The sequence below is a fragment of the Oryza brachyantha genome, chromosome 12 (assembly GCF_000231095.2).
Source record: "Oryza brachyantha chromosome 12, ObraRS2, whole genome shotgun sequence".
NCBI lineage: Eukaryota > Viridiplantae > Streptophyta > Magnoliopsida > Poales > Poaceae > Oryza > Oryza brachyantha.
In genome coordinates, this window is record NC_023174.2 from 2,255,957 (window position 1) to 2,316,904 (window position 60,948).

Sequence of the window (60,948 nt, forward strand, 5' to 3'; positions counted from 1 at the left end):
TAATATTTTCCGACCATTTATATATTTATGTAAATCCTAGTAAATATAAATACATATATAAAACATCTATATTGATATATGGATTAATCTAGTTAAGATTAAAATGTATTATAATATAAAACGAGGGCAGTAGGTATTAGGATAGCCTGCAAAACAAAAGGTGGACCTTTGCACTTGCACAAGAGTTTAAAATACATTCCCTTTAGGGTCCCTTTCAATCACAGGAATAAAAAAACAGAGCAATAGGAAAAATATACGATTCTACCAGAAATATAAGTGTAAAACAGAGGATTGTAAAACATAAGAAAAACGTAGGAATGACCGTTTGATTGGACCACATGAAAAACACAGGAATTTGAGGAGAGATAAAGACTCAAAGGATTTTTTCCATGAGGTTCTACCTCTTGTTAAATTTCCTCCAAAACTTATATGGGAAGAGGCATTCCATAGGAATTTCATAGGGTTCATTTCTTTGATTCAAAGGACTTTATAGAAACAATTTCTATAGGAATAAAATCCTCTAAAATTTCTATAAATTTTCTTTGAATCAAAGGAGGACCTTATTTATTTAAGATTAAAATGTATTATAATATAAAACGAGGGCAGTAGGTATTTGGACAGCGTGCAAAACAACGGGTGGACCTCTGCACTTGCACAAGAGTTTAAAAATCCATTCCCTTGATTTGTTTACGAATGAGAACTTTCTTCCTGCTGATTGCGAAACGAATTAACCGGCCAACCGTACAAACTTTTCATGTCGCAGGCATGCTTGCTTCCTGAGCTAACCTAGCCTTGCATGTCAAATCATGGTGTTTATGCCGGTTCACATATGTACACGCAGCGTTTCAATCATACGTGCTCGTGCCCAAGTACTCGCTGGCACTCCATTTGCTTCCTCTATTGCAACATGCATGCTATGCACGGACGTGCATCAGATGTATCATCAGACTATGCACTTCTTAAATTTTCTGAATGTCGTCGTCAACCTGATGATATATGTTTTTACAGATCGATCAGAGAAAACAGTGATCATTACTACGCACAAACTGCTGCAGAATTTCATCCTAGCTAGCTCAGGGTTTCAAGAGCCTCCATCGATCGACAAGAGCATGTTGTTGTTGTAGCCTGCAGTGAAGAATCAATCGAACGAGAATGCAGACGACGAACATCACGACAAGAAGTACTGCACCGGCGTCACGGCCACACTTTATCAAGCACATCATTCATATGGTCGGGACACGATTTAATTAACTGCGTTAATTAATTTGTACATATATAGGTTTTACTGTGTGTCCAGTTATCAATCACATGATGTTTCAGCGAAAATTTCATGAAAAACTGCATGCCAGTCCACAAGAATAGCTCCAGGTAGGTACTGTAAAAACACAAACTTTAAGTAAAAACTCTGAATGCTACTGTAAACGATAGTGATTCGTTCTTTTTTTATTCATCTTCAGAAAATGGGGACTTGAATGTTCTACTGCTCACCTGCCCAAGGTCAAGGACTCAAGGCTGAAGCTATTTTCTTGCACTGGAAATGCACAATTTGGTTTGGCAGATGCAGATGCAGCTGCGTGCCCGGCGCCTGAACCTGAGAAATGATGAGGTTTCACAGTGTTCATCGATCAGTGGCCATGGTTCAGGTGATCGATTGAGAGCGAGTGCCGTTGTAGCTGAAAAGGATGGCAAGAGATCTTCATCACTACTACTACTACTAGAGAGAGAGAGAGAGAGAGACGAGAGTGTTGTGAAATTTTGTCCAAAGATTCTGCTGCTCTCCAACTCAATTATGAGATGTGGCAGGAGGTGGTGCAACTTTGTGCAGCATCTTCAGAGTAGAGAGATAGTACTCCTCCTCCAGTGGTGGCAATGGCTAGCATTTACCCGTTGCCAAATCCAATTCAATGCAATGGCAATTGAGGGGGCAGTTCATCACCCCAACCACCCATATCTGCAAAGAATTTGATGCAGCCAGCTGTAGACACATACTACATTCAAGCTAGGTTGGCATTTCTCTGTTCCAGTAGTGAGAGAGAAAGAGTTCACTGTGGTTTGCTAGTAATAATGCTTGTACCATGTTTTGATCTAGTAATTAAACTGTGAGCAGCTGATCCTAGTTCTTTTCTTCACTTGATTCCCTCGGCCAGTACGTACTGTTGTAATCAACTAACTCTGAAATCGTTCTGAAGAAACCGTTGTAATTAACCTGATCGATTTCCTGTCTGTAGATACTGTTGTGATTAACTAACTCTGAAATTGATCCAACAGTAGAACCATTACATGCTGTACTATACCAGCAAGGTTTTTAACGATCTGCAGCAGCATCTAGCATTTTCAATTCGACTGCCAAAACATGAATGTGATCATTCATTCATTCATTCATATTCATACTTGAGAATCAGATCAGATCATAACTATAACCTGACCCGGTCGTCGTCACGCTGAAAGGGGTGGCCGGAACTGAGTTACTGTTCTTCACGATCATGCCATGAACTCGATCGATATCCCTAAAGCTTTCGTAAGCTAGCTAGCCGGTGTCCATGAATGGCTCCTAAATGCTCAGCTGCAGCTACCTAGCAGCCATGGCTGGCCGGCCGAGCTAATGCATGCATGCATGCATTCATGGCAGGCTGGGCTTTCAGTTTCAGGTCTTCTCCTCTAGCTATTCCAGCAGCTAGCAGAGCAACAATGGCGCCATTGATGACGGCATCGCCATGGGTGAATCCGTGAATGTGACTTGACAGATTTATTATTATCTCCGTACTATAATAACTTCATTTTTTATTTTTCCATACCCAACGTTTGACCATTCGTCTTTCTTATTTGAAAGATTTGTGCAAAAACCTAAAAAAATTAGTCACGCATAAAGTACTATTCATGTTTTATCATTTAGTAAATAAATAAATATTAATCGTAAAAAATTTTTAAATAAGACGAAGAGTCAAAACATTGTATAAAAAATAAAATAATCTTATTACGGGACAGAGGTAGTACGAGTGATGTACATAGCCTGGATTGGGCTACTCGAATCTGAAATGTATATTGGATGCACGAACGAATTGAAGCAGCTTTGTCAGTGACTGAAAAATCAAAAAAAGGGAGCACCTGGATGCATGGATCATCGTTGGGAGAAGGCATCAGCATCACATCACTGCCTCTTACTGACTCAAAGACTATTCCAGCTGTGAAAATTCAGGGAGCTAGCTAGCTGCTAGCTGATCCTTGTGTTTCAGTACACAGGGTTCAGATCAAAAATCATTCAATATATCCCGATTTCGTAAAAACCGTTGGTAAACCGACAAAAACCAATGAAATCCAGATAAATTTTAGTTTGGTTTTTAACTTGGTCGAAAAATAGAGCGGTTCGTGTTTCTGTTGATTTCGTGGAGCCTTGTCCGTGCTAGTCCTACTGGAGTGTGTATGTGCCACATTGGGCCGGCCCAATCGAATTGGCCCGGTAGAAAAATGGTCTGGAAGCTTTGGCCCATCTCGATATGGGCCGTGAGTGGGCTTTGGATTCGGGTATCTCCGGCCCACTAAGGGTTTTATCAAATTATTTTGTCATTAATGTCACTGTCACACGAGAGAAAACGAGAGATTAATGGGGGACGCAGGGTGCGTGCGTGCATGTCCAAGTCAAAGTCAGATAAAGAAATGGAGAGCACGTCTCGTGAGATATTTTAATTAAGTGGATTGTGTTATTTTAGTATAACTATTTGGAGTATAACCGACTAAATTAACTGTTATAAACTTAAAATTTTATTATATATAAGAGTAAGATGGTAATTTTTATATAGAAAAATTTACAGAAAAAATGTGCTTATTCAGAAGCATGAAAAATATGCTGATAAAAATCTAAATAGAAAACGAAACAGGGCCTACGTGGGGGCCATGCTTTAGCTTAGAAGATAGTGTACATGGTGAGATTATTGTGGGTGATCTGACCCAATGCAACACAACTACCATGGCTAAAACCACTCTTGCAAGCAAAGTGGTTAGTTGGTGACTAACAAGCAACCAACAATCGAATTTCACAAGCTACTTTTTGTTAGAAAGATTTGTTTCTATCCGTTTGTACGCTCTTGGAAGCATATGTTTAACTTGGAGACAATACTAAATTGAATTCTATCAGTAGTTGATACAAATATGCTGGAACTGAAATTGAAAGAGATGGGAATTGATGGCTGGAGCAGTTTGATGAAGAAAGATCTCATCTTTTTGCTTAGTCTTTTGCTTAAAATTAAAAATTTAAATTTAGAATGAATTTTAAGGTTGTTTCATCATGATTGGTTTTTCTAGTGTTGCTTTTAGATCACTAAAGCATGTATTAAAATGTTTTATAAATAAATTATATTTTAATCATAATAATTTATTTTTCTTATCCTAATTTTAGTACAACTATGAGGTAGAAGTACGCTAGTGGACTACTACCGGTGGCGTGGATCTAGGATGCAAATGGTAGGGGACTTGTTACTTTCTTCTTATTCTAGCCCTCTTTTGTTCCTCCCCTTCCCTCCCCTCTCCTCTCCTCTCCTCTATTTTCGCATGAGGATCCAACATGTAGGGACGTTGCAGCCCTCGCAGCCCCTACATTGGATCCTCCATGTTTACTGGTGCATACTTCTACGTGATGTTGAGTTGATTTGGATGTTTGATTTTGACCGGTAGATATGGAGTATTGAAGTCCATCATGCTAAGTCCATGTATATACCTTGTGGGTATTATTGTCTCAATATTTTTAACAAATAGTGTTGTTAATTTTTTAAATACATTTTTAACTATTCATCTTAATCAAAAACTTTCATAATTACTATTTATTTTGGTTTGATTAAATATATAACTAAATATATTTTAACCATAACTCACATTTTTATATATTTATAATAACTCACATTTTTATATATTTATAATAACTCAAGTCGAATGATTAAACTCGCTGTAAAAGGAATTCAGTTACCTCACCTATTGAAATACAGAGCAAGCGCTAAATCTACTCGGTCATAACATGCGTACGATTCGCTGTGTCGGAATCTTCTCTGGTTTGGGCCCCATCGAACTATCGAAATGTCCTTGCCACGTTTCCTTTCCAAAAGGTAGCACCTTCAACCGTCAGGGGATCTTCTGTGCTATACGAGGGATGGAACAACGGTGCTCAGGTATAAGAGCACGTTTAATAGTATAGCCAACTACTAGCTCTAATTTATATATAATTAATTTAATAGTTAAATCATACAATAATAACCTCCATACAATAACAACCTACAAAACATATAATACCATATTTCACATGTCATTCACATATTATGTCTTGGAGTACGTGCTGTTGCTGGCTACAAATCTATAGCTCACTTCCATTCTCTCTCTTCTCTTATCTTCTTAAAATATATTTATAGCTAGCTTATAATCTGCTATTATACATGCTCTAAGTGAAGTGTGTGTTTTCTGTCAGCTTAAGCTTTCGATTGAGCCCCCGCGAAAAAAAAATGCCCATGTGAAAAAAGCTTTCGATTGAACAGTTTGGTATTGTTTAGTTTCCATAACAAAAAATTCCATGTTGTCACATAAAATATTTGGATACATATATGGATTATTAAATGTAGCACAAAAAATCAATTACACAGATTGCCTGTAAATTGTGAGACAATTTTTTAAGCCTAATTACGTCATAATTTGATAATATGGTGTTACGGTAAACATTTGCTAATGACGAAATAATTAGGATTAATAAATTTGTCTCGCATTTCATGACGGAATCTATAATTTGTTTTGTTAGTAGACTACGTTTAATACTTCAGATGTTTATCCATATATCCGATGTGATAACCAAACCTAAAAAATTTTCCCAATTAAACAAGGCCTTAATAAGATATCAAAATTAGGGGTCTCAAAGTTCAAATCCTATATAATGCATAATTAATTCAAATTCTGACCAGCACATAATTAATTAAAAATTGTAGGTCAGTTGTATTCCGTCGAGGCTTTGAGGGGCCTTGCAAAAGGGCAAGTGTTGAGGTATACATGAAATTATTCTTTTTTCTTCATTAACTTGAGCTTTTGAGTAAATACTGAACGGTATATACAAGTTGATAAATCACCCTATCAATTCTTCAGAAGAACTCTCCCTCCAACAGGTTGGTTGCCATTGTTGTTCTCCACAGCCAGCGAGATAGCTTATACTATAAAACGGTGCATTTTTTAAAAGTTTCTCTATAGAAATTTATCATTTCATATTTCTATTAATATATATTTATATAGCTATAAAGAAATTAGATATTCTTTTATCTTTCATCTTTAGCTGCAAAAGAACACCGCCTAGTGTTAAAAAAAATATACTAAGAGTATGAAAAGACTGAAAATGTGAAAGGATGGATGACTCAAATGTAAATTGAAGGCTTGGAGCAGAATGTATGTTAGTTTTTATAGTCATTTGGTACCATTTATTATTATAGATTTGTTGCACTACCACATTAAAATTTTGCTAAGAGGAATCCAAGAGCACAACCCCTGGTGTACAATATTCGCATTTAATTGAATTATGTGTGGGTAGGCAGGCAATAATACTACTAAACCATTTATTAATAGTAACAGTTGACTTAGTACATGATACGCCAGCGCATATTTGCAGAGAGGATGGATGATGCGGGTTTATAACAACTAACAATTTATGATTAAAGAACCAAATATATCGAGATATAAAACTATCGCTACCATAGCTTCGTTAATATTTGACGCTGGCTAGTTCAAAATTAAAATACCCAGCATTACATATAAATAAATTGTTTTTTCCATCATTTATTTTTATATACTTATAGATATCAATGAACGTAAATATATTTATTAATAAATGGATTAAAGGGGCTTAAAAAATTTTGCAAAGTCAAAACAAAGCTGGTGAGATGGTCCGAAGCGCCGGTAAATTGGACACACGGGGGCAAACAGAAGCATCGGAGACACGGAAACACACATACATACACTACATACATGGACCCACCTGCCAGCCGCTCGGTCGCCCCCCACACGCCAACCCCACCCCACCCCCGCATCTCCTCGCGTGGGGCCCACCAGATCATACTCAGATAACCGTAGACGCCACCCTCAGCAAAGGGTGGGCCCCACTTCGCAGCCGCCGACGCCGAGGTCCAAGTCTCAGGTCCATGCCGCACAGCGACTCCACCACGCGATCCGACCGGGTCGCTTCCAAATTTTCCCAACTCCGCTCCGCGACTCGTCGTCGTCCTCTCTTCTCTTCAAAGCAAACCGCCGCTTCTTCCACGCCTCGCCTCCGCTCCTCTCCTCTCCTCTCCTCTTCTCCGCCCCCGGATCCATCCCGCCGACGGCCGCGTGCCGGCATTCCGATCCGCCGCCGACATGCTGGGGGAGCTCCTCTCCAGGGTCCTGCTGTGAGTCTCCTCCTCTCTCTCTCTCTCTCTCTCTCTCTCTCTCTCTCTCTCTCTCTCTCTCTCTCTCTCTCTCTCTCGTTCCTCTGTTTGTGTGCCTTCTTCATTGGATTCTCGACTTCGTCGTCTTCGTCTTCGTGGACCGACGTACGGTGGCTTTGCTGATTCCTCGCCGTGGGTTGGGTGCAGGCTGCTGTTCGGGTACGCGATGCCGGCGTTCGAGTGCTTCAAGACGGTGGAGGGGAGCCCCAACGACGCGCGCATGCTCCGCTTCTGGTGCCAGTACTGGTAAACCCCGTCTCCCTCCCCGCCCATCTCATCCATCTCTCTCTCTCTCTGTCTCCCTTATTGGTTGGTTCACCTTTTAACTTTCAATCGAGGTGAATTGCTTTGTTTACTTATTTTTTCCCCTCTCTCACGCCCTTTTGATGTGGAGTGAGATGCAAACTTGGATAACATGATTTTCTGTGATACCATCATGTCAACTTTAATCCCTCCACACCTTTAAACCTTTTTTTTTTCTTTTGGCTTGGTAAGATGGATGGTATTTTTAATGTGTATCTTAGCTAAAAGTTCATGCGCAATCATATTCGCCAACTTTTCTGTTTCCAAGTCTGTTCCCTCTAGTAGATGTGAATTTAGTTATCTAACGTTGTTCGTAATAATGGGATGTTTGGTGAATCATGATACAACGATAATGCGATGTACATAGAATTAGTACCAATCAAGGAGGGCTTTCTCATTCCTCTTTAAATTTTATATTCTTAATGGATAACAAGTTCTATGATTTTTTTTGTCTTGGAAAATTGGGACTAGTTTTTCTTCCAGTTCCAGGATGTTGCCTTCTATCCTGAATGAGGCAGCAAAACTGCTATAGTTAATATTGTTCATACGCTTATCCTGAATCAATGCTCTGCAATGGATTGGAATGGGATGAGATTTTCTTTTTCTTTTTCCTCTGCGTAATATCAATACGTGCCTGCAGTCAAATTGAGTTTGGTTTGCAATTTTGCACCATTACGTGAATTTCAAGGAAAAAAAAAGAAGAATGTCCATGGGACCATCTAATATCTACTTCTAGACAAATGATTACCACGAGTGCGGGAAAAAAATTCCAACATTATTGCTATGAGTTTAAAGCGCCTCACATCATTTCTGATTTAGTAAATGGTCATTGTTATCTTAGTAATCATAATGAAGTGAATTTTATGCATTCTGTTGGAAGGATTACTGGCCCTAAACCTACTATCTTGTTTCCTATCATTATATGAAGAAAGCAAGTATCTTACCCATGACTCTGATTGATTCTTCATCAGCTTATTGAATCTAATTTTTAGTCACTACTTTATGTCTTTGCCATATAATACCATAAAATAGTATTGGTATACCTTCATTGAGTACCTTCTTTAATACTAAACCGACCCATAACCTTATGGACTTTGGATGAGCAATGGAGTATTTCTGACATCTTAGCCTCAGGGTTTTAATTTCCAGAACTGAATGATAGTCCAAGGCTCCCACTCCCTTAGATAGTTTTTAATAGTAACAATGCATCAAAAGACATACCCTTCCTTAAGTTCCTAAAAAAAACTGTTGCTGGTATTCAAGCATTTTATATTTTCCTCGTTCTTCCATTCATCTGGCATTTCAATCCACCTGCATGTTTGTGTACCTAAGATATGAAGAAATGTTTTAGGATTATGTTTATACGATACAAAATGCACATGTCTGTTAGTTGTATGGATGTTAGTAAACTTAGAACAGGGTTCTTTGTGCTTGTTTTCAATACCTGGGATGTATGCTGGTGATTACTAATTACTAGTTGAATGCTCAGCATATCATTTTCGGCTCAGAGTTTTTTGGTTCATCAAATCCCTTGGCTTATTTAACAATATCAGGATGATTGAGCACCTAGTTATTCTTTTCATTGTTGCTGACATTAGATGATTGTTTTTTTGCAAGACAAATGCCTACTCATATGTTATTTTATCTATATGATCCAAAAATTGAGCATCACTGGCCTATCTTAATGACTAACTAAAATATGGAAGGTTCTGATATGCAACTGTATTCATTTTAATCTGCTGAATTGACTGATGTGTAGACCAATTCAAAGCATACCATTGACTTCAATCACTCTGGATGTTACAATATTTTTTGTGTGATTACCTAACACGTGTTTGAGGCTATCTCCTACCATAAAGACACATATAATTAGTGTCCAGAACAGAGAGTTTATTAATGTCTATGCACATGAGAATATGCAATACTTGGCTAGTTTTGAGTTTTTTTGCCTCCATTTGACTGTTATTATTTTGTTAAGAGTTAACTCAGTAGCTATCAATAGTTATTTTACTACCTCTAGTCTTTTTTATATTGGCCCATAGTTTATTAGCTCTTATATTCTGTTTGCTGGAATAGCATGGCTTTCCATAAATGTTTACATGGAAGTTTAATTCAAGAGGTTGTAGTCAACTATGTTTATAACATAACTGTAGATTCTATTCTGGTTTGGGAGAGAGAAGGCATGGCATGTGCTATTACAACAAACCTTGTTATGTGTGATTTTTTTTCATGGTATTACAGTGTGGTAATGATACTCTAAACTGTCAAGGATATATATAGTGCAACATGTTTCAGATAAAATCTATTGTTGAGTTTGAAATTTTCATTTACTTGCATAGTATTCAGTAAATGCAGTGGTACGGCAGAGGATATACTTAATACTTTTAACATTATCAAATCTAGCTAGGTGCTTTGGGCATCAAAAAGAAGTTGACAGTGTGCTAAGTCTCCAGTACTCTAGTAAGCAGTTTAAAGTTGTGCTAATAATAGTAGATCGACCACATCTTTCTAGTTTCAACTCTTTTTGTGGAATGCATGGGGCTTCTAGGGCTGTTAGGTCATATACCACGTCAACATACAGGGTTAATGCTGTCAGTTTTCAGCTCTATGAACAAGAATTTGTTGACTTCTAAATCTAACGGAGTTCCATTTATCCAATAGGCTAACAGTTCATGTCTTGTTTGTGAATGTTTGCAGGATTATTGTGGCCATGGTAATAGCGTGTGAGGGCCTCATCTCGTGGTTAGCTCATTTATCCTCAATCTTTTATAACTTCCAGTGTTATAGATCACTTCTTACTGATGCATCTCTACTATTAATGCATTCCAGGATGCCGATGTATGGTGAAATCAAGCTAGCTTTCTTTGTTTACCTGTGGTATCCCAAAACGAAGGTAATGACATACGCTATTTTTCATCTTTTAATCCTTTTATATCTCTTAAAATCTTCTAGGTGTACATTCCCTTTTCGACCCAAAATCTCCATGTGCATTTTCACCAGTAACACTCATGTCAATTTAAATGCTTCTGTAGGGAAGTGATGTTGTTTACGATACCTTCCTCCGGCCCATTGTAATGCAGTATGAACCAAACATAGAGCAGAGGTTACTGCATCTGAGGGCGAAATCTGGGCAGCTACTTAGCTTCTACATTAAGAACTTCGCCGACAAGGGGACAGCTTTCTTCATGGATGTCCTGCGCTATGTTGTTTCTGATAAAGCTGAGGGATCCAACCAAGAGGTAATGTTATTTTTTCCCAGTCAACATAGCATACACTAAAGTGACACATTTTTATCTTTTGAGGTTCATGCTTTGCCCTGAACTTTAACTCTACACTTAAAATTTCTGCATGAGCTACAGTGTTATCTGATCGTCCGATTAATCGCGATTTAATCGGGCTGATCAGTCCCTTGACCTCGATTAGGCCATTCGTAACGATCAGGCCGATCAGAAACCTGATTGTCCGATTAGCCGACGATTAGGTCCGATTAATCGGGCGATTAGAAGGGGTGGCGATCAACCGATCAGCATGTGACTTTGGAGTTTTGAGTTGGCTGGGCAGTCTTTAGTCTCGTCGAATTTTAGTATGGAGTATGGGACTAGAATTTTAGTCTCTTAGAAATATATGGAGTATAGGACTAGAATCTAGAGTTATGGGCACCTCAAACAACAAAGCTCAAAGGTAATTACCATCTAACCATCAAATAATTCCTCTATTATTGTATTTTATATTGCACAGTAGTACACTGCATATATTGTAGTACTGTACCAATTAGACTCGATTAATCGGTCTGATCGACGATTAATCGGTCTGATCGACCTGATCGGTGCCATGGCGATCAGGTTCGATCAGCCGATCAAACAACATTGATGAGCTAAGTTATCTGTTGCATAAGTTTAGACAACGAGTTTCTTATTTTAGCTGTTATGAGTTAATGGGTTTGATTATGCTGAAATAATTTTGACCATGCATTTTCTCTCATGTGAATCAGTCTATTATTGATGTATGTTCATCTCCTATCCATAACACAACATAAATTACCTGTGATTCTGTGAATAGGGTAATAGAATTTTCTATGCACAAAGCATTGGTTGAATTCTTCTTGGTCAAATTTTAATACCAGTGGCAAGTATTCCTATAGAAAAAAATTACTTCAAGAAATACTGAGCCTTATTTTAATATCAGATGTCAGCATCAGATATTACCAAAAAGTTCCGACTACTTAGCATATGCTGTCAGGAACTGAATAGGTCGTTTTTTACTTTCTAATGAATCAGGCACTCTGTATCTTTCATAAGCAAAGTAACACAATTCAAGAAATACTTTTACTTACTACCAGAAATCCTACCTAAATCACTTTTAACATCAGCAAACTGCTTTTGTTTACCATATGGCTTGTCTCAAAAGGAGTCCAAGGTCCAAATTACTACAAGTTGCTTTTCTTACTCTTTAAGGAAATAGTTATGCACCCCTGTTATCAAAGACTCAAAATACAATTGGCTTCTAAATGACATTTCAGCAAAATCTCACCGCATTTCTTCAGAAAATCTTTTCCTTACCATAAGCCATGACACCAAGTCACCAACTGTTCTTCCCATGTGAAGAAACCTCTAACATGCACCAGAACCAAATGTTCCCACTTATGGGGCTATACTCCAACCCTGCAAAATCACTCCTTCCGCTTTGTTTCCCTCTCATTGCCCCCACTGTGACAAGCAGACAGGAGCATTATCCAATCCGTCCATCCATTCATGCAAGAGGCCTGTTCCTTCTTCCCAATCCCAATTAAGTTCATGGCTCGCCCGTGCGGCCCCTGCCGTTGTCAGCACTCGCTGCTTTCTCTCAAATTGGGCCCTCCGGACAGTGATGCTCAACCAGATGCCGTTCTGCAGGAAAAAAACCATTCTGCAGAAAACGTGGGTACTGTCTGCTCAAGAGCCAAAGATCCAAACAATCAAATGCACATTCTACTCCACAGAAACCAAACTTGTCAGGTTTTGTCATGGTACAACACCTGCCCTGCAATATTGCACTCTCCTGATTTTGCATGGCTGTTCATTTCATTCTCATCTGTTCTATCAAACTCAGGAGTCAATTATTCCAAGACTCTGAACCTCTTGAATGCGAAGTGTAGAAGCCAAAATTCACCCTCCCCAACATATCGCAACCACCTTGGATATTTTAGGAGATAATGTCTACGCGCCGAGCCGAGGACTTATTTAAGGGATGGTGTGTGCTGACCTAGAGCGAAAGTGAAATTTAAAATTTAGTTATTCAGCTAAACTAGATTGAGATAGCTATCATATTGTAAGATGTTGTCACCCTATCTAGATTTATTCATAGATCAATAAATATGTTTTATATATGTGTTTAGACTCATTAACATCCATATGAATCCGTATATCGGATGGGCAAAACATCCTATAATGAGAGAAACATATAGGTTGGTCTATCGTTGCAGGTTGTTTACACCAGACTTCCCAAAATATGATTTCTCCAAAAACTATCTAATTCAGTATTGCTTAGACCACTTCTTCTGAGCTATTTGTTATGTATATAACATACAATACTTAATTTCTTCAAACAAGTATGTCATTCACCAGCTTTCATCTGCATGCATTTAATCTAAAAAGAACAGGACTAATGGCACTAACTAATCAGCACATGCCATGTCAAATTGGTCGGGCGGGTGACACTAGTGGTTGTGTGCCTCTGTGATCTGAAGACGGTCCTGCATATTACAAAGCTCATGTCGAGCTCCGACAAAGCTGCATCAATACAGCCTACGTGTCCACCATGTGCACCCCCCATGTGCACGAATCACAACGAATATAATGGGGATGCACAACGGACTCTGGAGACGATCTGCACCCTCTTTCTTTTCGTTTTTTTATATGCTAAAATTTAAATTTTTAATCTTAAAAATAGTTGATTTGGGGTATTTTTAACCAAAGTTTATTTTTCAGCCTTTGCTTTTAGATCATTAAAAATACATATATAATAATTTTATTAATAAATTATTTTTGATTTGCAAATTGTTGTTATCACTGAACTGAACACCAAGCAGAGCATACATACATTGACAGTGTTTCTGATTATCTTTTGTTCTTTTCATGCTGCAGCACCGCAACAAGAAGTCCGGCGGCTGGAGCCCCTTCGCGACCAAGCGCCGGCCACCGTCGCCGCCGCCGCACGAACCCATCTTCGACAGCAACCCCGAGGCCGCCGCCGTCGCCCAAGTTCTCAAGGCCGCCATCAACAACCCCAACCCCAGGGCGCCCCGGCGAGGAGCTCAGAATGGCAAGCATTACTACAACTAGAGAAGGTCCAGCAAGCAACTAGCTCTTACACCAGTTTTAGATGAAGATGATGATGTGACTGTGTACATAGAATGATTCAAAGAGATTAAGCAACAAAAAAAAACAGAGAGAGAGAAAGATAAGGGATTGAGATTGGGGTACATAACAAAATCCAGCAGCAGTATATCAAATGTGAAACAGATCGATGTGCATGATGAATGAATGAAGCATGTTGTATGCTTTGGTGATAAAAATCGTTTTTTTTTCTCTCCAATAATTTAACTTTTTTTTCCCTTCTTCTTCACATGCTTGTGTTCTTGTATCCTTGGCATTATTGCATCAATCATGAGCTCATCACTCCAAGAGGGAGACAAAAAAAAAAATCAAGAAATTAAGTCGAGCTCAGGCTAACTAATCAAACATTTCTCTTTGTTGCTACCATCACCTCTTTGAGACTAATTAATCCTATCAAATTATTTACAAAATTCGAACCCAAGCAAATCCTCTCTCAAGTTTGTAATTAAGGAAAAAGAAGAACTCTAATCTGATCACACAGAGGCTAGGAATGGAAGAGGAATCGAAGTGCAATTAACGAGTAACCGCACGGGCGCGAGCTCGCCGTCGATCGATCGCCGGAGAAGTGCGCGATCATGGCCGGAAGAGCGCGCCGATGAAGCTGAGGCAGCCGAGGAGGAGGCGGCAGAGCGGGCCGCGCCAGCGGCGGCGGTGGCGGCGGCCTGGGTCGTCCCTCGCCGACGGCGTCATCTGCAGGTAGGCGTACGCCGCGTGCTTCACCAGCGGGTGGCGTATCATGTGTATGTCCCCGCAGCTGCCGCCGCCGCCGGCGCAGAACACCGCGGGCGAGAACGACGACGACGACGCCGCGTACTCGGGCGACGACAGGATGTCCCGGAGGCTGGTGTACCCGCCGCGCCCGGCCTCTCCCCCTCCGCCTCCGCAGGGGATCTCGATCACCGGCGGCGTCCACGGCGACCGCGCCTGCGACGGCGACGGCCGCGCCCGCTTCGGCGGCGTGCGCCAGTGCCGCAGCTCGAAGTCCCCCGCCCCCGCCGCGCCGCCGCCGTTCGCCAGCGGCGACCGCACCCTCCTGAACCTCACCGGCGGCGACTCCGCTGACTCCGGCGGCGGCGCGGCGGCAGCTGGCGCCGACGGCATCGCGGCAGGCAGCTCGCACGCACGACGACTTGGAATCAAACGAAAGCAGAGAGAGCGAAGAAGCCGCAGCCTCGCCGCGAGAGTGTACTATATAACGTCTCCAAAAAAAATAATCGCGAGAAATATCATCCGGGCCCACACGTCAGTGAGCGGGAGCGCATCTCCGTGTGGATTTTAGCGTGTGCGTTTTGGAATATAATAAGGGGGCGGAGTGGAATTTTGAGAAAGGCTTGTCAGATGGATGGGTGGTGGAGGTGGGCCCCGCGGGCAATAATTGGGTGTCCACGTCAGCACGGCCACGGCTCAAACAACGTGTTCCTTCCGCTGGTTTTATTTCTTTCCGCTTAATTGCCGAAGCCAGCGAGAATTTCCAGCTGTCATTTGTAACTGTATGAAAATAATATTCACTGGCAGAGAAAATGTTTTTTCTAAAAAAATACTCACAGTATTTCTATTTACAAGGGTCATTTGAACTATAGGATCAACAATTATGTTATAATATGAAATAGAGGGGTGCATGTTTTATACTCCCTTCATTAGAAAAAAAAACAGCATCTAGAAAATAATACTGACAAAAGTGTGTGGTCAGTTTCTTCATTTTCTCCGTAAAAGTATTTGTTTCTTTAGAATGGAGGGGGGAGGTATAGCCACTTTCATTGCAAGGGACAAATTACAACTGAATAGATATGTGTGGCCTTTGTGGCATAAAGCATTGCTGGCAATTGTGTAACTGAACAACACTTGTCATACCAAATGATGTTAGTACAGCCCTTTTTATTTCTAACTATTTTGTGTGTATATGTGTGTGTCATGTGTATGGTGTCTACCGACTGTTCTGTCTGTGAATACCACGATAAAAAAAGTATAGCCACAAGAGAGTATTTAGTATTTACAGCACCAAACATACTAAAATTTTAGGCAATTCAACACGTGATAAAACAGAACAAAACAAATAGTCAACTTCATCCATGTTGATACATCCCATACGCAAAAAAAAATACCATAAAGAATAATTCAAAACATATGTTTTAAGCTATCACCAACCGCTCGAGAAAATCGAATGGCTAGGATCGAGACAAGTGGCGTGCCCGACACGGCGGCACGTGGACAAATGGGAAATTGTGGTTGGAATGGAGATGTGGCCCTAATTTAGTTGAGCAGAATTTTGGCTCATGGACGGGCTCACAATCTCATATCACAACGTCAACTTTTTCTTGTTCGTGTTCACTCATGTAGGCCCCTGGGAATGGGACCCAGTCAGCATCAATCCAACTCAGCATTCCACATTGGAATCTTTGGCTAGTTGCCTCTTAATTATGTGATGAATTACTTAGATAAGTCTTAAACACTCCATCCATCCATGGATGCTATACCCAAAAATCAAAACAGTAAATGTGCAAGAAACTGTTAATAATTAACTCCTTTGGAATGGAAATCTACTAGGATTAGTTGGGTCAAGTGGTGCAAATTGCATAGAACCCCTCTTATTGGGGACAAGTAGGATTCACTTTAAAGTCATATTATACCTGCAGATTTTGGGATTAAAAAACAGGGGATCAAGTGGACTTTGCCATTATTCAACAGGTCAAATACAATCTTGTAGATGAGACAAATCAAGATCAGTGCTAGCTGGATCATATTCCCTTGCCATTTCCATTGGTCGCTTTGATCAATCATCTATGACAATGTGATGACAGAGAGGTGTAAACACTAGGTCTAATTTCCATAATTGATCGATGTAAATACCATCTCCGTCTTAAAATATAAATATTCATAGCTAGTTATTTTTCAGAAGGAAAAACTCCGTGTATTGTTTTTAATTAAGAAAAATAACTTTATGCTGGCCGGCTATTTTGGATGCAACAAATATTGTTGGCCGGCCATTCCTGTCTGCTAAGTGCAACCAATGCTCAAGATTTTCCAAAAGACTTGTGTTTTCCATCATATGGAAAAAAAAGGTTGCCCCTTAATAAAAGAATACCACACACCACAATGCACAGATGTTCCAAATAAGATCTTTTATAATACTACACATGATCCTCATAAACTATAGGGACCCCCTGTCAATGAGTGGTTGTGGGACCACATGTCAGCGAGTGGCACTGCACATGATCTCCACAACCTATGAGGACCACCTGTTAGTGAGGAGTATTGCACTGCACAGGATCCGTGCCCCACACGTTCATGGCTAATTGGCTAAGGTTTTGTCATCATTTGGCTGCCTGAATCGACATGCACAATGCAACAAGTATAGTCATATCCACATCTGATTGATTAAAAATGTTTCAGTTCCATATTTTTCAGGGAATTTCTGCACCCCCAGTGATTAACTAGCTCAACACATCGCTGTTGGGAGTTAAAGACAACAGGTTAGTTCACTCCATGTGCTACCAGTTAATGGCCTAATGATTGGTTATTAGGAGGATAACAGAATCTGCCTGCTCAGAAATGAGGAGGATAATATAATTTGGCCACTAGTAAGCTAAGTACTAGCAAAGTTTTATTCTTTTTTTCTCAAAAAATAAGCAGAAGTAGTAGGGTAAAGTGAGACATAACCACAAGCAGTCAAGCTTCAAAGCCAGTAGATAATTCTTGACGTGGTACTGATGTGGTGTGCCATTTACGAGTACTCTGCAAAAGATAGGAGATAATATTCGACAATGACCGTGACTTATACTATTTAATATTTCAGATAGCTTGTGAAAAAACGATGGACAGCAAGAGAGATAATAGTCAACTGTGGCAGATGTGACAAGCAAGAAAATGAAACGGAGTAATTAGCTCTTAATTTAAGGCTACAGAGAAAAACATCAGTAAGATATTACCCATTGGTACTGTTTGCTTCTCCAAATATTACAAAATATACGGCATATTATTTTTTTATACGATCTACAACATTACAGTTTGGCCTGTAATTTTTTCATGGTGTATTATCAACTACAAAATTAACATTATATGAAAATAAGAATTTAACAATACCACATTAATTCATTTATTACTAGTCAAGAGTTAACGTGCTTTTTTCCTAAAAACATCGAGACCTAATATTTTTGCGACAGACAGAGTATTAATGAAGAAAAAAATCAGGCCAGATTTACATCCCAAGACAAGACTCTTCAAAACGGGTCCGGATTGTCTGCGTACTACAGACACTCCCTGTTCATGCGAGAAGCACAGTAAAAAAAATGCTACAGTAATTTTCGGGACTGTGCCCATCACGGTTTATTACTGTAGTAAGTTCATTACTATAGTGGTATATCTGGACCATCTGTTTTGATCCAATGGTAAAAAAATAATCTAAATTCTGGTTACTGTAGTTCTCAGAGGATCCGGATTGCTTCAAAACGAAATATTACAGGTGATTGCCCAGCGATGGCCAATGGAAGGCTGATCCAACAAGACACTGAAGACAGACATGTCATGCAAACCAGTGATGGTGTGATGTGAAGGCCGATAAATACCATTCAAAATACGAAAATTTTTAGTACAACAGTCAGCTTCAAGTTTTACAGTGCTTCCTGAATAATTTTACTCCCGGAGCTCTTAGCACTTTATACATGACTTATACCTAGTTGTACACTCCTTACGTTGTGATCATACAACGTACAACTCACTGGAACCACAAATGCAGCTTTAAGATTCGTTCAGCTTGCCATGTCCAGACCTGAATGATCAGGAAGCTGGGATGCCTTCTTCATCCAGGAAACTGCTGAATTGCTGCTAGGTTGCAATCTGTACATCACAGCCATTTCCCTGAACCTTTGTTCTACAGTTTTCGCGCTGTCACTGGTAGCCCGTGCCATGAAAAAGGCAATTCCCAGGTACTCATCTGGATGGTACTTCCACCATGCTTCCAGGTTTTTAGCTTACACAGGAGTCTCCATCCATAATGTCAGACGATGGTTTATCCTGCTGCCGGGGCGTGCTAACCTCCAGGAAGTCCTCCGCGTTGAATTTTTCGATTCCTTCCCACTCCACCTCTGCTGTGTTCTCAAGTTAAGGTTTTAGTTGTTTCACATCGAAATGAGGTATGAGGTATAACATTATTGGAGAGGATAACCAATAATATGATATGTACTGTTTGAAAGAGGATACGTGCTGTCTTCCACATGTCAGTAATGCTAACCCCGGTATCCGATAAGAGCCAATAGTCTGCATCAGTCTGCAAACCAAATACAGGTTGCACATCATTAGCTGTATAAATTCAACTGAACTCAAATGTGATATAAAAGGCATGTCCAGAACAAATAAGAAAGGATTTTTTTTTTGTTTAATTCTATTTTCAAGGATTTTTTTAGTTTACTTCTATTTTCATTGGAATTCTTTCAGATATAATACTTTTCTAGTACAGTCCATATCATGCTCCTGGCTCTATGAGGTAAGTAGCACGAAAAGTAATATTTAATTAATTAGTCATTTTCTCCTAAAGGGCAAAGGGGTTTGCAATTCATCAGTTCTGTGATGATCAATCAGTAACAAATCAGGTTCTGAAAGAGGGCAGACACACTCAAAAAGAAGAACATGATCCTAGCAAGATCAATTCAAGTTAGAATATCCTGCCAACAGTTACACAATGAAGTAAACTTACATCAAGTTCTGAAGGAACTATCTTCATCATCCCACCAATATCCTGTGAACTAGAAGGAGCATCAGAAGGCATTAGCAGCCCATCTTGAATATTTGGTTCTGTCTCTGCAGCTTTGTTGGATTCTGCAGCCAATGGTGTCATAGGATTCTCTAGAGAATCCATGCTGACTGTCTGCACAGTCCTTGGAGGAGTCTCCATGCCGCTCATCTCCTCAAATTGGCTAAGAATAAATAATGGAATTAGCATTCAGGCTAAGTTAGAGCACGAGATTCTGAAGCTATGACCATAACAGAGGTGTAGAAGTAAAGAGTATATACCTAACTAGGTAGACATCTATTGGACCCATCGTACTCCTTAAAACAATCCTATATCTCCTCTGTGGATAGTCATTCACCTGCTTGAAGAAAACAGCATTTGTTAACAAAATGTAACATTCACCAAGGTCCTGAACACAACAAACATGTTACAACTCACTTCATCAGGATCTGGGACCTCCAAAGTTGTACCATGAGGTGCTTTGATTGCAATCAGTGTCTGATTCTGCAAAATACACGATCATATTGGTAATTTACTTGCTCATAAAAAACACCAGGATCAACTACAGTTCAACAAACAGAACTTCCTCAAAACTCAAAAGAATAAAAAAACTAAACAGAACCTGGAAGCAGGGCAAAGACTTGATGTCATCTTCTGTGACATAAAGCCACCTGTAGGAAGAGATACAGAAACAGATTTAAAATTTATATTGCAGTCTAGACATCTTAGACAATTACGTTGAACCAAAAGTTACTCTCGAGAAAAAATGCAATAATTACTTTTGATTATTTTCATCTTCTGTGAGCCCTCTTAACTTATCTCGCATTTCACTGGAATAAACATTGAAATTAGCATGCTTAGTAAAAGAATATTATCAGAAACTTTAATTAGCTGGTGACCAACCTTATCTGTTGATCTAAACTGTGCTCCTGCAGTGAGAGGGCTTCAATATCAGCCTGTGGATGACAAACATAAAGAATTGTTTAACCATTGGTCAAGCACTCAAGTCCCAAGAACTATGTTATCTATCAGAAGCAATATTTAAAATTTTAGTGATCAAAATAAGTATGGCACAAAGCATGATACCCGTAAGATGGACATATCATCACTAACTTCTCCTGGTCGAGAATCATCAATCCCTCTGCAAAAAGGGCATATAAATCAAGTGATACCCATGAGATGCCATTTACATATATGGATCCGAGGAGAATATATTACTTCCAACGGATATTGTTCTTGAGCTTCTTTTCTATCAGTCCTATCCCTTCAAGGACATTAGTGATGTCATATATACGCCTCTTTTGTACCTGCAAAACAATTACTATACCTATAAGCTTAACAAAATAAAGGTGTGCTATAAAACCAGACATGAGAAAAAATACTGACTTCTAGTGTCTCTGCGGCATTATTCAAATCAACTATACCACCAGGTGCACCCTTTAGCAAATTTAGGAACTTTTTGGTCAGTAGCCCTGAAAGAAAATGATACCAACAAATGACAAATAAGTATAGCCATTGATGAAACATCAAACGCAAAAGGAGAACATCAGTCAAAATATGAGTGATTCTTCTTGCCTAGGGAGCTATCATAGCGACAGCCACCAACAGGAGTGGCCGGATTGCCTGGAGAACCTGGCAAAGATGGAAACATTAGTAGCTTATCCCATGTTAAGGATGATTCACGAGCTCATGCTGACTCCTGACTGAATTGCAGTACTCACTAGCGCACAAAGGGGTCTGAGGACAAGATTTCTGGCCTTTTGCTGCTTTTGATTTGGCAAAAGCTTTTGAACCTTTTCCTGAAAGCGGTGTTGGAACTGGACTGCCTGCTGCATTGGCATATCCAGGGCTCATCATCCAGTCATTTGATTCAGCAGCTTCATTCTCTTCTCTGTCATGTTTCCGCTTCAACTGCAAACAAAACATCACCGTTGGATTCGATATGAATAAAGCAAAAAAACTCTGTATAACTCAAAACACATCAACAAAAATGTATTAAAGCAACAAGGTTGTTTAAGTGTTCTATTCAACAATAAAATGCAGTGCCCTAGAAGAACTGCAAGAGGGAATTCCATAAACAGTATTCGTTCAGAAGACTAACTAGTCGTGATTATACAGCCTAACTGGCTATTATAGTGTAACAATAGGGGCACCCCTTCCTTGTTTGCACCAGGAGATCCGTTTTTAGAGAGTAGTAAATAAAAAGGTATAACTGCTAAGTGCTTATGCAAGAATCCAGCTAAGGAGGACAGAAACATATAGAAAGAAATTAAACTCAGAAATGTTACTTTCTCCTTCTCCTTTTTTTTCATCAACTTTGTAATGCCACCCTTAAGGTTCTTAATGTAATTCAGGTGGGGCTTCTCGCCCCCCCCCCCTCCCCCCGGTGACCCCTTCAAAAAAAGACCAATAGATCCTAGAAAGTTACTAATGTGTGAACTAGTTTATAATAGATTCCCAGCTGAATAAGAATGGAATCAAGTCTGTAGCGAATCCAAATTCAATGCTTCTTCTAACAATTCCTTAGGTAGTTAGCCAAAGATTGAAACAACACAACAAAATTTAGAAAATCAAGGCTTGGGTTTTTCAATCAAGCCTTGAATTTGAAAAACAGATAGAAATGAGCCAGTATTGGTTGCAAGGAATAGAGTGAAGAAATTATACGTTTTAAGCTTGACTAACTATCCACGAGTGCAAGAGATGGAAGGATGACTATTGGGTATCCTTGCATTCTGGTAACATTATATCTTCACAATTATAAGACAGTACATATGAAGCATTACCGATCAATGGTCCTACAAGCTTTTGTGAGCGAAATTTACCTACATGCCTACACGACAAGTGTAATTATGTCAGTAATTCCCCTGTACCTATTTTAAAGATGAACGATGAAACATATCAGTCCCATTTGGAAGTAATGTGGTTATTGATACCCCCTCCACACCGCAAAATTTAGTTAACATTAGATTAAATCATTCAGCATCCCAGAAGGGCCTTCCAAAATGTCTCAAACTACACCAATCCATGAGCACACGACTCACCAACCGTTGGCCATGGACTATCAAACTAGCTCAGCTTTGCACAGTATCAATTCACTAAAAACACAACCTCATCTCCTGCAAACTGCCCATCCATTGGTTGCTCCCCTGATCTATTCTGTACTAAATAGCGAAAAAACCAAGTTTTTAAAAGAAGGTTGTTAATGAGTTGCACAGAATTAGTCCGTCATTCCCATCCTAGCAACAGATTCAAGAAAAACCTCAGGAAAGCATCCCCATCTGACCAGCCCATCCGGAAACACCGGAAGAATCATCAGATCCTCTGCAGAATCGCGCCGCAACCCACCGACGCGAAGGCGACCAAAATTCAACCAAATTTTTCCCTCCGCCGCACCAACAAACCACCCATCCACCCCCACGCCCCAACCAAATTCACCCCGTCAATCTCCAACATTGCTGCACCCGAGCTACCGCGACGGCGCGGACGAACTCCCCACCACCGCCACCACCAACCTCCTCCCCTCGCCGGCTCCCCGCCAGCGGCGACGACGAGGGGTGTGGGTGGGGGGACCAAGCCCGCCCCGCGTTCGTCCAGCCGAAAGGCGAGGCAGCAAAAACAAGAGTTCCTCCTCCCTCGCAGTGCCACCGGAAAGGCGGGGAGGGACTCACTGGCGTCCTGACGAGCACGGCCTCCGTCATATCCCCTCCCCCTCCTGCTCCGCCGCCGCCGCCGGCGCCGAACTGGTGGTACTCCCCCGGCGGCGGCGCGAACGGCTGGTAGCGCTGGAGCAGCACCCGCGCGGCGGCGACCTCGCTGGAGCCGGCGCCGGCGGCCGCCATGGGGATCGGCGGGCGGGCGGGCGCTAGGGTTTGGATCTGAGGAATTTTTTTGGCGGCAGCGGGGGAAAAAACGAGGGAAAAGTGGTTGGCGAGACGAAACGAAAGGAGGGAAATTGCAGGTTTTATGCTGCTGCTGCTACTGGAGACGAGCGCTTCAAAGGGCTCTACCTGCTATTCTTTCTATAAGAGGGAAAAATAAATGGGATGGAAAAGTGCTTTGCTTTGAAACTTTTTAATGATCATTATCGTTTTCTTTTAAAAGTATGTTGTATGATTTTTTTCATGTTTATTTTATAATGGTTTTTTGCTTTTAAGGTTCATTATATGGATTTTGTGAAATACTAATTTTTTCTTTAGTCGTCTTAAAATATTAGCAAAAGCTTATGCTCTGTACATTTTATAATATTATAAGATGGTTTAATATTGTTTAGACTTATTTATGAATTAATAAACATATCTTATATGTATATATCTAAATTTATTATTATTCGTATAGGAATCATGTACCATCCTACCCGTAAAATGGAAGAATACTAAATTTGACATAATGAAGTAAAATGAAGCTAAACCTGGACGTAAGTGAGACAGAGGTAGTAGTGTTTTGCACTTTGTTGAAATAATTTTGGAGATAATTTCTTTTTTTCAAAAAATCATCAAATACTCTATGATTGTTGTTTGTTCCAAGAAAGACCTCGTACCATGCCTTGCATATAATTATTTCAGTTTGTTCTTGTTGTAAACCAAAAACTAATGACACTTTCGTAAAAATTAAATTACCAAAATTTGACCCGAATATAGGAGAATAAATAAATAAAACCATGGGCGCGAGAGAGAGAAAAAAGGCGGGGGAGGTGTGACAGACCGGGGAGAAACCGTCCAGCTGTGCGTGGGGTCCCAAATCCGTGGCGAAGTGCGCGCGCTTTTATTTTCCCGCCTCCTCTCCCTCTCTCTCTTCTGTGTGTTTTGGCGGGGAGCCTCCTGATTGGCTCGCGCCAGCGTACCAAAAAAAAGACCCAGTAAATGCTCGAGCCGCGCGGGAGCGTCATGGGACAGTGACACGTGGGCCCCACGATGCCTGTGTCCCACCTGTCAGTGACCGAGTAGGGACGCCAGGAGTTGGACGTCGACGTGTGTGGAGATGTGCACCGAGGAGACCGGAGTACAGCTTGGATCGTCCGAGGCAACCCAGTCAATGGCTCGAGCTGGGATCTTTTTTACTACTATCTTTTTGTGGTCTACCTCGGCCATCCGATTTCGCGTTGAGATTCGTGCCATGTCATATATTACTACAAAAGCACCGGCTCATATTAGCGAGTAGAATAAGTGATGTAATTGGACTTTAAAAATTGTTACTTTATACGTCTGTTCACGTGGAGGAGAAAGAAAATAAGAAATAAGAAAAGTTGGTTACATATTACACTCAACTATAGCATAAAGTCTAAGTTATTGTGTCTGCGTGTATGATAGATAGACCATATATAGATAATGTACTACGTGTTTATGTGTAACTATTGTATAAGTTGTATAAGTTGACTGTTAGTTCTTGGTGACATATAATTAGAGCTTTTCTATTGACATTTTTCTTACTCGCACGCACTCACGCCTCTGAGCTAGTGTTGGTTGGTTTTATTGCAATTAATCTAATCGGTTGAGTTAAGTCTACTCATACAACAGCGATAGAGGCAGAAAAAATATATGCCAAACAATATTATTATTTTAAGTATCTTGTTAGAAAAATTATATTTTTAGCCAATATCATAACATCGAAAATCTATCCTGCATTCTCTATAAACCTAAGAGCATCTCCAACAACTCATCTAATTTCGATAATTCATATTTTTATTTGGATGATCATTTAAAACAATTTTATCCTTTATATCTCATTGTACTCCACCAGATCATCCATATATGACATTCTCCATATCTCTTTGGAGGATGGAGAATGGAGAGTGATCATCCAAATATGAAGTTTCTCTCTCCTGATATGGATAACATCCAAAAATAGATGATAGCATCTTCATCCTCTATTTTCAGGATGAAGGATGAGATAAATAATCTGTTGGGATGCCCTAAGCAACTAACGCTTAACACATAGCCATAATATTTAGGTACGTATATTCTACGTTAGTATTCGTGTACAAATTTAACCTTAATAAGAATACTCATGCTTAAGGGTTTTGCTATATTGTCCTCCCATAAAAGGTTGTGTGTATGTCAACTTTCTCATGTAGAGTCACGCTTCCTCTTAGTTAGTGATCAATTTGTTCCATATATATTATAAGAATTTTATGATATTGTCTAAATTCATGCATCGATCAGGTTTAAGCTAATCATCCATTCTACAATCTACAATCCGATAACACTATTATATTTATTGCAATTAAATCTGTATAATAAGATCTTACATGAGTGTATCTTGGTAGAAAGAAACACATATGTTGTATATTAAATTATTTTTATTATACATTTAAATGAATTTTATATTTAATTATATTACTATTATGACATTCATAATGGTGTGAATAGTTAGCTTTATTGGTTAGTTCTATAATGTGTGTTGATTAAATATGATTTCTAGATAGATTTTTTTGTCCTCTCAGTAGATTTATTTTTTTAATATCGTCACAAGGTACTTTTATTTTGTTTAAAGTTACTTTTATAATTTTTACAACTAATTTTTAGACTTTCCTGAAGTTATTTTTATAAATGTCTAAGAATTAGTTTAAGCGTATCTAAAAATAATTTACATACTATAAATGTAATTTAAATATGCATGTTCTAAATTACTTTTATATCTGACTAAATTACATCTTAGACATTTATAACATCGTGAATAGTTTGTTTTACATTGATTAAATTTGATCTCTAGATATACTCATGATTTTTACCGCGCAATATATTTGCTTTTAGGTCGTGACAGCTCACTTTCATTTCGTTTCAAGTTACTTTTATAACTTTTATGCTCTATTGAAGTTATTTTTATTAGTGTATAAGAAATCTAAAAGCAATATATTCTGTTTTAGAGCCTATTTGACCCAGTAGCCCAATTATTACAGCATATATATATATAAACCCCATCCCCATCCGACCTAACCCTAGTTTCCCCACCCCACGTCCTCACCCCGGCCACACAGCCGCCGGCGCCGCAACTCCTTGCCGTCCCAGCGAAATCGGCTCGCCTAGCCACCCACACAGCCGCCAGCCGCCGGCGCGCCGCCATGGCTCGGACCACGTCGCCGCCCGTCGTCGGCTCGTCACCCCCTCGCCACTCGTCACTCGTCACCGTCCCCTCGCCTCACCATCCACCGCCGCCGATGTCAGACCATCGCCGCCAGTCGCCACCGGTCTCAGGCCCTCGCCGCCCGTCGTCTACCGCTGCTGGTGCGCTGCCTCCACACCGTCCTCCGCCGTCATGCCACGCCAACCAACACTTCCGCGGCGCCGCCCTCAGCTCCGTCGTCGTGCCGCCCTCAGCTCCGCCACCGCGGCCACCGCCACGCCGTTCCTGCACTGGCACCTACGGGCAGATCTGGTGCTGGTAACAACTAGGCCAAGGGACCCTACACCGAGGGCGCCGGCAAGGCCGGTAATGTCAAGAGGTGGTTTTGCTCAATATGAAATAATGCAGGTTTTGTTCTCACTGCCTGTACATCAGAGATCAGAGGAAGACTGTATCTTTATTTAAGGCCATGCCTAGGCTAATCTTGGATTTATTTTCACTAACACATTGATTTTACTATGCCTAATCCTTGCTCTCTCTTATGATGCAGAGAGACATTAGCATATTCTATATGGCACCTTAAGGTTTAATTATTTTCATGAGAAAAACATTCATATATCTGTAAATATAGTGACTTAGTGAGTGTATCACTTAGTTGCCAAGACATGAACAAGCAAGCTAACAGTAGAATATGCTGCACAAATTAGATTACCTCATCTTTCTATTCTGTTTGTTGTCAGTCTTTCCCTTTCACATTAATGGACAAGAGGAAGAAACCAAAATTGGGAGTATTTTTTATGTTTACATTGGTCCCTGTATCTGGTAAAAAAATGATGTCTTTTGGGAGTTCATGATCAGGGATGTTCCTTCTCTACAACTGTGCTACTTTCCAGACAGTAATGAAAATTGAGGGCACTTTCCAGACAGTAAACTAAAATTTCTAATTTCAAGTATATTTGAAGAGGCAAGCATGTTTGTAAGAAATGGTTTGAATGTGTTAGTATCAATTCACCTTTTCTTTTAGATAATGGAGTATCAATTCAGTTTATGAGCATGTTTCCTGTCGTTGGAACCACAGTAAAGTTCAGATTAGCTCCTTAGTTTTTAATGAAATTAAATTTCAACGCACTCATCTTCTGTTATATGCATTGGTATATATGATATTAATTGCTCTGATTTTCTTGATTTTTGCAGCTCCATGGAGGAAAATCATAGGAATTTATCATCAACATCATAGCTCTTATCTATGGCCTCTTCTACCATTCATGCTAAGTTTTTTCTTGCTAAAACATTCTTCTGTTCTTACTGCAACATCACTTATTGCTGATTTTTGAACATACAGTAGTAGTAAGTTTTATATGCTGCTATTTTGAATAAGTTTTGTTAGTCAAGTTAGGCAAGATAGCCCTATTGCATGGCCTGCAACTTAAATTAGTTTAGTGAAGCCTGTTAATCCATCATTCCATTCTAATATAACATCAAACCTAAACTTTAACTTAATATATAGAAAACTGAGATAACCAACTGCAACATGTGTTTACTATTTCAAGTTTGTGCTCAATATGTAACAATATTCATTAGCTCACATTTTTTTATTTTGCATATATTTCACACATTGCAGGTCTGTGGGAATGCATCTTACAAGACCATGACAATATATGTTAGCATGCATTTAGAAGGAACAAGAGCTATGGCAGTTGTGCACCTATTTTTCTTTTTTGTTGTTTTGATCAGTGAGTGTACTGTTACTTGTGAGACTTGACTTTAATTTAGAATATTCTTTGTTGTATTGTATGTTGATATATATTGATGTATGCTATATATCTTGGGCCTATCTAGTCTTGTCAAATTGGTTTGGCCTACTTGTTAAATGGATATAATATAAATGGGCTGAAAATAGCATGTCGGCCTTAAATGGGTTAGATGGCTATTACTGGATACAAATCTTGGGCCTTTGGTCTTTATGGTGTTTTTAAATGGGCTTGGCCCATTTGCCCGTTGTTACAAATAAAAATGGTATAATATATTTGGGCTGAAAATTTTATGTAAATTTTCAATTGGGTTTGGCCTGATTTTAATTGGGCTTAGCCTATAAATAGACTGCTTACTACAGGGCCCTTGGTAGGCCAGCTTATATTTTATGACGTATTTTAGGCTTGTTAATGACGAAAATGAGCGTCATAGAATAATGACGAAAGAAGGATCGTCGTTAGATCACATGTTTTCGTCACAGAACATCATTAGAGACGTATGATAGGTGACGAACGAATAGTCGTCATGGGAGCGTCACAGATTTTGAAACATGACAAAATTTCAAGTTTTTATGACGTAAACGAATCGTCACCTATGAGATATCTTGTAGTGTGTTATAAAGCTATTTGAATTTGTAGTGTGTTATAAAGCTATTTGAATATGTATGTTATAAATTACTTATATGTATTGTGTGTGAATTAAATATGTATTACGTCCGCTCCACATTACGAGACTTTTTTATATTTACATATATACTAATGAATCCATATAAACATATATACATAAACGAATCTAGACAAACTCAGAAATTTTTAGAATACGAAACGGAAGGAGTATCTCAGTGTTTCTTAATTGGAGAGTACTTGCACGTATATTAAATCTCATGTAATTAAGAAAATCAACATAACTGAAAACAACGTCAAAGCAATTATAGATCTGAATCGTCAACAAAGAACAACTTTTTGAATGTAACAAAATAATCAAATCAAATTCGATATACCGCACGCGTACGCCCAAAAAGAACCAAAAAAAAGAAGAAGACGTGAATCGTCAGTACTTCACGGTGCACTTGTCGCCGGAGGAAAGAAGGCTGTCGACGCCGCCGCGGCGGCCGCGCTCGCGCTTCACCGGAATCCTCACCGTGCACCGCACCTTGGGTTTGGTGCGTATCGGCACGAAGCCCAGCTTGTACCTCACCCGCGCGTCGAGCTCCAGCTCGAACCCGACCTCCCCGTCCGCCTTGATCTCCCTGGCCAGCTCCGCCGCCACGTCGCCGGTGACAGCGCCGCCGCCGCCGCCGCCCCTGTCGAACTCGACCGCCACGACGGCGCTGCTCATCCTGGGCTGGTGGAACACGGCGGGGAGGGTGGCGTTGGCCGGGCCGAGCGACGCGCCGGCGCCGTCGCGGGCGAGGATGAGCCGGGCGTCGAGCCCGTCGTAGTAGATGCCTGCGCGGCCGCTGGGGTTGTACAGGTTGACGTTGACGTCGAGGCGGTAGGAGACCACGCCGCCGGAGCCGTTGTTCCTCCCCGGGACGACGACGGTGAGGTTGGAGAGCGTGGCGGAGTCGACGGCGGCCCTGATCCGGCGTGGCTGGAACGTGGCCCAGTAGATGAGCACGGAGAAGCCGGCGCCGATGACGAAGCTACAGAGGCTGCTGCAGCAGCAAGTCCCTCGGCCGGGGCCACCGCCCGCCATGGCCGGCGCTGACCAGCAACCTACGTAGCTAGCTAACCTACTCGGTCGCTAGCTCGCGCATGCATGCATGAAGCAAGCGCGCGTTCTCGGATGGCTTATGTAATGGTGGTACGTGATCGCCGATTGGAATGGATACCGAGGTGGGAGACGAGGGTTTCCTCTCTCTCTCTCTCTCTCTCGTTAGAACATATTCTAGACACTGGAGCAAGCAAGGGTGCATCCATCACATGCCATTGCTTGATCAATACGAACGACGACGACGACGACGATTTCATGGCGGCTTTAAGCTCCAGCATTCTGTGGGATTCGAATCCGTACGGCCCAGGCCCAGCAAGGTGTGGCTAGTCCCACGGCCCAGCAAGATATGGCTAGTCCCAGCCTCGCAGGTTTACTTTACGAGCATTTTTCTCGATTTTTTTGAATTTTGAATTTTATTTATTAAATATTTTATAATATTAATTTTGTATTTCAAAAAATCACAAAACTAACCTCCTGCCGCCCTCTAGGAGGGCGGAAAGGTGACGTGGCAAACGGCCGCTCGGCCGCGAGGGATGGCTGGTAACGGCGGCACGACGACTTTTTCATTTTGGTCATTTCTGCCGTTACAGAGGGCGGGAAGGGGCAAACTGCAAAAATGTTGCGTGTGCCCGGGAAATTTTCTTTCTGATTGAACCGCGGTTTGATAATATATGTATAATATATGTACTTATTTAATCACAACTACTATCTTAGCTCAGTGGTTAGTGTCCCATTCTAGGAGATCAGAGGTCAAATCCAATAGGAGCACATTTTCTTAGCGAGGATTCGACCTCCGGTCTCTTAGGTAGAAGAGGAGAATACGTTATATATATATGCATCAAACCGCGGTTCAATCCAAATATTCCCGATTCATTTGAAAAATTCTGAACGTGTGCGACACTTTTGCAGTTTGCCCCTTGCCACCCTCTGTAAGGGCGGAAAGGACCTAAATGAAAAGTTCACCGTGTCGCCGTTGCCGGCCGTCCCTCGCGGCCGAGCGGCCGTTTGCCATGTCACCTTTCCGTCCTCCTAGAGGGCGGCAGGAAATATAAAATTAAAATTATAAAATATTTAATAAATAAAATTAAAAATTCAAAAAATTCCATTTTCTCGTCCTTTAGAAGATAACATGAGGTACCAATATAGAAAATATAGGAAATAGTGGTACCTCCCGATACCTGGAAAATTGCTCTTATTTATGTGTAGAGCTATGTAAAAGTTATCCGATGGAGCACGATTATCACGTAGTTATCATGATTTTTTCTATGTTTTTAGGCGATTTCTTACCGTGATAATCACGGTAACCATGTCAGTTTCTCCACCGGTTTGGTATACCACGGCTAGTCCATTATTTTTATTAAAATTATTTTTTAACATGGTTTTTAATATTAATGAAAAATATATAAATGCTCCTTTCACATATAGTTGCATTATGTCCGTACGATCTTCATTTTTGTTCACCACTTAGCAACACTTGGTCATCTTCTTGCTTGCTTTTTAGGAAAAAACCAAACGATAAATTTGCAAATAGAAAATAATTTACGAATAAAACTTTCATATATATATTTATAGTGATCTAAAATCAAAGTAAACAAATAAACTGGGATGAAAAATTTTGAAATTAACTTCAAATTTCAAATTTAAGGTTAAAATTGAAGTTTTGACTTATAAATGTAATTAAAAGCCAATGGATGGGCGTGGAACCACGAGAATGACCCTCCAAAATCAACGACTTCAAAACAAAAACGACAGACGCGCACCTGTGTTGGCATGGTCTAACCTATAAAATAATCTGAAATGAACAATTAGATCTTATTATAATCCAGAGTCCTAAAATGTTATAATCTGATAAGCACCACTAAGGATATTTTTTTGATTATTGAGTTGCTAGAGACCCACTATTTTTAGGTACTTTAAAATAATTAAATTAATTGCTCATCTTACCGTGCATTACCTACTTCAATTATAACAAACATATAATAATCCAACTTATAGTAATATGTCTTAATAATATAATATAGATTACAATAATGTCAAACGAAATAAATAGGTCCTTAAAAACGGACCCGTCCTACTCCTCTCCCCACGTCACCTAAAAAACACTGCTTCCACAAAAATGAGGAAAAAAATTGAAGTGGTTTCTTTGAAAAAACCATTTCTTTTTTACTATTGGCATATGCAGTCCATCGTCAACAATAAGCCTAATATAATTAATGCACATGTATATTACTATTAAGTACTTCCTCCATATTTTTTTATATAACACCATTGACTTTCGAGTCTATGTTTGGCCGTTTAGTTTGTATAATAATAAATCATATTATTAAAGAATAGTTAATAATTATATAATTTTTTTTAATAAGACGAATGATAAACCTAAAAGTTAACGGTGTAATATAAAAAATATGGAGTGAGTATAAAAGAAGCGCAACACAATCATTTTAACATGAAAATAATGATCAACTAGTGCTATAGGAGCATAGGATTTTTTTTTGCGGGGAAATAGGAGCATAGGATATTATAAAGAAAATTGTGGTATGTGGGGATAAGGCAAATCCAGGATCATAAAAAGGTTGAGCAGAAGTCTAGGGACATGTAAGGAAATTTCTCAACTCCAAATCCTAGCTATTAATTTTTCCCAACTCATTTCGTTCTCAATCTTCGCACATTTCCCTGTCGCAATTCTACCTCTTGTAACATATTAGAAACAAGTTCCTTAACTCCAAACAGTAGCTTTAACAACTAATGCTTCGAAAAATGACTCCAAGCAAGTTTTTTTTTTGTGAGGGGGCCTAGTATCTCGGTCCGGAACGGGATGATTTCATAAGCTATCAAACAAAATATCTCACCGGCATCAAATCTAATACCGCACTATAATAACTCGTAGACTGATACACAGTTGGTAACGATTGATACTAAAGTGGTATCAACTCATATCCTACTGTGGACCACTGAGACCAAGATGATACCGACTATAGGATTATGCTCTAAAAATATAATTATTGCCTTAAAATAATTTAATTCTTATAAAAGGATAGATTGAAAAATATAAAATTATGAAAAAAAATCCAACTCAGGAAACGGATTGAGCGATTATTAGTATAAAAAAACCCGTCTCGTCTCTGATACCAACGCAGAGAAGGAAAAGGATTGTAGCTGCACACAACTCGCATGGCATGTGTGCATGTATTGTTCGCAGGGCATCACGTTCCGCCAATCTGACGGCGTGGTACATCGGGTTTTAGCTTTTCCTTCTTTTACGGTATGCAACCCATCAGAGATTATTCACAAACGTACCATTTTTTTTTCATTAAGAGTGGCACGCCGTGATCGTCATGGGTTAAGGATTAACACCATGAAGATTAAATCAGTTTAATCAAACGAAATCTAGCCAGGTGGGTTTACGCGAAATACTAGTAGTATTTGGACTGAGTTACTCGTTTAATTGACTTATGTGAAATTACAGGGGTATGAAAGGAATTTCTCTATTTTAATAGATGACGTGGTTGAATTTTTTAAAATATTTAACTATTCATCTCATTCAAAATATTTATGTAATTATTATTTATTTTATTGTGATTGATTTATTAATATATAATATTTTTATATTTATATAATATTTTTAAAAAGACAAAATCAAACCTATGTCAAAAGTTAACTTCGTCGTGTATTAAAATATAGAGGGTTAATATATTCCATTGAACCAACATACCGAGTTGGTGTTTAGTTAGGAAAATAAAAATTTTTAGATGTCAAATTAGACATTTGATTGAACGTCGGAAGAGGTTTTCGGACACAAATGAAAAAACCAATTTCATGGCTCGCCTAGAAACCACGAGACGAATATTTTGAGCCTAATTAATCCGCCATTGGCGCATGTGTGTTACTGTAGCACCTATAACTAACTCTCGACTAATTAGGCTCAAAAAATTCGTCTCATGATTTTTCACGTAATTATGCAATTAGTTTTCGTTTTATCTATATTTAATACTCTACGTACGTGTCTAAAGATTTGATACGACGTTTTTGGGTGAAAATTTTTGGAACTAAACAGGCCCAAACCAAAGTCACTCGCATTCGCGTAATTAATTCGTGCACTGTGGAAGTAATCTGGATGAGTTAATGATAGATGCCTCGGAGCCTTCCTGGCAATAGGTCCGACCGGAGATGCGGCGTTGACTCGGAACCTTATGTAAGTCAACGCACAAACTATTTTGTTTTATCATGTTTTGTTTTACACATTTTGCTTTTGAGTCGCTATAAACACGTATATAAAAGTTTTACCTGTAAATTATTTTACGTTTGTCAAAACACATTTTCGTTTATTCCTCCGAAAAGCAAAACGACGGGAGCCGTTAAAAATCCATCAATTCAGTTGGTAGACACGTCATGCACGGTCCCACGCTTCCACTAATCACAACCCAGCCTTAATAACGCTATAAAGGACTAAACTAACGTGCTAATTGCAAAACGAATCTATTAAAAAAAGAATCGCAAATGCCCCGGAAAAATCTTTCAAAAATCGCAATTTGAAATAATTCAAGTATAATATAGGCAATACAGTTGGATCAAAACGATTAACAATTGGCACCCTACACAAAAACAATACTAGAAACTAAATATGAATGTTTTGCACAAAAACAAATCAAAGTGGGGCAGCACGAATCTCAACGAAGCAAGAACAATTAAGCACTCAATCATTGCCCAGTAGCTAGTACTCTAGTAGTCTAGTACTTGACGCTACACCGCTCGCCGGAGCTGAGCCGGCCGCCGCCGCCGGCCCCGACGGGGATGGCCAGCGAGCACCATATCCTCGGCTTCTGCCGGATCTTGATGCTGCCGAACCTGTACCTGACCCTCGCGTCGACGGCCACCTCCAGGCTCACGCTGCCGCTCGCCTTCTCCTTCCCCAGCTCGCCGGGGACGGTGACGCCCGTCCCGGCGAAGGACACCGTCACGTCGTCGGAGCTCTTCCGGCGCTGGTAGAACTCGGCCGGAGCGGCGCCGTTGGCGTGGCCGAGCAGCTGGCCGCGGAAGCGGAGCTCGCAGTCGAGGGTGTCGTAGTAGATGTTGACGCGGAGGCTGGGGTTGTAGAGGCTGAGCGTGACGGCGAGGGCGTAGGAGGCGGTGGCGCCGGCGCCATTGGCGGCGACGGTGAGGTTGGAGAGCTCGGCGGAGGCGACGGTGGCGCGGATGTGGTGCGGCTGGAAGATGGCCCAGTAGATGAGCACCACGAGGCCGCCGGTGACGATGGAGGTGAACAGGCTGCTGCAGCAGCCCCTCCTCCCCTGGTTGCCGCCTCTGTCCATGGCCGGCGGAGCTAGCTCAGGCGGCGGCGGCGGCGGATGGCCGGAGTCGTTGGTCAACGGATCAGCGCGGCGGTGAGGGGTTGAGGGAGAAGGGGTGCTTCGTCTGAGCTGGGTTTGTCGGAAGCTCGGAATTAATAGAGCTTTGGATGAACGTTAGAATAGTCAAATCACCTACGAGCAGAAATGATAGGTGCACACATGACTTACCAATTTTATCATCCTTTCCTTTTGTCACATATTCATTCCGAGAGATCTTCTCCCTAGCTCTACGAGGTGGTGGGTTAGTCAGCCTGAGTTCGAAACCTCACATGTACATATTTAATTGATATTAGGTTATTTCCTAATAATATTTGAGTTTATCACAATTCCTCCGATAATTGCATGGTGTAAGGATGAATATATACATAGAGATATTACTCTATGAGTATAAAGATAAACTTAAGTAAATATGGCATGCTTTTTGTGACCTAAATTGATGAAGACATCATATGGAAAAAAAATTCTAAAATCAACTCATAATTTAAGGTTAGAAATTTAAATTTGGTTTACAAGTGTAAGCGGAAGAAAAAGATAGCCACTGTATATTTGTGTGTAGTTGTTTCTTTTTGGCATGTTTTCGGTTACAAATTAGGTCGTGTTCTTGGTTAGGGTTCGGAACTGGTATGAAAAACATAGTAGTGGATTAACACACGATTAATTAGTTATTATCTAATAAAACTTTTAAAAAATAATTTGATATATATATTTTTTAATAAAACTGTCTTACAGGAAATTATTAAAAAATATATACATTCAGTAGAAAACATGCGTACGAAAAATAAGAGAATATAGTTAGGCAAGAAGAGGCTGTGGAATTAATGCGGCCTTATACAAGATGAGACAGATTGAATGTACCTCTTTTCACACGCCTAAACCCGGTAAAGTTGAGATGATTTCGTGGGTGGGAGAATCAAATTAAACCTTCCATCTTCTCTCCTTCAATCGATAATATTCATCTGTGCGGTCACATTAGCTACCACCAGTAGAATATTTTTATATTGTTATAACAGGACTCAAACTCAATAATTTATATTGCTTTTAAGTTTTAATGATAAGAATACTGACGGTAGAGTATTATCATGGTAAAACTACTTATTAAAAATATACGATTGGTTATACGCCTATACATAAACTCACAAAAATGTCTTATTCACGTAGCAAAGGTGGACGTCGGTATTAGAGATCATGTGAACCGTGTTATGAACCAACATACTGGGGCATTTAACCTTTTGCAACTCTTAGAAATGACACATAGCATATTTGTCACTCGCTGTTTATGACACGTGGGTCCTCATGTGTCTATGTGGGCCCAGTGACAAATATGTTAGCGTCATTTATAAGAGTGGTAAAAGTTAATTATTCCACAGCTAGGTGACATCAAACAAAGGGGGTACACTAGCGATGTCTGCGTAGCATTAGCATTTTCAAGCTAACACAAAACTCGCTAAAAAGTGGGACCCACCGCTGAAAAAAATTATGAATTGACCATGACCAGCAAAAAGCAATCAGCTCAAGTCGTTTGTTTGTGCGCGTCGTTTCCCAGCACCGTAGAGACGGGAATCAAGCCGTGTTTGTTTCTACGGACCCAGTTCACGTCGGATTTTTGATATTTATTATAAATAGTAAATGTTGTATATAAATAAAACTTATCTATAATCTTGGACTAATTCGCAAGACGAATTTAATGAGCCTAATTAATCCATGATTAGCCTATGTGATGCTCCAGTAAACATTTGCTAATTATGGATTAATTAGACTTAAAAAATTCATCTTGCGGATTAACTCTCATTTATAAAATTATTTTTGATTAATCTATGTTTAATACTTTAAATTAGTGTCAAACATCCGATGTAATATGGGGCTAAAAAGTTTAGCCCCATCTAAATAACCCCTAGACAATTTGTAAACGAAAACCAAATTAATATTACCAAGTATTTAACCTTAATTTTTTTGCAAATCTATTTAACCTTAATTAGCTTCTCTTGGGAAGAAGACCTTGGCAAGCTCTAGTCTTTGTCTACTCTTTCAACCCATGAAACTTGTTAGGAACTGCAATGACCGGTGCTGACAATGATCACAGGGAGAGAAATTAGCCGAAAATGCTGTGGTGACACCACCCTGAAGATGAGGCAAATTTTTGGCTTACTGCTTATTCTTACAAGTCCGACTTTGAATATTTAATCTTAAATTTAGATTTGATTTAAAGTTTTTTTTATCATAGTTTATTTTCCTGCCTTATTTTTTAATCGCTAAAACATGTATATAAATATTTTATTCATAATTTATTTTTGCAAATATGTTGTTTGACTTTTTCCCCCTAAACACCCAAACTACTGCGACCCAGTAAACATAAACTACCTTAAGTATGCCCAGACCAGTTAATGCTAGAAATGCCTGTAAAGAATGTAACCACCAATGAAATATCCATGTTAATTCAAATTCATAAAACAATGAGCAAGTTGTAGTTCTGCTACTTCCTGATTGGCCAACACCTGGAAAGATAGTTAGTGGGATAGAACCTAATGCAGCTAACATACAGGCGGTGCCATGCACTCGATCTCTTGTAGAAAAATAATTAAGTATTAGCTCAAAAGGAACTAGAAAATAAATAATACGATGTTTAAACAACCTATATATAAATGAATTTTAAAAATAGGCACCATCAGCGGTCTGCGCTTGAAAAATAAAGAAGTATAAGTTGGGAACAATGGCTGCCGAACATTGAAGCTGTGTTCTTTTATCATATTTTTCTACTTTTACGCACATGTTTTTTAAACAGCTAGACGGTATATTTTTTTTAAAAAAAGTTCTTATATAAAAATTCATCTTGTTATTTTTTCTAAAGTAGATTTTTTTATCGTTTATACCATTAAATAGCTATCACAAAAATTTGAAAAATCATTCATCTTTCGTCCAAATTCTGCTGTTTTGTTGAAACACCTACTCTGCTCCTGTAATATTCACAGCTGACAATTGATTCTCGAATCCAGGGAACAACTGAACTGAAGAATGAGAAAGCTTGAGTGGGTGGAGAGCTGGAGCTGGGCCTGTGGCATGCAGACGGGCCGCGTGCTAGATTCTCCGCCAAGTTTGGGCCAAAATCACCTTCAGTTCCGGTGATTGTGCGGCCCAAGCTTGGAAAGCAAGCTTGTCTCGGGCTGGAATCGGCAACGACAAGGCCCATTTCCGCATTACGGTGGGCCTTGCATCTGTCTCAAGCTGGCCGCCTGATTTGATTTTTTTTTTAAAGGATGGCGACTCTGCATTCTGATAATATCTATGGCTTTTATGCATAAAATTCACTTCAAATTGAACTTCAAAAAAAAAAAAACCCAGAGATTTGGTTTTTAGCCTGCTAAATCAAAACTACTCATGATTCATGACCTGACCCGGTTGATGACTTGTGTATCATCTGTATCCAGATTGATGTGCTCAAGGACAAGTTTAATAGAACAGTCAACTACCGTACTAGTGTTTATATTAAAGCTAACATGTATAATAATAGATTGGATATAAGATTTATATCACTATTTTTCCCCTCTCTCTTATTCTCTATTATATATTTAACGTAAATGTCTTGGAACATGAGTAGCTATTTTACAAAAGCTAACCCTTCTTATTTTCTTTCTCCTCTGTATAAAATAATTATAGTTAACTTATAGCCCTGCTATTGTACTTGCTTAGACTATCACATGACCCTATTGTCTCTCTACTAATGCACCACTACTACATCACTGCTCTTATATTGTATCTAGGTGCCCATTTTTGGCTTATTCCTTAAATAAGCCAAACGTCGTGATTAGAAACGCAAAAATAATTTATAAATAATTTTTTTATATACATGTATTTAGCGATCTTAAAGAAAAACTGCAAAATAATCTAAAAAACTGTAAAATCAACTTCAAATTTAAAGTTAAAAATTTAAATTATAGCTTATAAACATAAGTATAAAAAAAAGATGGGTGCCCATCACTATCCTCTATGCAGCACAATCGGATCTCTAGTTGAAATGTAATTCATCACCGTTACCTTTAAACAGTAATGGTAGATGATATACGTATACAGAGATTCTCTATTAGCTTATATATACACACGTCCTAACAATAATAATTTATAGTCATCAGATTTATAGATAGAAATTAGTTTATTTTAAGATGAAGTGTGTGTCCTTGTTTGCGCAGGACATGGATCCTCTGCAAGGCAATGACTGCCAACAATGAATCAGTGCCATTAGGGCATGTATAACGGTAAAACAGTGGTAGTTTATATACATTCACATCTAATTAATCATTATACATAGTATCATTAACTTAAGAAAAATTTAGACGATGTCTCTTCGTTCGTCTCCTAAACTGCGCGCTATCATCTTTAGAGAAAAACTTTATGCATTGGTTGCGTGCAACAATACAAAATATAAAAATGATATATTCAATATTGTACAGACACCCAAGTAGAAAACTTATTATACAACTTGTCTATTTAGTTATCGACGTATATCAAAACATTGGTCGTCTACACTGTTATATATATGCTCTAATGTTATGGCTTCACTAGACTTGCTTTCCAATAATTATAATTTCCATTGACCCGTTAGGCAAGCCACCGTCGCCACCACCTATTTATATATTATTTGTTAGAAATTCTGCTTCGCTCTTTTTCCCAATCCCATTAAACCATATGTTTATGAGAGTTTATGGCTCTGGAGCCATGGGAGAAGGCGGAGCAAAACATCATTAATCTCTTTTATCAATTCAGGAGAGGAAACCAATAGAGGAAAATCACTCTAAATTATCCTGCCACACTTTTAGTAAAAACCATTAAAAAATAACAGAAAAAGACTGCATGTAATTAACTAATAATAAGATGTATGAGGAAAAAAGGGCTTTCAAAAAGTTAGTAAAGAGTGACTGTCTGAAAGTAACATTCATCTGCCACTTTACACCGGTCAATTTTTGCCCGTCACATTGCTGGTGTTGACATACATCCGGTAAGACATTAAGAGCTCACCTGTATACTCAGAGTGTACTTGAGTGTAAACCATCTTCACATATTTTTCTTCAAACTCAGAAGTAGGTGCAAATATACCGATTAGTTAATTAATCCCCAGTGTTTAACAACCTCGATATACCAGAATCTGATAAACTTAAAAAACAAAATCCTCCAACAGACTTGATAACTGGATGACCAGACTTTTTCCCTTGCCTGGCAAGTAAACACGAAACAAGCCGGAATGGCTTGTATAACATGGTCTCACCACCTCTCTTCCCTCAACTAACCTCCCCACCACGAAGGTGTGATGGAGGAGGGAGGTCGTAAAGCTCTACGATGTAGAAAATTTGGTGATCCAAACATGGAGAAGATGTTGTTATCGCCTCCCCGCTTGCCCGAGCATCTTCTTGACCGTATGACGACAATGCTAGGTGGGCTCTCCAACCTCCATCGCCATTGCTCTCCAACCTCCCTCCCTTTATCAGTCGCTAGCCATGGAGAGTGAGCGAGAAGATAGGAACATACAAAAGAAGAGTGTGTCGAAGTGTGTGACATATGAGATCAAGTTAATTTAGAGAGTAGTATGTAAAGAGACTGTAAGTGCACGTAAAAATACAGAGAACAATCTTTTTGCCTAGCTTGTCAAATAGATCGACAGAGCAAGACTTAGAGAGTGGAGATACTCTAAGAGACTAAGGCTATCTTTTTTTTATCAATTTTTTGAAAATATAATTTTTTATTATATAAAAAATACACATGTAGACACAACTGAGTATTTCCCTAACATGGACTAAACAAACGTTTCTCAAGCACCGTGGTTGCACTGTTTAGGAGCTTGTTTCCGCAACTTTGGTTATGTTGCATGTACAACTTCGTTCCAAAAACACTTCCAGAATACCGTGAATTTGCTGGTTTCTTCTAGTATTTTTACAGCAGAAAATATAGGACCTGAAATTTATATTTCAAAGTGTGGTCAACATTAACATGTTCTCCATAATTAGGAGCATGGTTCAATTGGGAAGAAAAAAATGGGGCAGCACTTGGAAAAACAAACAAAAGGAATGTAGTATGTATGTCCTCCCTCCTCGGGACCATCTGCATCTTGATGATGCTTCTAGCACTTAGAACGCACTCATTATGCTATCTTTCTTTGTGGCTGCATTTTCTTCTTCTTCTTTTTTCTTTCTCTTTATCTGTCATGCACTCGTGCACCATCCATTCGTGCATCATTTTTTTTTTGTTTCAGCAACTTTGGTCTCATGTTGCTAGAAGCAAAAGCACAATAGCACCACGAATATATCTTCCCTCTATTACGTCACAGCCACATCTTCATTGACACACATTACCAATACTCATTCAGTTCAATATTTTTCGGATAACTGAGGTTAAAGGATAATTAATTGAGGATATAAACAACTAATTGAACTACAGAGTTCAAAATTTTCCTTAAAAAAAATTCAGATGAGCAACCTCCATATATAACTTTTTTTTTGCATTAAACGCATTGTTTAGAACCTTGATAAGTGTGCCTGCACAAATCCAAAATCCCTTGTTGGAAATGAACATTGTAGCTTGATAAACCTTTAGCTTGAACCGACCTGTCTGCTTTTGCATGCAGACATACACACACTATCATTGCAGTGTGGTTGGGTGCAGGTAGCTTCTTTCAGATTGGTGATGCGATTCTGTCGATAGGTATGTCCATTTTTTTTAAACACGGTAAGAGCACCTCCGAAAACCGCCGGCAAACTCCAGAATATCATCGCTAACGACGGACACATCGTCTCCTACTGAAAGCACAAAACCGTTAGAATCCTGAAAAATTCGCTCCAACGAGAAATCGAACCCAAGACCTCAAGTGTTACTAAGGCCTTTGTAACCACTAGGCTACAGGCCCGTTCAGCCGTTCGCCGGTACGTCCATTTCAGTGTTGCAGAGGACAAATTAAAGCAGCAGCAATTAAGCTAGTGACACCGAACCGATCGAACGATGGAGATAGTAATATATAGGAAAACGATAGCTTTCGGCCGCGAGCCATGACATACACGCCACCGATCCATTTCACCATCCATACACTGATCATCACTGATTCGTGCAGATACCACTCCTTCAGTGCCCTCGAGCGTTGGACACTTATGCTGTTTTTTTTCCTAAGATTATTTCTTAATTTTTGCATGAGTTTTCTAAATTATTAAACGGTAAACTTTTTAAAAATGACTTCTATATAAAAGTTTATCATATTTCTAAAGTCAATTTTTAATTTTGTAGTAGTTAGATCGTTTGTATTATGAATTAGCTAACATAAAAATCAGATTATCTTTTATCTTCACCTAACAAAATACAACCTTAATATGATTATATTTCCTTAATGCAATTAAGTGAGATTAATAAAACACTTCCGTTGTTTAAAAGACTAGCTCCTAATAACCTCACTTCACCTCACCGCTCACAACTCCAATCAGCTGCTCTGACTTATTTTTCACCTGCTTTGAATCGATGGCATGTGGACCGGTTTGATACATGACTCACGTATCAACAACTTATTTTTTACTGACCTTAGAATCAATTACATATGGACTAGTTTGATAGAGGACACATGTATTAACAACGAGAAATTTAACTTTTTGCCACTCTTACACGTAAGGGGTAATAAATTTACCACTCTTCTCTCATAGGTGTTGTGAGAGGGATTAAACGCTCTGGATAAAGAATAACAAAAGTTAAATGATACCGCTTACTTACCATCTAACATCACACCCCTCTCTCTCTGCTCCATACTATTCAAGCTTAATTTCTCTTTGCTTACAGCAGTATAATAGCAGGCTATAAGCTGGCTAAATGTTGAGGCGGAGGAGAGATAAGAGGAGAGAGAAGTGGGCTATAAGAGTAGGTACAATAGCAGGCTATAAGTCAACTATAAATATATTTTAAAAAAATAAGAGGAGAGAGAAGGAAAGTGTGCTACTAGCTGCACACGTGCTTCAAGATAAAATGTGTGTACGACATATGTGGGACTATGTATTGATGTTTTGTAGGTAACTATTGTATAAATTGACTATTAGATTGACTATAGATGAATTAGAGCTAGTAGTTGGCTATACTATTAAACTTGCTCTAAGCTTATAGCCAGCTCTAACACAAGAACCAAGAAACTCTATAAGAATGACATGTGGACTTTGCATTAATTATAAGCAGAGCTAAGAGAAAACTGCAAGGATTCTTATAGCCAATAAATTGACTATATTATTAGCCTTGCTCTTATGCAAATCCAAGCTATAATACATGCATATGTGTCATGCCTTGTTCCTAGAAAGATTTGGATCTGATTTGGGCCACTGATCCATCCATCCATTGCTGCCTAAACTAAAGGCAACAATCTCACCCAAACACCAAAGCAACCGAATCCTTTATTATCATCATCTTTCTTTTGCAGGAAACATGCATGCATGGGGCACACGCCCACACGGACACCACTAGCAGCTAGTAGCTCTTATCAGCATCACATCCATCATGTACTAATGCTTTGCAATTTCCATGAGAGCTGCTTAATTCAGAAGAAAAAGCATATATATGATGTATATATATGCTTTGCAAGAAAGATATGATGCTTATGTGAATGATTCTTTGTAAATAACTCATCAATCTTTCCCACAAAGTCACTTTACTTGTGTGTTATTCCCTTGCTTGATTACTAATCAGAAATGGGGCAAAAAGAATGGGCAAGAATAATCAACTTAATTATTCCAAAGTCAAAGTTGTACTTTTTTTTCACCCACAGAATAGATGCTTCTACATGTGAATGACAGATCATCCATTGGCAAATTATTGGCACACAGGAACCCAAAAACAGTAATAAAATGGTTGCCACATGTTAATTAGTAACACTTGTTTCTTGAGATGGAATTAAACAAGCTGGTCCATGTGAAGACTCAGGGAGTGAGACTAACCAACTACAGCTTGGACTTAATTGGGATCACAGACACAGAGTCCAAAGTGTACTTTCCCTTCACCAAAATCTCACACATTATTGAGTGGTTGCCTTGGATCTGGTTGTTGCCACCAAACAAACATGAATACATAATTCCAAAAAAACAGTTGATCCAAGAGATCCCCTAATTGATTTGCATGATCAAAATGTGTTATCACTAAGATCAACTCCAAAAAGAAATGCATGAACACATGCATGAAAAGGGAACTGCTAGAAGAACTTGAAACAAAAAGGTGATCTTTTTATCTTAAAAATTGCAGCACATAAAAGAAGATTATTGAAAATTAAGAGCTAATATAATCAAGAGAGCACATAATTAACCGTAGCATTAATCCTAGATTAATGGCCTCTCCTCCTCCTTTACATTTTGTAACCCACAAAATCGGTTTAATTCATTATTACCACCGTCTCCTTTGACTATGGACACCACCGCAAGAAACCTACCTCGCCGGCGGCTGGCCGGAGCTACCACCACCACCACCAGCAGCAGCTTGGCTTAATTACTGACGTGGGTACACTACAGTGGAGTAGCTAGCTAGACCTCGACGTGGCAGTAGGTGGTGGTCTGGAACCTGAAGCCGGCGGCGCCGGGGGCGCCGTTGCCGCCGGCGGTGACGAGGAAGGCCGGGCAGGTGACGAAGAGGTGGTAGTGGCCGGAGATCCAGCTGCCGACCTTCCAGCGGACGCGGCCGTCGACCTTGACCTGGAGGATGAGGTAGCCGGCCTGGCAGTCCTGCGAGATGGCGTCGGCGAGGTAGGGGGCGAAGGGGACGTTGGGGCCGACGAGGACGGGGGACCAGACGTCGACGTCGCCGTGGCCCTGGTAGACCGGCGGGAGCGAGGCGGCGACGGTGATCTGCTGGTACTTGTAGGAGGCGTAGACGTCGAGGCGGTCGTAGTAGACGCCGACGCGGTCGTTGGGGTTGCGGGAGGCGAGGGTGACCTGGACGGTGGTGGAGAGGAGGCCGCCGGAGGAGTTGGAGAGGTCGAGCTGGCGGAGGGAGGCGTCCTGCAGGTAGAAGCGCGGGTGGGTGGGGCGGAGCACGAGGTAGAGGATGAGCGCGATGACGCCGACGAGGACGGCGAGGACGACCAGCACGGTCAGGAGGCGCTTGCACCCGTCGCGGAAGTCGTCGTCGCCGTGCTTGCCGCAGTCCTTCCCCATCGCCCTTCTTCTTCTTCTTCTTCTTCTTCTTCTTCTTCTTCTCTGCTTTCGCTTCTCTTGTAATCCTTTGCTTAATTAATTTCTGAGCTTAATGTGAGACGGGTGGAGTCGAAGAGGAGAGGAGAGAAGAAAATGTGGTGGTGGTGTTAAGAGTTAGAGAGAGGTGATGGACTGATGGGGAGGTGATGTGGGGAAGAAGCTGCTTCTTCGTCGTCGTCGTGGATCCCTGGTTGGGTTGGGTTGGGGGTGGCTTTTGTTTTTTTTGCTTGTGGCTGCCGGCGCCGTACGTGTATGCGCGTCATGGGTTAGGCTGGCTCAAGGTGTGTACCCCCGGGAGTGGATGCCGTGCGAGTTGTGACACGTGTCCTAATTGTATGTAGTAATATGCCATCTCTCTCAAAATAAATGAAATTTTATGTTTCTGAATAGAATTTTAACTCTTCGTCTTATTAAAATTTTTTTATGATTAATATTTTATTGTTACTATATGATAAAATATGAATAATACTTTACTTGCAACTATTTTTTTAATTTTTTAATAAATTTTTCAAATAATACGAATGGTCAAACACTCAACCTACCAAACCCAGAAATCATCTTTTTTTTTTTTTGAACGGTGTAGTAAACAGCTACTATTTATGTATAAGGAAAATGGTGAAAAAGAATATAATAAATTGGGCGGGAGTGCCGTAAATTAAGTACTGTCTACTTTTCTGTAGTACTAATCAATCTAACCGTAAAAAAAAAATCCCCAAATCCCATCCATGACGCATGTTAGCTTTCAAGTTCTTCCAGATTTACGTAAGAGTATCTCAATCCATATATACCCATGGTCACTTTCTTTCATGGATGAGCTCCATTCTGAAATTGGAGTGGTACAGTTACTTCAATCACTACGACTTTGTAGTAGTTCGAAATTAGTTGCAACTTTCTAGAATATATCTTTATTACTGTAAAAGTAATTTAGAGAAACTCTTGTGTTTCAAAGGGGATCTATTAAGAGTAAATGCGACCAAAGATAACTTCATCAAAGTATTGTGTTAAACCAACTTCTCGAATCACGTGGGACTACATATTTAGTGCTTATCATTCTTTCTGAGTAAATTTTGAAAAGCTAAAACTATCTACTTTAAAATATGTGTTATATATATGCTATATACCGTACCATTGCTAGTGTTTAATAGTATACAAGATAATTATAGTTTTCAATTGCAAAAAAAGAATAAATACTTTTACCTCTCTATATTTTAAATACCTAAATTATAAATCCTGAAGCCGCCACTGTTAAAACATCTTATAATATAAAACAACATGAATACTCAACTTCTACACTTTGAACCACAAACACCTGTATTGGTTAAAGTTAAAGTTTTCTTATGAAACTGTTTGCTACCATTGTAATTCTCCGAAACTTTTGTTGAAGTTGTAGCATAGCGAGAGTTTTGACTAATAGTTATTGTTTTATAAAATTTACTCTTTTTTACATTGATGTGTGATTCCTTTAAATACAGTTTTATCAGTTTATCACTAGTTTCCATAATGATATGATTACAAAATCAAAAAGAAAACATCATTTTACGGGAGCATATACAAAACGACAAGTATCTACTACTATAACAGAAGACAGTAGTTACAGACTATGAAGAATTGCTCACAGTAGGTCAGGGAGCAAGTGATTTTTCTACCTAATTTAGGTGAATCTTTTGATCGATCAAGTAGCCCTAATTGGACCTTTCTACTTGGGTAGTACTAGTACCAATGTAGCTTGTTGATGACATTTATGCATTGCTATGCTGGAGTCTCAGGACGTGTTTGAGGGAATTTTTTTCAGCTGCAGTTTTTGGGTTATAGAATGTGGAAAATGAATTAAAAAGTCAGAAGTTGAGTTTCAGAGTTTTTTCAGATTTTCAAAAATTAGCTACTAAACAGCTGCTTCTTACAATCTAAAAGGCTCCCTAAACATACCTAGTCCATGTGCTCTTGTTTTATTCATGGTGGTTGAGATGACGCCAAGGACCAGCCTACCTGACACCGCTCACTTGCGATGGAATGCCAAATGCTATTGAAAAAATTGGCTTTGAGTTTGTGGCCCCGGAGAGAATAAGATGATACGTGCTGCTGGTAGAAGCTAACAACTTGGCTTTGACGCCATTAATCATCAACGTGATGAACATGCACTTACTGTTTCAGATTTTCAGTAGCTCCCAAAACTGATGCGCCAAAAATCATGCACATCTTCTTGGGAAGTTATGCAGTATCGCTGGTTGCTTGGAATGGCAGCGATGTCACCATATAGATCACGTAGGAGCATGTACCTCTACTACTCTGCTGTTGCAGTAATCAACCATCAATCAATTAAACCCTAGAGGCAGGCCAAATCCTAGTCATCAAGCAGCACAAGTACCTCATACGCATTTCATTTTTTTTTTTTTGCCTTTTGCAGCTGTTAAGTGGCTCCAACGAACGAACAAAGTGGCTTTGTTGTTTGTTCGTTGGGTTAGGAGGGAAATTCTAGGGCGCTTTCCTTCGCCTGGAATCCGGTTCTTCCTTCTGCTTTCATCAGCCTTTCAATCTTTCTCCTTTTCTTCACTTCTAATAAATAAAGCGTGCAGTCAGCTGCCTGTTAGTGAGTGCCATCTACACAATATGCAACCATTGCCATAGCTGAATTCACCATTGGTCATGCAGCAAGACTATTCTTCACTATTGCAGGCTCTCAGGGATGTGAGATCAAACCAGCCATGTCTTGCTGGGTAAGGCTTTCAGATCACCAACCATTTTTATTTTTATTTTTCTCAAGGTCATCTGCAAAGCACTTTGCAGGACGCTCCCTGGCAACCGTCACAATCTCGAATTCAATCTCCAACCCTTTCTGATAGTCTGATGGCGAAAGCATCAAGGAATCATCATGCCACAGCAACCAGACCAACCGATGTTTTTCAAAGCAACAGCTAACAGGCTAGGCAGGCAGATTCTGCTAAACCTTCCATTGTGGTCACCACCACACAAAAGAGAGACCAGATCTTCTTCCTACTCCAAATTGACCACCTACCAACCATGGTCCTAAATACCTGAATTCTGGCATGTCTGTTTATCTATCATCAGCTAGCCCTCCTTCATAACTCAATTAAGCCACATGTTTCCAGTTACAGATCATGTTTTTGCAAGAAATGGTGGTAATCTTTGCTTACAGCTACACATCACATGACACCAAGAAGCAAGACAAACTTTGCAAAGGACGACGAGTTGATCCAGATCATCTTTGCAATTTGCATGCAGTTTGTTATATCGAAACATTTGTAGAAGAATTAAAATTCTGAGAGATGGCCACCATATGAGCTAAATTAACAAATGCCATGCTTACCAAGCACAGCAGAATGGAATTTGGATGATAGGTCTAGTCCAGATTTTATACTGGCTCGTCCCAATTATTAAAGGCTCTCATATAGTGCCAGCAAAACTTTCTCATAGAAACACCAAGAGGGCAATAATTAACAAAAGCAAAGCAAACTAATGACAGACCAAACAATTTTTGAGTGCGTCGCTTTAACAAGCAAGCAATGATTAACAAACTTAGAGATTATCCAGGGATCTGATAATGAACATGGAAAATAGTAATTAATTATTGTACGATAGTAACATAGACTACTGATGAAATTGATTGAGTTCAATAAAACTTCCATTACCTAAAAAAAAGTAACATAGACTACTGAGAATATACAGAGCACCACTATCAGTAGTAGTATATACTTATCAGAAAAAGATGTAGGAAGGGCATCAGTTCCTACGTTACTATCAGAGATGGTTTCAACATAAACATATTATTCCTAGTAGACAATGAAAGTTGGGAATATCTGCTTCACCTAAAATCACTTCATTCAGAAGTTACACAGTTTTGTTTCCATCAAAGGTTACCAAAACCAAAATTTATCATCTGAAGTAAATACTACTATATGCCAAGGAACCATAAAGGCATAAGCCAATTACAAAACTGACAAGGCCGCACAAAAATGGATTTGCAGATTATAAATAAAAGAGTTCTTTTACCATCCTTGAAACGATACCTTTAGGTAATAGGTACCTGCTTTACCAAAATTTTACACTAATATTTGGTATCTCGAGATACTTTCTCAAGGACCATAAAATTTCCTTAAACAAAAAGAAACTAACAATCCCTGAAAAGAGACATTAATATAAAATAAAAAACTATAACACCTTATGTGAGTAACGCCTTCTCGAACGTAACATGGAAGATAGCCAATAGAAAATAATGAAAGAACATGGGATCTTGCCAGAGTGGCATTATTTGGGGTTACTAGTATGCTATTTAAGTAGGTCAGCATCATATATGTGATGATGGCAAATAAGGTTAGTTGCTGTAGAATTTCTTGTTCCATGCTCTCCTGCAAAACTTACAAGCAGTGCTCTTCCCTTTATCCAGCCTTTATGCTCACCGCTTTTGTTCACCAAATTGCTGTCCATCAAAAAACTCACCCAGCAACTGATCTACATTCTCCGGGGAGTATCTGATGTACTTATTTGGGTTCTTCCCATGTTCAACGAGATTTCTGGAAGTCAAAAGAGTTATAAAATCATATAATAATACCAATGGGTTGATCAGCAGAAATTTAAGGCCAAAAATGGAGTACAAAAACACAGATAGGAAGCCATTCTACCATCAAAGTCCCTATCACAGGTTAATGCACATAAATAAATATAAAAAATTAAAACAAAAAAGGTAACACAAAGAGCAAAAACCAATGGAAAAATGGCCATATAGCATATGCCCATTTCATTATGAACTATTAATCTGTAGCCAGTTAACTAGATGGACATATGGCAGGAAAGCTAATAAAAATGCTAATCAACAATCAACATACCCAAAACGTTTGACGAAAGACCGATAGGCTGGCAAGAGAACTTCAGCAACAGCAAGCCTCAGAGATTCTCGCAATTCTTGATCGGGTATAGTCCATTGAGATTGCTTAGCATGAAGCTCTTCAAATTGCACATTGAAGGACTTAAATCTGGCAAGAGAAGAGTATGCAATTTTGTGACCTCTGTTGTTTGTTACATATGCAAAATATTGAACAAACATGCTGCTACATTACAGACCGCTCTTTAATCATAGCTCTTGAAACTCCACTATTACTAAGATCAGCTGGTGATGAACCAGTGCTACCAGCACCTGGAACAGAGAGTGTTTGAAGAATCTGAAATAATTCAAACAAGGTAGTTATAGCAAAACAGGATCCTTGTTCACTGTACTTGACAATTTACAAGCAGTGGTGTAGCCAGGGGGTGGTCCGGGTGGGCCTGTGACCACCCCGGATTTCACTAATCGATTAATCATTACAAATTGCAGTATTTCACTAATCGCTAAGCCATGTTCGAATCAAAAAGCTAAGAGTTTAGACAAACCATATTTTCTGAATTTATTAGGTGACCATGACTCATTTTCCTGTAAATGCTTATAGTGTTCCTTTCCTTTGTTCATTTCTTAGCAAATACACATGTACATTTATTCCAACAACCAGCAAATTGCAATTCTACATATTAATTAAACAGAATTGTTGCATCTTGCGAATTCTTCAGTCTTCGTGCATGTTGAAAATTATGCACTTTTTATATTGTCATCATTTGAATAAGTAATATTTATAGTCGACGGATACCTATTTATTTAATACATTTTGGTTAGAACTATATATGCAACTATAGGAAAAGTAAGTCAGGCACCCTTTGTTTTGCTCTAGCTCCATGGCTGCCTAAGGATGCGGGCCACCCGTCGGTACTGCCTAACCTCTGGAGTCCCCTGTTTTGTATGTGATACTAACTTGTGTGGTAGGACTACCTAAGGAAAAATTCCCGGCTACGCCACTGTTTACAAGAGTGAACAAAATCCTGAACTATCCAGTCTAACCAGAAATTATGCACTGTTAAACAAGGAATAGGCATGATACAACAGCACTGCACAGCGCATGCATACAAAACCATGTCTTATGGAATTCAGCAGTTCACAATTTTTCACTTCACAAATTAAGTTAAATTTATGATAGATTATGCAGAACATCAATTTTTTGCCAGGAAAGCCCAGACCGGGCCAACCAATTTCATTAAGAGATGCAGAACATCAATTGACTCAAGCTTAAAGTAAACCTAAATTCAAGACAATAACCTCTGCAGTTGAATTATAAATCCTTGCTTCAAGTGCAGTTTTAGCTGCGATAAAATCAATTGATGTTTTGATCAGTTATTGCTAAATTGCTACAGGTCTTCAATAACTGCCTACACTATCTCAAACAGATAGAAGATCATAGTTTCTCTGCATGAGCCACACTGACAAACAAAATATAACATCCTAGTAAGGGAAAAGAGAGTACTAAAACATAACAAATGTAGTATGCCAGAGACTCAGAGTACTGGAGATTTCATTCAGGCACTGACCTTTGCCCATGCAACCCTTTTGTACTGGTTGGCATTTTGCTGTACAACCCTGCGGTGCCTCTGAATCCAGTCATCACCAAGTATATCCTTGGCTTCTGATCTGAGGTGACAAAAAAGTTACTCCTCTCATAATTATATCATATTTAAACTTCTCAAATTGTTAAAGAATATAAACCATTTCATAGTTCAGAGAGAACATTTCACAACTCCGAAAATTCAAGGGGTATAGTTTGGACATTTTCCCAATAATATATTATGCCTTATTTTTTCAAGAACAATGTTCCATAAAATATTTTCGGGTGTACTCTTAACAATAGAAAATAACTTTGCACATACTTCCACCCAATTCATTAATGCACTCATACAGTCCCAGTTTAGCATGTACAGGTATTCACAGTTGAGTGTCATATCATATGCATTGCAACATTAGAAGAAAATTGACAGCATGCAACATTAAATTCAAAGATCTCTACCCAGCATAAAAAGGACACAAAATTAACAGGAGTATAGTGGACATCTTAGACAATACCATAATCCAGATGTAATATTCTAATACGTCATCTAAAAATGAAGATCTGAGGGAGTATTGAACAGGTCAACTTCCAGGGCAACAACAGATGAAGGCCTGAAGCATAAAAGGAAATATACCTGCGGACAGATCTAACCATATAGTGAATGTTGTTCATAAGAAATATATAGGTCAATGCAGGATCCTTATACTGCTTAGATTTCCCATCTAAGTTGTTCTGAAGGGCCTGCATTATCTTCATTGTAACAACTGCAAGTTGAGATTCAGTCTCACTACCAGTATCAAATTCTTGAAATAGTATCTTCAGTGTTGACTGATAACTGCTCAAGTCAAACATATAAGTTTGTCAAAATGAGTTGAAAAACATAATCAACAATTGAACCTCGCTTAAAGAACTAAAACTTGGGTATATATACTGAAACAATGGACCTAAGAGGTTTTTCAAAGTTTTTTGGATCTGTCTCAGCATTTACTAGTATTACAGTATCCAAGTGTGTTAAAAGCATTTATATGACTAATACATGTTTGATGGTGGAACAAAAGGGAAAAATAAGGACAATACAAAAATAAACTACTAACAGAAAAGAGAATGCATTATTAGTTTGTCACTACCCAAAGGAGATGATGTATTCAATATTTGCCTGAGTGAAACCATACATAGATACTAATTGCAACTGCAACTAGTTGCTACAGTCACAAATCCTCTACATGTCCAAGAATGTGCTAACAGTGATACTTACTCAAACAGGAATTTGACATAATTAATAACATAGCTAGTCAAAGGATGCACAGTCCCATCCTGGACGACAGTCTTGGAAGTATCCTTTTCAACTGCCTCCTCAAAATCAGCAAATGTTTCTTGGGCTGTCTGTGCTAAGCGCCTAGTTAAGCCCAATGCAGCCTCCCGCATCTCAGAGCAAAATCTGCCTTCAAAAATTTCTTCAACCTGACAGTGAGGTTCAAACAAAGGTAAAAGTAGAATTTTTGCAGTCTTCACACACTTAAATAATTAAAGCAGATGGAGTATCAAGAATTGCAAATGCTAGCACTACAAACTTGTCAGTGCAACTTCCATATGGTAAATAACTACTACACAGCAGAACCAGGATGCAATTAAATATATGAACTTTGCCTTGTACTTCTGTATGAATTATTTCCATCATACCTCTGGCTGGAGTTCATGCATTACTTCATACATGTCTAGCAACACAAATAATTTTTCAGGTGACCTTTTACTTTTAGCAACAGCATCTCCAAAACTGAGAAGTGTCAATACACTACTCCCTGCCAACTCAGCAAAACATTGATCCTTGTTGAAAGTAATACCATCGAAAACCTGGTCACAAATTCTCCGTTCTCCAGCAAGTAATAGTTTGACCTGATTGAAGCACATTCTGTTAGTTTCATGTCTGGAAACATTCACTAGGAAATTGTCCAAAAGATCCTCACCGCAATTCGCATAAACTGGGTCCAGTTTCCAATTTTAGCCTCTAAGGCTTCCCATTGCATTCTTTGTACATCATCCTTACTTAGTTTTTCTACACCTAGTTTCCGTAAGCTCACTTCCAAAGCCGAACCGCGAGAGTCTCTGAACAAAGAGAACTAATTTGAAGTAGCTGTAGGTTCTGGAGTTACAAACCAGTTCAAAAGCCAATTGAAAGTGGGAAGGAAAGGTCAAAACCATCCATAGAGCAAAAAACTCCACAAATGAATGGATGGGATATAAACGAATATTATGAATTGTCTAGCAATAATTAGAATAATTACATGTCAAGCTAACATATCAAACCTACCTGTAGATTCTATAGCATGACTGCTGATTTCCAGCCTGAACTAGTTGCTGAGCTATATCATGAAGAAGTGGTAATATTCTTGGGGGAATCAGTGTTGGAGTCCTGCATACACCAGTCTCCAAACCTTTGGATGGATGTTCAGAGTGAGTGGAGTGCCCTCCATCTGCATCATGGTCAGATTTTGGTGCCCGTGGAGGCTTTGGAAGGCAATCAAATAGGCGATCAGGTTCAATAGGTTTGCTGAAAGGACAGGAATAAAATACTTGAAGATCTATTGCAATACAAGATAAATTACCATGGGCAGAAGTCTAGGATATCCTCTAGCAATACAAGAGGAATGAACATGGTCAGGATTCAGGAATATAAATTCTACCTGTATGTACTCATCAACTGCCTGAATTCCTCTTCAATCTTCAGAGCAGACTTGGATAATATATTGTTGACGCGAGTTAGAAGTCCTTCATCGCCCTTAAAGTTCTTGTTAGAGGAAAAGAAGCGAGCAATGCCTTTCAGCAGATCCACAGCTTCTAGGTAGCCCTCCAGATCCTCATGGGGCCCCCTCAGTATCGTAGCTTCAGCCTAAGGCTCAACAGAGAAAGCATGAACATAAATTTAGTGAACAAAAGAAGTCTTGTCTTCAAACCATTCGGAGATAAAGCTAAATAAACAAATATAGCACCGAAAATTCAATTAAAATCCAATGTAAGAATACAGACCTATCTAAAATAGCAGCAGCGTCATAAGAAGATTCTAACAAAATTCTATATTGAAATTTGAAAAGACTGTTCAGGTTACACCATTACTACAGCCTAATGATTCAAAAGTGGTAAAGAAACTAACTATTGCAACGGCTGAAAAAGTTTGATGAAGCTCTCAACAAAACTACAGAAGCTAACCATTGGTATGGTTATGACTGAAAAACGAAATGAACTTTTCAGCTGCACTAATAAATATGACCATACAAAAAAATTTAGTGTATGACCATCGTTATCTATCAGGTTGCAGAAGGGACCATCAATGGAAGGACCATACTCATTAGCCACCTTAATACCCAACATAAACCAATCAAATTCATCGTATATTCTGTGTCTTTTTTTATTTGTTTTTTTTTTTTTGCTGTGGATTAATTTCCAGACGGGGATGGGTGCACCCACCCGGCGAGCAATGTCGAACTGGGAGAGGATGGCGTCGGCGGCCTTGATCGTCTTGTCGATGTTCTCGTGCGCCATCCGGATCGCGTGCGTCCTCACCTGCATGCATCACCATCGAGACCACCAGGCGGCACTCACTCCCCGCGCCGCATCGCCGACGAGCCAATTGAAGGGAATGGGGTAGAAAAAGGGGGGCGGGGGCACCTGGGTAGGGCGCATGGCGGCCTCGAGCGCGGAGAGGCGGTGGTCGAAGGAGCCCAGGATGGCGACCATGCTCTCCGTGTTCCCCTGGCTCCTCTGCAACGCGTCCCGCAGCGCGCTCGCCCGCCGCGCCAGCACGTCCATCGCCCGCGGCAGCTCCGCCTCGACCCCCATCCTTCACACCCCCCCCCCACCGAACAACCCTCCTCGCCGGCCAAACCGATCACGCTCCCCGCCACCGCGGGAGGCGCAGAACGACGGCCCCGACGGACCACCACGCGAGAATGCTGCAGCGAGGAACAAAATCAATTAAGCGGTGAGGAGGCGTACGCGTACCTCCGGAGGGCGTGCGTTCGAGAAGGATCCGGAAGGAGGCGGCGTACCTTCCAGAAGGTCCGGGAAGGATGGAACGGCGCGGGGAACGGTGGTCGGCGTCGGCGAGGAAGGTTCACGAGTGGTACGTGTGCTCCCTCCCGCCGCCGCGGAGGGGGCGATGGGGAGGTTGGGACGGGGGGATCCTCGAGATTCGTGCGGGGAGTGACTGACGTGTGGGCCACGCAATTGGGAGCGGACGGACCGGATTGGGTGGGTGTAGTGGATCGGGTGTAGGGAGTGGGAGGTGAGCGGTGCCGGTTGTGTGTGTGGGGTGGGTCACATGATCCTCGGCGTTTGGTTTTTCCGAGTTTGGCACGCGGCGAGCGAGGAGCGCGGGGCGAGTGGGCCGGGTCCACCGTGCGCTTTTCCGGTTATTCATAGCCGGGACTTTTGAAACATCTCCAACAAAAAAACTAATATATAAGTTCTAAAAATTAAATTTTGGTACGAGAGACTGAAAACACATTTTAACGGATGCCTAAAAGCGCTTTTAAACTTTTAGCATCTCTAAGTATATGTATTTTTTGAGCTAAATTTTAGCCTTCTGCTGGGTTCCCAATACAACAATTTATCACCCTTGGGAACGATCTCAGCCGGCTGTTGTCGCCGTCTCCCTCCTGGTTGGCTTCACGGCTGGTTGATAGATTTTGCTAGTCGATGTGCCTAAATAGGGGTTCTATGATGTAGCTCAGCGTGGATTACAACCTGAAAAGTATATTGACGCAGCACACTAAAGTATTGTAACAGATATATACTAGTTCATAAAGTTTTTTGCACACAAGTAAATTGATTATATCTAGCATTTTACTCTGAAGTAGAATACCAATGATTTTAATTGAGAAAAGATTAACGTGACACATTTTAAAAATTTTGGGAACCAATTATAGGGTTGTTGGAGAGAAAGGTGATTTTTTTATCTAATAGTTTTTGGTACGATACCGATCAGAATTATTAGGGGCTAATTTTTAGCCTCCTCTTGGAGAAGCTCTAGGGCCCTGTTTAGTTCTCGAAAACATCACATATAAATGAAGCATTAAATATACATGAACATTAAAACTGATTACACAGTTATGGAGAAAATCATGAGACGAATCTTTTAAGCCTAATTAGTACATGATTGGTCATAAGTGCTATAATAACCAATATGTGCTAATGACAGATTAATTAGACTCAAAAGATTCATCTCACAGTTTCCAGGCGGAATCTAAAATTTGTTTTGCAATTAGACAACGTTTAATATTTTGAATGTGTGATCGTACGTATCGATGTGACATGTCTCCCAAAAAATTTTAGGAACTAAACGCCGCCTAACTTATATAATCCTTTGGGTCTTTTTTTAACGCCATTAATTTTTATAGTTTATTGTATTTATTTTTATATAAATATGTTTAAATTTTATTTAGTAATAAACTAATTGTAATAGTATAATTAATGATAGAGATTTTTATTTAAAATGAATGGTCAAATATATACTCAAATGTTAACTATGTCAAATATAAAAAATAAGAGAGTATATGATTTTGTTTTTAAAAATCATATCGTTGTATGTATAATAGCACAATAATATAACTATAATGCACCTAACATTAATTACAAATATAACTAGTATTCACGTAACCTAAAAATTACTCATAGTTGAATTACTTACGTTATACTCATATATATACAGACTACAGTGTAACTATATGTTAGAATAAATACATTATAGTTATATTTATATTATACAAAAATCATACGTAGGATTTTTAGCAAAGCATTTCATGGCCTCATTTCTTTTATTTTTTACTGGCAGTGGCATTCTCAGGTTATCCAAAAACTATTACAACGTGGGATTGTTTGGTTGCCATTCATATTTTATCACATCTAAGGTATTGTCGAGTTTAACTAGGTCCGATCCTTTTGCTTTTTGAGAATACTTAATTTTGAGTAAAACTTTTATACATGTGTTCATTGAGATTCAAATACAAAAATTGCTAGATAAATGACAAAAAAAACTACTAAATTAACTCCAAAATTTAATCTTAAAAATCAAACTGTGGCTTATAAGTAGAAGTGAAACAGTAAAAGCCTAAATTGATAGTTGTTTGGTTGTAGCATAGTTGTGGGTAAATTATTGCAACAAACTAGAAAAAGTATGTCAAGATTCTTTTAAACTTGCTATGGTATATTAAAAAATTTAAGATGTTGTTTGGTTGGTTGCCTTATTTTTTTACCACATCACACTTTAGTCATACCATAATTTTTTAGTCGCATGTTTGCTTTCCTGCCACAGTTACATCATGTCGCATTTTCTTAACTTTAGGTCCTACGTGTCAAATTTTGAAGCCAACCATGCCACAAGTGTGGCTAGCTATTTCGTATCAAAGTTTTAGCTCATGACACAACTTGCCTAAGTTTAGTAGAGGCAACCTTAGGTATCATATAAACAAGCATTTAACCTAGACTTAGATCAAATATAATAACGTATTTTATTCATATACAGTGGTAAAATATAGCCGACAGTTAAACTTTTCATACATCCCTAAAAAAAATATAAGGAGTCATTTGAAAATGCTACCAAACTAAGCCTTTCTAGCGTTGTTGGCATTGTCAAATTTTGATAGAATAATTTTCCCACTCAACCAAATGTTGCAACATTTGGCAACGTCCAATTTTTGGCAAATTACTGTGATGTTGTCAAACTCCCAATGCATTACAGCATTTCTAATGTCAGGCAACTAACCAAATAAATCGGACATATTTATGGGCTTTATCAAAGAATGATATTGTTTGAGGACTCCTTTGAAACAAAGGAATTTTAGAGAAATTTTAAAGGTAGTAGATTCCTATGGAAAAGAAATTCTATATGGCCCTCTGGAACAAAGGAATGTCTCTTACAAATTCCTTTGAAATATCTTAGTAATGCCTCAATATATGAATTTTGGAGGAATTTTAATAAGAGATCCAATCTTTTAGAGAAAAAAATCACTTTGTATCTCCCTCCTAATTCTCTTGTGTTTTTCCCGTGCTCAATTCAAATGGTTATTCCTACGTTGTTTTTTTTCAATCCATGTGATTTGGATTGACAACACCATCTTGTATTTCTTATATTCCTATGTTTTGAGAATAAATCGTTTCAAAATAGTCCTGGAACTGGAATGGTATCAATGCGAACCGCCTGATTATGAGTCTGGCCATGGCGGTACAACTAAAGTGATAATAAGTAGGTTGAGAAGGAACGGCCAATGGCAATTATATGAAAGTAAAATTGAAATAATAAAATTTTCTGTTTCTGTTTGAATCCAAAACAATTTTTTTCTAACAAACACTGAAATAACAATATTTATCTGGGCTCTGGATTTTCTGCCACTGTTTCTACGAGTACGAGTAACTGAACTGTGGGCACACAAGGAATTGAACTATGGTGCAGTCGTTTGGCGAGCTTCCCTGGCTTGAGAAAGTAGTAGAGTTGCAAGTTCCTTGCCCTGCCTTGCTGTATTCCGCAGGCAGGCATGCTTAATGAGATGTCAACTCTGGTTCGGACGTCGTTAATTTTTATCTATATTTAGTCATTTATCTTATTTAAAATTTTTATATAAATATATAAAATTAAAGGTCATATTTAAGGTTATTTGGTAATATATTAAATCATAATAAAATATTTATTTTAATAAGACAAACGTGGATCCAGAAATATTTTTTTTGTTGGATCCGTCGCTCACTGATCTTAGTAATTTAATCCAGCATTAGTTGATCAGATGTACAGTGAACTTCCGAGATCGATGAACAATTAAAAAAATCTTGAAAACTGCACGAAGAATTATTAAGCTAGGCTTCGGCGCTACAGCAAAGAGCATCTATTCTCTCCCGCTTTGGCATCCATGCTTTTCGGTGACGAAGCTCTCATAGTCATATTCCGTTCCAGCTTGCTCTTCAAGCATGGCACATTGTTTGCTTCGTCTCCAGGCTCTCCGATCGCCTTACTATATATGCGCGCGCCGCACCTGCACGCGAGTGCTGCGGGAATCTCACTGATCCAGAGCGATGGAGGAGAGGAGAGCAACGCCGCCGTGGGCGGCGCCGGTGATGGTGGCGGTCGCCGTGGTGTTCTTGGCGGCGGTGTCGTCCTTCACCGGCGCGGCGGCGGCTGACGACGCGGCTGCAGGTGCAGGTGCAGGGGTAGCGCCGCCGGCGCTGGACACGAACGTTCTCTGCGTCAGCAAGTGCGGGACGTGCCCGACGGTGTGCTCGTCGCCTCCGCCGCCTCCGTCGTCGTCGTCGTCGTCGTCGTCGTCGTCGGGGGAGAATAATCCGGTGCTGTCGCCACCGAAGGGCGGCGGCGGCGGAGGGTCGTCGTCGTCGTCGTCGGGTGAGGCGAAGGGAGGGCGGCCCGGCGGCAGCAACTACTACTACTTCTTCACCTCCGGCAGCAGGCAGAGCTGCGCCGCGCCGCCGCTTCTGTGTCTCGTCGCCGTGATTTATATTCTTTTCGTGAGTAGTTTAGTTTTCTGATGTGTCAATACCTCGTGAATTAAGTACTGTACCTGTTTAAATTATGGAGCATGTACGCTACGTTTTTCAATCCAATAGTGGATTTTGGGTTTGCTTTTAAGCACCT

The 60,948-nt window shown here is 39.6% G+C and overlaps 6 protein-coding genes across 7 annotated transcripts; 1 reads left to right on the plus strand and 5 right to left on the minus strand.

Moving 5' to 3' along the window:
* The first annotated feature begins 7,227 nt into the window (after window positions 1-7,227).
* On the plus strand, window positions 7,228-14,295 carry LOC102706246 (putative HVA22-like protein g). Its single transcript, XM_006664291.3, has 6 exons — window positions 7,228-7,400; window positions 7,587-7,685; window positions 10,440-10,484; window positions 10,572-10,635; window positions 10,775-10,981; window positions 13,865-14,295. Exons 1-6 carry the CDS (start codon window positions 7,369-7,371, stop codon window positions 14,060-14,062), a joined length of 645 nt encoding a protein of 214 aa, XP_006664354.2. The 5' UTR covers window positions 7,228-7,368; the 3' UTR covers window positions 14,063-14,295.
* A 158-nt stretch (window positions 14,296-14,453) lies between these two features.
* On the minus strand, window positions 14,454-15,240 carry LOC121055950. Its single transcript, XM_040529213.1, has one exon. It carries the CDS (start codon window positions 15,215-15,217, stop codon window positions 14,690-14,692), a length of 528 nt encoding a protein of 175 aa, XP_040385147.1. The 5' UTR covers window positions 15,218-15,240; the 3' UTR covers window positions 14,454-14,689.
* A 3,362-nt stretch (window positions 15,241-18,602) lies between these two features.
* LOC102706523 (transcription factor E2FA) lies at window positions 18,603-23,746 on the minus strand. Its single transcript, XM_015842737.2, has 14 exons — window positions 23,510-23,746; window positions 21,563-21,752; window positions 21,417-21,473; window positions 21,228-21,313; window positions 21,060-21,148; window positions 20,928-20,982; window positions 20,745-20,797; window positions 20,621-20,671; window positions 20,464-20,512; window positions 20,280-20,345; window positions 20,123-20,199; window positions 19,806-20,025; window positions 19,313-19,379; window positions 18,603-19,200 (listed from the first exon to the last, which is right to left on the minus strand). The coding sequence occupies exons 1-14, from the start codon at window positions 23,678-23,680 to the stop codon at window positions 19,079-19,081; spliced, it is 1,353 nt and encodes a 450-aa protein (XP_015698223.2). The 5' UTR covers window positions 23,681-23,746; the 3' UTR covers window positions 18,603-19,078.
* Window positions 23,747-34,873: 11,127 nt separating this feature from the next.
* On the minus strand, window positions 34,874-35,766 carry LOC102709792 (uncharacterized protein At1g08160-like). Its single transcript, XM_006663775.3, has one exon. It carries the CDS (start codon window positions 35,675-35,677, stop codon window positions 35,096-35,098), a length of 582 nt encoding a protein of 193 aa, XP_006663838.1. The 5' UTR covers window positions 35,678-35,766; the 3' UTR covers window positions 34,874-35,095.
* A 9,202-nt stretch (window positions 35,767-44,968) lies between these two features.
* LOC102706805 (NDR1/HIN1-like protein 1) lies at window positions 44,969-46,088 on the minus strand. The gene has a single exon (XM_040529435.1). It carries the CDS (start codon window positions 45,856-45,858, stop codon window positions 45,229-45,231), a length of 630 nt encoding a protein of 209 aa, XP_040385369.1. The 5' UTR covers window positions 45,859-46,088; the 3' UTR covers window positions 44,969-45,228.
* A 3,732-nt stretch (window positions 46,089-49,820) lies between these two features.
* Window positions 49,821-56,573, minus strand: LOC102710076 (exocyst complex component EXO70A1-like). Of its 2 annotated transcripts, XM_006663776.2 has the most exons (13): window positions 56,360-56,557; window positions 55,980-56,263; window positions 55,779-55,874; window positions 54,998-55,203; window positions 54,625-54,864; window positions 54,281-54,419; window positions 53,997-54,209; window positions 53,572-53,777; window positions 52,951-53,151; window positions 52,303-52,402; window positions 50,974-51,071; window positions 50,739-50,885; window positions 49,821-50,426 (listed from the first exon to the last, which is right to left on the minus strand). In XM_006663776.2, the coding sequence occupies exons 2-13, from the start codon at window positions 56,148-56,150 to the stop codon at window positions 50,309-50,311; spliced, it is 1,935 nt and encodes a 644-aa protein (XP_006663839.2). In that variant the 5' UTR covers window positions 56,151-56,263; window positions 56,360-56,557; the 3' UTR covers window positions 49,821-50,308. The 2 variants fall into 2 exon arrangements, with proteins under 2 accessions (XP_006663839.2, XP_015698447.1); XM_015842961.1 differs by lacking the exons at window positions 49,821-50,426; window positions 50,974-51,071 and having other exon boundaries at window positions 50,799-50,885; window positions 56,360-56,573.
* Window positions 56,574-60,948: the final 4,375 nt, after the last annotated feature.

Excerpts from the sequence above, each read along its gene's own strand:
- LOC102706246 (XM_006664291.3), top strand. The coding sequence starts at position 7,369 with ATGCTGGGGGAGCTCCTCTCCAGGGTCCTGCT. Across the intron at positions 7,401-7,586 it reads CTCCTCTCCAGGGTCCTGCT|GCTGCTGTTCGGGTACGCGA; the intron begins GTGAGTCTCCTC and ends GGTTGGGTGCAG. Across the intron at positions 10,485-10,571 it reads TGTGAGGGCCTCATCTCGTG|GATGCCGATGTATGGTGAAA; the intron begins GTTAGCTCATTT and ends AATGCATTCCAG.
- LOC121055950 (XM_040529213.1), bottom strand. The coding sequence starts at position 15,217 with ATGCCGTCGGCGCCAGCTGCCGCCGCGCCGCCGCCGGAGTCAGCGGAG.
- LOC102706523 (XM_015842737.2), bottom strand. The coding sequence starts at position 23,680 with ATGGCGGCCGCCGGCGCCGGCTCCAGCGAGGTCGCCGCCGCGCGGGTG. Across the intron at positions 20,200-20,279 it reads AGGTCCCAGATCCTGATGAA|GTGAATGACTATCCACAGAG; the intron begins GTGAGTTGTAAC and ends TTCTTCAAGCAG. Across the intron at positions 19,380-19,805 it reads TAGTTCCTTCAGAACTTGAT|ACTGATGCAGACTATTGGCT; the intron begins GTAAGTTTACTT and ends TTTGGTTTGCAG.
- LOC102709792 (XM_006663775.3), bottom strand. The coding sequence starts at position 35,677 with ATGGACAGAGGCGGCAACCAGGGGAGGAGGGGCTGCTGCAGCAGCCTG.
- LOC102706805 (XM_040529435.1), bottom strand. The coding sequence starts at position 45,858 with ATGGGGAAGGACTGCGGCAAGCACGGCGACGACGACTTCCGCGACGGG.
- LOC102710076 (XM_006663776.2), bottom strand. The coding sequence starts at position 56,150 with ATGGGGGTCGAGGCGGAGCTGCCGCGGGCGATGGACGTGCTGGCGCGG. Across the intron at positions 54,865-54,997 it reads CAGTTGATGAGTACATACAG|CAAACCTATTGAACCTGATC; the intron begins GTAGAATTTATA and ends CTGTCCTTTCAG. Across the intron at positions 53,152-53,571 it reads TATGTCAAATTCCTGTTTGA|TTATCAGTCAACACTGAAGA; the intron begins GTAAGTATCACT and ends TGACTTGAGCAG.